General features: G+C 33.3%; 2 protein-coding genes and 1 non-coding gene across 3 annotated transcripts; 1 reads left to right on the forward strand and 2 right to left on the reverse strand.

Moving 5' to 3' along the window:
• Nucleotides 1-33950: 33950 nt before the first annotated feature.
• Nucleotides 33951-35545, reverse strand: LOC121220300 (26S proteasome regulatory subunit 7A-like). Its single transcript, XM_041099976.1, has 5 exons — nucleotides 35521-35545; nucleotides 35205-35452; nucleotides 34823-34904; nucleotides 34067-34158; nucleotides 33951-33982 (listed from the first exon to the last, which is right to left on the reverse strand). Exons 1-5 carry the CDS (start codon nucleotides 35543-35545, stop codon nucleotides 33971-33973), a joined length of 459 nt encoding a protein of 152 aa, XP_040955910.1. The 3' UTR covers nucleotides 33951-33970.
• Nucleotides 35546-49011: 13466 nt separating this feature from the next.
• Nucleotides 49012-51048, forward strand: LOC107914322 (peroxidase 59). The gene is made up of 4 exons (XM_016843198.2): nucleotides 49012-49335; nucleotides 49428-49613; nucleotides 49694-49859; nucleotides 50407-51048. Exons 1-4 carry the CDS (start codon nucleotides 49111-49113, stop codon nucleotides 50826-50828), a joined length of 999 nt encoding a protein of 332 aa, XP_016698687.2. The 5' UTR covers nucleotides 49012-49110; the 3' UTR covers nucleotides 50829-51048.
• A 16129-nt stretch (nucleotides 51049-67177) lies between these two features.
• On the reverse strand, nucleotides 67178-67284 carry LOC121220508 (small nucleolar RNA R71). Its single transcript, XR_005917714.1, has one exon. It is a non-coding gene; the product is annotated as a small nucleolar RNA R71 (small nucleolar RNA).
• Between the last annotated feature and the right edge of the window lie 4805 nt (nucleotides 67285-72089).

Here is a 72089-nt window from a genome sequence, read left to right on the forward strand (position 1 = left end):
AATCTCAAGGGTTTAATCAGCAAGCTCCAAAACCACCTTAAGCTGAGGCATCAAACAGTTTGGAGAAATTGTTGAAAGCGTACATGGAAAAGAGCGACGCTTTGATCCAAAGCCATGCAGCAACACTGAAAAATTTGGAAAACCGAATGGGTCAGTTAGCTACGGAGTTACGTAATAGACTACAAGGAACCTTGCCAAGCGATACTAAGAATTAAAGAAATTTGGGTAAATAACAATCAAGGTAGTGGCATTGCGAAGTGGTAAGACTCTGGAACCCCAATTGATTAATGTCGAAGATGAGCATGTTGAAAAAGAGGGAAGTCAACCAGATGTTGATACACCAAAGGAATCAAAATCTACAAAGTCTGACAAGGTAAACCCTGACTTAATGAATTTAGATATTTTAACATCTTCTTTGGATGCAGATTTACCTACTCAGAAAAGTTGTCCGATTTAACCGAAAGTTCCATCACCTCCATATCTGCAAAGATTGCAGCAACACAAGTGGAAATATGAGGTGTAATTTAAGAAGTTTTTGGATGTTCTGAAGCAGTTACACATCAACATTCCGTTAGTGGAGGCCTTAGAATAGATGCTAAATTATGTGAAGTTTATGAAGGAGGTACTGTCCAAAAAGAAATGACTGAGTGATTATGAGAATGTTGCCTTAACAAAGGAGTGCAGTATGTTCCTGTAGAGTAAGCTACCACCAAAATTAAAAGACCCAGGAAGCTTTACTATACCCTGTAACATTGGAGAATCTTACTGTGGTAAAGCTTTGTCTGACTTAGGAGCAAGTATCAACTTGATGCCTAAGTCTATTTTCAAGATGTTAGGGATAGGTGAAGTAAGACCAACAATTGTGACGCTTCAACCAGCAGATCGATCTTTAGCATATCCTGAAAGAAAGATCGAGGATGTTTTGGTAAGAGTTGATAAATTTATTTTTCCTACTGATTTCATTGATTTAGATTTTAAAGCAGATAAGGAAGTGTCAATTATCCTTAGAAGACCTTTCCTGGCCATGGGAAGAACATTAATTGATGTGCAGAAAGGCGAACTCACCATGCGAGTTCAAGATGACCAGGTAACTTTTAACATTCTTAAAGCAATGATATTTCCCGATCCAACAAAGGAGTGTTCAGTTATGAAAGAGATAGAAACCTTGGTTTCTATGGAAAGCAAATTTGAAGAAGATCAATTGGAGAGAGCCTTAGATCTTGACCCTTTGGAGGATGAAGAAGGTGAAGAAAACATGGCTTTAATGGAATCCAATCAGAGAAATTTTATTCAATCCATACAATTTGAACCGTTGGAGTTAGAAGTCAGAGAATTTGTGCAGCCCAAGTTGTCAATCGAAGAACCACCTACACTCGAACTAAAGGTACTTCCTTCCCATTTGAAAAATGTTTATTTAGGTGACTGTTCTACTTTGCCTATGATTATTTCAGCAGAACTAAAGAAAGATCAAGAGGAACAACTGATTGCTGTTTTAAAGAAATTTAAGAAAGCAGTTGGTTGGACCATAGTTGATATTTGAGGTATAAGCCCTTCATTTTGCATGCACAAAATTATTTTAGAGGAAGGTGAAAGAGCTCGAATTGAAGGGCAAAGGAGGTTCATTCCTATTATGGAAGAAGTTGTGAGGAAGGAAGTGATCAAATGGTTAGATGCAAGAATCATCTATCCTATTTCAGATGGTTCGTGGGTAAGTCTGGTACAGTGTATGCCGAAGAAAGTTGGAATCACGATTGTTGAAAATGAGCATAACGAATTGATTCCAATAAGAACTGTTACTCGTTGAAGAATCTGTATTGACTACAGAAAGCTGAATAAAGCCACTCAGAAGGACCATTTTTCGTTACCTTTTATGGATCAAATGTTAGATCGACTGGCAGGTAATGAATTCTATTGTTTTTTAGATGGCTATTCGGGATATAACCAAATAGTTGTAGCCCCGGAGGACTAACATAAAACAACCTTTACTTGTCCATATGGTATGTTTGCTTTTAGGCGAATGCCTTTCGGTTTATGCAATGCACCTGCAACTTTTCAACGATGCATGATGGTAATATTTACTGATATGGTCAAAAATTTTGTTGAGGTTTTCATGGATGATTTTTCTATCTTTCGTAACACTTATGATATCTGTTTGAGTAATTTGGAAAAGGTACAAAAAAATGCGAAGAGACAAATCTTGTCCTTAATTGGGAAAGGTGCGATTTTATGGTCAACGAAGGGATTGTCTTAGGTCATAAGATCTCAAAGAAAGGAATTAAAGTCGATAAAGAAAAAGTAGACGTAATTGAAAGATTACCAACCCCAATGAATGTGAAAGGAGTCAGAAGTTTCTTAGGCCATACCAGTTTTTACCAAAGGTTTATCAAGGATTTCTCAAAAATTTCTAAGCTGCTGTGTTTATTGTTACGGAAGGATACAGTGTTAGATTTCAACAAAGCATGTTTGGAAGCTTTTAAAGATCTAAAGAAATGATTAATCTCAGCCCCAGTAATCATTACACCCGATTGGAGCACACCTTTTGAGTTGATGTGCGATGCAAGTGATTATGTTGTTGGAGCTGTGATGGGCAAAGAAGAAATAAAGTGTTTCACCCCATTTACTATGCAAGTAGAACGTGGACAGGAGCCCAACTCAATTATATGGTAACTGAAAAGGAACTATTTACTTTTGACAAATTTCGCTTATATCTTATAGGTACCAAAGTTACAGTATTTACTGACCATGCGGCCATTAAATACTTGCTCATGAAGAAAGATGCAAAAGCAAGGCTAATTCGTTGGATACTTTTACTTGAAGAATTTGACCTTGAGATCTAAGACAAAAAAGGTGTTGAAAATCAAGTAGTTAATTATCTGTTGAGGTTGGAGCAAGATGAGGTAACTCAGTCATGTGTGCCTATCAACGGGAGTTTCCCAGATAAGCATTTATTTCAGGTAAATCGAATTCATGAAACACCTTAGTTTGCTGATTTTGCAAATTACTTATATGTGGAATAATCCCTCGAGAAATGACATACCAACAAAGGAAGAAATTCCTTCATGATAGTTGGTATTATTTTTGGGAGGATCCATTTTTGTTTAAACAGTGTGCAGATAATATAATCCGCAAGTATGTAGCTGATAGTGAGATTGCTGAGACCTTATAACATTGCCATTCATCTCCAAGTGGGGGACACTTTGGTGGTTCACGTACTGCAGCAAACATTTTGCACACAGATTTTTTTTGGCCTACATTATTTAAAGATGCTTACGCTTATGTAAAAAACTACGATAAGTGCCATAGAACCGAAAATATATCAAGGAGGAATGAGATGCCCTTAAAAATATTTTGGAGATTGAATTATTCGACGTATGGGGCATTGACTTCTTAGGCCCATTTCCTTCTTTGTATGGGAACAAATACATCTTAGTTGCTGTGGACTATGTATCCAAGTGGGTTGAAGTTGAAACATACCTTACAAATGATGCTAAGGTAGTCATGCGATTCTTACATAAACATGTGTTTACACGATTTGGACACCAAGAGCTATTATTAGTGATGAAGGTTCTCACTTTGTAAACAAATGGCTTAGGTGGTTGCTTGACAAATATGATGTGAAGCACAAGATTACTACTGCCTATCACCCCTAGTCTAATGTGCAAGTTCAAAGAGTGAATCGCGAAATCAAAGGTATCCTTGAAAAAGTAGTCCATCCTAGCAGAAAAGATTGGTCTTGAAGGCTCAATAATGCATTATGGGCCTATCGAACAACATTTAAGACTCCGTTCAGAATGACTCCTTATCAGTTAGTCTTTGGAAAGGCATGTCATTTGCCATTAGAGTTGGAGAATAAAGGTCACTGGGATTTGAAGTAGTTAAATTTTGAACTTAAGCAAGCTGGTGAGAGAAGGATGTTACAACTGGATGAGTTGGAAGAGTTGAGGTTGTTTCCTATGAGAATGCCAAAATGTGCAAAGAAAGATCAAAGAGATGGCCTGATACTCATACACAACCTCGCGAGTTTAAAGAAGGTCAGAAGGTGTTGTTGTTTAATTCAGGGCTGAAGTTATTTCCTAAGAGGCTAAAATCCCGATGAAAAGGGCCCTATACCATCCACCGAGTTTATCCTTATAGAGCTATTGAATTATATAATAATTATGGAGTTACGTTTAAAGTTAATGGTTAATGTCTCAAACATTATTCGAATGGTGAAGTTGAGCGAGTTGAATCCTCGTTCAAATTAACAGACCTTGATTTTTCATGAACTCACCTTGTAAATAAATAAATAATTAGAATTTATTTTCTTGATTAAGTACATTTAATTATTTATGTCTAAGGAGATTGGAACTTAAGCGGGACCACTGTGACCCCTCCAACCTTTCCTTAGAATTAATTTAATGTAATTTGTTAAGTAGAAAATTTCAAATTAAAATTTTTAAGTTTCATTTGTTCTGTTTAAATTTTAATCTTTATGTTAATAAGGGGGTCAAGTTGACCCAAGTACTAATCAGTTTTCTTTTAAGATACAGTCTAAGTTTGAGGCCCAAGTTAGCAAAAAGGAAGGAAAATTTACCCATTACTTACCGCCCAAGTAACTTTAATCTAGCTAAATTTTTGCTACATGTTACCCTAATTTTTCCCTATATAAACCCCTCTTCATTCTACCAATTTTCATATCCCTCAAAACAATTTGCTCACAACTTAAAAATCTTTAAAATCTCCCTTTTTGTGCCGCCAGCCATAAATCTTGAAAGAAATCTCTATCCCTTTTTCTTTTCTTTTTTCGAAACCACCTAGTGCCGCCGCAAGAGAATTGTTGGAGCAACGACATCACTGCCGCACATAGCTGTTTCGCCACCATACACCACCATTGCTACCGCACGTCACCGTTTCTACTGTAACTCCTTTGCCGTTGCAAGGTTTGCCAAAGCAAGTCCTACCCTCTTTTGTTGATTTCTCTTTTACATCTGTAAGTAGGAATTTTGCCAAATTTTTAGGAAAATACCATGTCTCACAAAAGAACTAGATCGTCAAAGACTACTTCTGAAAGCTCGATTTTGATCTATGAAGATGTGAAAGAGAGCTTTGGTTCAATTTTCAAGCATCAACCTATAATGCCGGAAAAAGGTTTCAACCTGAAGAGCAATAATGTGACGGTTGTTCCTGTGCCGATTAGAAAGATAATCAATGCTCTTAAGTGGGAACGATTCTATGATGCTCGTTCACTTCCTGATGATGAACTAGTTTGAGAATTCTATGCTAGTTTAACTATACAAGATGCTACTGAAGTCATCGTTCGCAAGAAAAACGTACTTCTTACTTCTAAGTCCATCAATGATTTGTTTAATTTACCTGATATTGAGAAAGATGAGTACTACCTTATGATGATCAATATCAATTGGGATTTTCTTCAACAAGTGCTTGATGTTGTGACAAATTTGGGATCCCAATGGATTATAAGAAAGTATGGGAACCATTATTGTCGAAGAGAATACTTAAAACTAGTAGCAAAGGTATGGTTTTATTTTGTTCGCTACAGTTTTATGCCTATCTCACATAGTTCCACCATCTCGATTGAACGGATGCTGTTGTTATATACAATCTTGATAGAAAATTCCAATAATGTTGGGAAAGTTATCCTCAAGGAGATTTATGACTGTGCTAAAAAAAAGACAGGAAGTGCTTATTTCTCATCATTAATCACTTCACTTTGCTTAAGGGCCCGTGTAAAAACACAAGCAAATCTGAAGGGGCAATATGTCCAAGGGTGCATTACAAGTCATGATCTTGAAAGGTTAGTAAAGAGAGTGCATGAGCTGAACCAAGGCGAGCAAGAGGAACCAACTGAGCCAGAACCTGAAGAGTCAACAAATAAAACTAAAACTGAAGCTGATTCAGTTACAGACACTGAAGAAGAAGAATCTGATAAGGAACCAAATAGTCTTCACCAGTTGAAGAAGCTGAAAACCCTAAACTTAGGGTTGAGCTAGAACAAGAACCAGTCAAGCTAAGTGTTGAACCAAAATTTACAACTCCAATGCCGACTCTTGCGAGTACTTCAAAGAAATTGAAGCTGTCAATTTTGATGGATATGTGCAAGTTCATGCACAATCAACAATAAACTTACTGGAAATATGAAAAAATAGAGATGATTCAATTCAAAATAATTTTAAGAATATCTCTAACACTTTTGTTCCTGAGTTCCCAGATGCTATCTTTGAGACATGGACGGAAGATTCCAATGATACAAGCGGAGATGGAACTAAAGAAGACAAGGGGAATGAGTCAGAAAAATAAAAGGGGGGATTCTTTTCTTGTTATTTATTTAATTATTTTTAGGTCTTTAGGAATTTATTTCTTTATTAATTGGTATTTAATTTATGCGAAATAAAACATAGTAAGCATGAATAAACACTTCCTTAGAAAAAATAAGACTAAGTGATGAGGCAATGGGAATGAACATGTCTAGGATTGGGTTATGAGGAAAGACTTGGTATTTAAGTAGTCTTACTGACTCACCTCTCTTTCTTTACAACCCTACCTGGTGTTCAGTTTTCATTCATTACTTTGTTCTTGCAATAAGAACATTGCTTCTTTTTAAAAGGGTGTAAGGCAAATAATTGCTCAAATTTTAAAATTTTTAAGTATGTTTCAATCATTTCTTCATAAGTATGTTTTAATAAATGAATGTTTAGAGAAATTCTTTTTAATAAGATAGCTTTTATGCAAGTATGAATGATGATTTTATCTGGGTGATTGTATGTTATCGTGAAGAATGGAATGTTTTTATGATCTTAGTCTTAGGTAATGTTTGCCATGAAAACTTAGTTTCTTTTGAGATCAGACATGCATGAAGGTTTATATCTTTAGAATTGACTTAGTAACTTTCTTAAGGCAAAATCCTAGGGGGCATAAAAAAGTAAAATGATATAGGCACTATTTCTTTAGACTGTTTAAGCCTTTTCAAGCCCACCTTATGATATTAGACCCCTGAAACTATAATTTTGAGCTTAAAGGCCTATTTTTGAAATGAACCTACATTATAAGCCAGTTACCATCTTTTTAAAATTATCCTAATTTTGTGCACCAATCTTAACTTAAGTTGTCTTGGGAATCAACATTTGAGGAAATTTTCATAAAGATGTACATGCTCATGCTAAAGAAAAAAGAGAGCGAAGAAAAGTTCACTCAGTCTCCAATAAGGGAAAAATGTATGAGCTTGAGTTCAAAATAAGTTTGAGGGTGTTCTAAAGGTTCAGTTAAAGAAAAAGGTTAAATTTCAAGAAATCCAAGACAAAGTTAAATGTTAAGATTTTTGAACCAAAATGTTTCATCTCTTAAAATCCCTACCTTTAACCAAGTTGCATTACAACTTTATAAAAGACCTATTGATTTGATGATTATGTCGCCTACATTAGTGGAGAGGAAGAATTAAGTTCAACATATGAAGATGATAAATAAGCCTTATGATTATTTTGCTTGATTGATGAGAAATTGTGTTGAATGAAGAATATTATCTATGGTTATGACATACATGCAAACTATTATTCATATTGACATATCTTGAAACATAGAATAAAATTTTCAAAATGTTTGTATATGAGTTACTTGTTAATAAAGAATATCTATGAGCATGGATTTATTGATGCAAGATTATGAGACAAAGATTGATGCTACCTACACTCTTAGTAAAATTTGCCTTAGCAAGACCTTGTGCTGTGCATGAACATTACTCGGGACAAGCAATGATTTAAGTTTGGGGGTGTGTAAATGGAAAAATATATAGGAATTTTCCTATATAATTCATCACCTTTTTACTTAAATTTGTTGTTAAAACCAATTAATTGTTTAATAAATTAATGAAATATGTGAAAATATGAAATTAGGACATAGAAATTATTAAAATGTGATTTTATATTTTATTATATAGTTTTCATGCATAAAATGGCCTATTTTATATTAATTTGAGCATATTATATTTTTAAGCTATGAAGTGGGCCATGCATGATTAAAGTAAATAACAAAATATAAAGTTATATTTAACAATTCATTTTAAATATTTCATTAATAAATTGGGTTTTAATTAATTAAGTAAATTGATTAATTAAAGTGGTTAAATTATATTATTTGTCCATCTAAACTATCTACTAGTTTTTGGACAGGTCTGAGAGGTTTTCTCTAATTGCAAAACCATCCAATTTGGAGACCAAGTCAACCAAATTTTGGTAGCACATGGTTGACCATAAATCAATATTTGGTTTAATTACACAAGGTCCTTAAAGAGTTAAAGAAATCAAAGATTTTCCCAAGGATTTGTCGGTGACCGAGTCTTAGTCCTGAGTTATTGTGGCACTCAAATTGACTAAATATTAAGGAAGAATCAGCCACATTTTCTCAATTCATGGCCGGACACTCTTGGAAGAAGATTCAAAAGATAGACACTCCTTTTTTTAGCAAACTAGCTCCCTTGCCTCACCTATAAATAAGAGCTCATTTCTCACTTTTTCAATCATCCCTCATCCATCATCCCTCATTCATTCTCTCCTCTCTCAACTCTCTTAGCTCTCACGTCTATCATCATTCTTGCATAAGGATTTTTAGCAAAGTTAGCCTCTTAAAGAACCCTTGGTCGGCCACCTTGGAGAACCATCAGCAAAGTAGCAAAGTAAAAAAGCGAAGGAGTCTCGTCAGTCAGAGTCTTGGGTGACAACCACTATGAATTGGGTTTAATCTTTCTTTTCTTTAAATTAAATTGAAGATGTTTGCTATATGTTCTATGTTCTCGTTTACAACAATGATAGCTTAATTTTATTTAAGCTAGGATGATTATTTTAATTAAATAATATTTGTTTGATTCATGCTTATAATATTTGTGCCTCAATCGATCATGTTTTCAATTAAAATCAAGTCTGTATCTCGTTCATACCTGATTGGAATGCACCTGAATTAGCTGAGCGATCCTGACCAGAAGACGGCTAATGGACACATAATTGAAATGTGCATGCTCAATTTAGATTCTGACCCGATTAAATTGTAGGTTGTATAACAACTCTGACCAAGCTCTGTTATCTGCATAGTTTTTAGATTTGTGTGATTAAATTGTTTCAAACCTGACATGTCCCTATTACTTCACACAAATGCTAAGAAACCCTTAATAAATAATGATCAGTAAAAATGCATATTTACTGAGTAAAGGATTCCGAAAGAACCTAATTTGGTTTCCAAACTCATGAAAGATCGAGTTGCCATGGAATGTTTTTCCGAATGTTATTAAGCATGTTGATAATAAATTGAGTTTAATTAAAGTAATTGTCCTAGTTTATTTATGTTATAATTTTTGCAAATTGTGTTTAATTTATTAAAATCTATTTCTTTCATATAGTTTGCATACTTAGGATAATTTGCATTAGGAATCATTGCATTTAGTTTAATTTATTTTAATCACCACTTTTCAACTATATTGTGTTTTTATTTACCAAATTGTTAATATAATTTTACAAATTAAGTGACTTAACACAAGTACAATCCCTATGGAGACGATAACTCAATACTTACTTATTACTTGATAACGACTGTGTACACTTGTACAAACCCCAGTGTTTCAGTAAGGTCAAAAATGTCAAACTCTGTTATACTGGACTTAGCTCAAGGAGAAAAAGATACACGAGGTTGATTTGATTTGTGAGATTGAAAAAAAAGTAAAAGTGATTATAGATAGTTTGAAAGCAGCTTCAGATCGTCAAAAATCACATACGGATCTTAAAAGTAAAGACATAGAATTTCAATTTAGGGACAAATTATTCTTGAAAGTATCGCCCTGGAAGAAAGTGTTTCGGTTCGATCACAAAGGAAAGCTATGTCCGCGATATATCGGGTCGTAAGAGATTATTGAAAGAATTAGAGCTATTGCGAATCGATTAGCTTTACTGTCAAAACTAGAAAAGATTCATAATGTCTCTCACATGTCTATGTTATGACGGTACCGATCTAACCCTTCACATGTTATCTCTCGGATAGATGTCAAGATTCAACTTGATATGTCGTACAGTGAGCAATCGATCAGGATTCTGGCACGAGAGGTGAAAGAATTGAGAAAGAATAACATAGCTTTAATAAAATTTCTCTAGTAGCGAACAAAATAGAAAAAGCTACCTGGGAACCCGAGGAAGCTATGAGAAAGTAATATCCAAACCTTTCCTCATGTAAGATTTTTAGGGACAAAAATTTCTTTTGGGGGAGAGTTGTAACAGCCAGTTTTTAGTGAAATTGGAATAGTGGTTTTGGAACAATGAATCTAACGTCAAAATATTTATTTTATTATTATTTTATGCCTACAGCATGATAGTAATACCATATAAAAGTTTTGTTGAGAAATTTTACCATTTACATGCTCAATTTTATAAAAAGGACTAAATCGTGTAAAGTGCAAAAGTTGAGTTCTAGTAGTTAAAAGTATTAAATAGCTAAAGAACCATAAAATAAGAGTTCTTATATGGTAATTAGACCACTAATGAAGATAGTCGAATGTTATGGCTTGGCATTTGTGTAATTAACAATTTTTTAAAGGTTAAATAAGTAATTTTGAAATTATAAATAAAATATAGCAAAACAAACCATCATTTTTTTGTGCTTAGTCCACTAAAATTTTAGGGTTAGGAAGCCATGGGAGAAGCTTCAACATTCGGCTAAGGAAAAAACCTTGCTTGGTCAGTGATTTTGGTCCTGTTTTTAATGATTTCTATGTTTTCGGGATCATTGTAGCTTAATCTAGCTAGCTCGGGGACTAATTTTTGAAATTGTTAAACTATTAGGGTTTTGCCATTGATGAATGTGTAAGAGTTTTGATGTTTTATGGAAGAAAATTGCAACACCCCAAACCTAGCCTAGATGTTATAGCTGAATCTGGCGGTGTCATATGGTTGTGTGTTTCAAAAAATAAGTTGTCGTCGAAAACCTCTTATCTTTACCACCTCTTTACACTGTATTATGCTTAAATCCAAGATGTGTCGATCAATTTCAACATGATTCGTCTTCAAATTTTATTCTCCTTCAAAACGTTATTAATTTTCAAAATGTCACTTATTGTGGAAGTTTTTCAAAATAGTTTGCATGTTTGTGCAAATTTTGTTAAAATGTTTGATCCGTTTTGAAAACTCAATTATCCCTACTACTAGCAGATGTAAATCAAAACAATAAAAACCTCAAATTAAAAATAAAAAACCCAAAGATGCCATAATTACAGTAAAAAACCCCAAAATAAAATCAAAATATAATTAATTACTAAGTCGAACTAATAGGTCGTGTGGCCACCGCAGAGTCCTCCATCACACCAATCCGCCTATGTATGGGGATTACCTGTACAATCAAATCAGAAAGGTGAGTTTACGAAAACTCAATGTGTAATCCAAAATAAAGCAAACAGTTGGAAGGCAATCGTAATCTTGGCTTAAGCCCATTTCATTACAGTTTCAATTTCAAATAGGGTCGTAGCCCATTACAATACAGAAGCAATCATGCATTTACGCCTTAGCCTATTACAGTATCTATATTCAGTGCAATAACAGATATGCAGTTTCAAATCCTACCTAGCCAGCCTTTACACTCCAACTTTGTCCAACCCTATGAGGATATAATCAACCCACCCATCTCTACACTCCAAAAAGTACCGAATGCGGCACTAAACAGTAGTTTGCAGCAGATCTTCTAGTAACTTAGGCTCGAGGCCTTTCAGTACACTTCCCCCAAACATTATAATTCCCCAACCCAATGTAATGCAATCTACAGATATGACATGCTGTAACATAATATCATGTATGTAAACAGAGCATACAGTATCAAATTATTGGGACATCATCAGGCTTAATCATATCAGTCATACAGTCATTTCAGTCAATTAGGGGTCTAGGTAAACTTACCGTCCCTACAGTAGGTTCACAGTTGACTTGGGTGACTCGTGCAACCTTATCAGTCAAACAATGAAAATGGGCTTACGAGCCTAAGAAGTTTGCTCGTGTGGGCCTACATGCTCGTGTGGCCCACATGGCCTAAATTGGCATTGGCCTCGTGATCGATTTTAGTGTAACCCATGCTAGATAATTATTCATATGTGTTTCCACTATTTACTTATAATCCTTTAAAGCTATCTACTTGAGTCACTGTTACTAAATTATTTGTATCTTAAGCTACAGAATTCCAAACTAAGGTCCACAAATTTTCACTGAAACTAGACTCACATATCTTCTTACCATAATATTTTTTAGAATTTTTATTTTAGCGAGTAAGTACAGTTTATTCTTTAAATTTTCACCTACTTTACTGTCTGGCAGCTTTGACCTTTCTGCACAAAAAATTAATTATATTCTTGTACAGATTTTGGACGATGTTCTTATTTGTATATCTTGAAAATAAACTCATTCAAGATTTTAAAAATATAAAATATAACCCATAATTATTTTTATACAATTTCTAATAATTTTTGGAAGTCAGGACAGGGTATTCTAAAATCATTCTGACCCTGTTTCACTAAAATTTCATTATCTCATAATATCAAATTCTTTTGCTTACTTCGTTTCTTCTATGAGAAACTAGACTCAAATATCTTTAATCTCATATTTTTCACCCTCTAACTCTATTCTCACGATTTATGGTAATATTTTAAAATTAGCCAACTGCTGTTGTCCAAACAACAAGCAATATCGACTTTCATTGAATCCCTTATTTTTGTATTTCGGGTACACACCTGGTACCGGTTAATGCTACAACGATCCCTGAGCACTCCAGAACCTATAATTGGCCAATTTCACTCAATTTATCGCTTAATCAATTGACCTAAAACTAAATCTAAAACGAGAAACGCATCCCTTACGAGATGAAAAGCTTGCCCTAACACCTCAAAATAGTTGGTTACGCAATAGCACGATGAGACCCCTAATCCACGCGAGATACTGTTGCCAAATGCCACAAACCCCGGAATCAAAGTTGGAAAAAAATCGTAAGTTAAAGAGAGCAAAAACTCTACTTACCAGAATGTACGACGAAAATTGACCCAATAGAATGAAGGTATGGTAGCCAACAAAAGAGACAGAAATAGAAGGAATAATGGAAAGAAAACAATTTGGGTTTGACAATAGAAAAACAAAAGGTGAAGAAGAAAGGGAGAAGAGATTGCGTCAGAATGGTGGGGAGTTATGGGCAAATCAAAATTTTACAAAAAGGAAACGACAATGCTCAGAAAATTTGATAACCCCAAAATCCACTCCCCTAAATTCTCTCTACCAAACTCCTACTACTCAGATTTCCAATACAACTCAAACTCTCCAACTGACGAGCAAATAAAAAAGTATATATTTGTCCTTACACTCACGGACTGATTCGAACTGCTGACCCTCTACCAACCAACACTTCCCTTAACCACCAGACCAGCAGGACCATTCTGTTAAGTACTTACAAAGTTTTAATTAAAAGCCTACTAGCCAGAAATAAGGGTTAAGTCAGAAAAATACTACAATTTGCCAAAGTCAGGACTTGAACTCAAGACCTTTCAGACTCATCCAGAGCACTTAACCACAAATGCTGATACACAATTGTGTCACATTTTCACTATAAAAAATTAAAAATTTTGGGGCGTTACAACTCTATCCTCCTAAAAAATTTCATCCTCGAAATTTACCTGGTTCGAAAGGGTGAGGATACTGATGGCGCATCACATCCTCAGGCTCCCACGTAGCTTTCTTAGTGTCATGATTACACCACAAAATCTTAACCAACGGGGTGGATTTTCTTCTTAGAACCTTTACATCATGCTTCAAAATCTGAACTGGCTCCTACTCAAAGGTCAGGTCTGGCCTAACCTCGATCTCCTCAACAAGAATAATATTCGTGGGATCAAGGCGGTAGTACTTCAACATAGAGACATGGAACACGTCATGAATCTAATCCAATTCTGGAGGTAACTCCAACTAGTAGGCAATTGGTCCCACACGTTTCAGTATGCAGTAAGGCCCAATAAACCTAGGGCTCAACTTACCCTTGCGACCAAACCTCAATACCTTCTTCCATGGTGAAACCTTGAGAAAAATAAAGTCCCTCATAGAATACTCAATCTCTCGACACTTCAGATCGGCGTAGGACTTCTGCCTATCAAATGTCGGTTTCAATCGGTTCTGAATCAGTCTAACTTTATCCTCGGTATCAGAAACTAGTTCAGGGCCTAGAACATGCCACTCGCCCAACTCAATCGAACATGAAGGTATGCGACACCTACGACCATATAAAGCCTTGTAAGGTGCCATCTAAATGCTAGACTGATAGCTATTATTATAAGTATACTCTGCTAACAGCAAGTAATCCTCCCAACTACCTCGAAAATCAATCACACAAATTCTCAACATATCCTCCAGTATCTGAATCACCCTCTCTGACTGACCATCAGTTTGAGAATGGAACATAGTACTGAAGTCCAATCTTGTACCTAGAGCTTCATATATCTTCTTCCAGAATTGAAACGTGAAGCGAGGATCCCTATCAGATATTATCAAAACCTATACCCCATGCTGCCTCACTATCTTAGACACATACAATTTAGCCAACTTCTGTAGAGAGTAGTCAGTACGAATCTGTATGAAGTGGGTTGACTTGATCAATCGATCCACGATGACCCATACAAAATTCTTCTTAGTAGGTGCAAAAGGTAACCCACTAACGAAGTCCATAGTCACTCTCTCCCACTTTCAAAGTGGAATCTTAACTGGCTGCAACAAACCCGAAGGTAACTGATGCTCAGCCTTAACCTGCTTGCATGTTAGACACTTAGCCACAAATTTGATAATCTCTCACTTAAGACCTGACCACTAGTATAACTCACGAAGGTCAAGGTACATCTTATTTCTGCCAGGATGCATAGCATAAGGGCTACTATACACCTATCGCAGTATAGACTACCTCAATTTAGTATCTTTCGGTATACATATACTCCCATGGAAGCAGAGCACTCCTTCACTATTCAACCCAAAATCCTCGGTATTCCCACTCTCAACCTACTGAAAATGAAATCCGAACAAGTCATCCTCTTTCTTCTTACCCTTAATATGCTCTATCCACGTCAGTTTAACTTGTAGTTCAGCCAATAGGATACCATCATCAAATAAACTGAGGCAAGCAAACATCACCCTCAGGTCAGTCATAGCTCTACGGCTCAGTGCGTCGGCCACCACATTAGCCTTACCAGGGTGGTATTCAATAGTACAGTCGTAGTCCTTAAGCAACTCAATCCACCTACGCTGCCAAGGATTCAGCTCCTTCTGAGTGAGGAGGTAAATGAGGCTCTTGTGATCAGTGTAAATGATACACTTCTCACCATACAAGTAATGCCTCCAGATTTTCAGTAAGAATACCACTGCGGCTAACTCTCAGTGATATGTCGGATAATTCGCCTTATGAGTTTTAAGCTGACGAGACGCATACACTACCACCTTACCTTCTTGCATCAATACACATCCCAAACCGACATGTGATGAATCACTATACAGAGTAAACTCCTTTCCAGACTCTGGTTGTATTAGAAAAAGGGCATCAATCAGTATAGTCTTGAGCTTCTCAAAGCTCTTTTGCTGTGAATAAGTCCAATTAAACGGCACACCCTTACATAGCAACTTAGTCAATGGCGCGCCAATCAGAGAAAACCCCTCTACAAATCGTTGATAATACCCTACTAGTCCCAGAAAACTGCAAATCTCAAATATAGTCTTAGGCTGCTCCCAATCCAAGAGAGCCTCAATCTTTCAAGGATCGACTCTAATCTTTTTAGCAGAAACCACATGCCTTAGAAACGTTACTTCAGGTAACCAGAACTCACATTTACTAAACTTGACGTACAATTGTTTCTCTCGCAGAATCTGTAGAACTATTCTGAGGTGTTCATCGTGCTCATCCTTAGTTTTTGAATACACCAGTATATCATCAATAAATACCATTATGAACTGATCCAAATAGCTCTGGAACACTCAGTTCATCAGATCCATAAAAGCTATCGGTGCATTCGTCAGTCCAAAAGGCATTACTAGGAACTCATAGTGACCATAGCGAGTCCTAAATGTCGTCTTATGCACACCAGCCTTTTTAACTCTCAACTGGTGATACATTGATCATAAATCAATCTTAGAGAAAATTGAAGCCCCTCGGAGCTGGTCAAATAGATCATCTATCCTCGATAGGGGGTATTTATTATTTATGGTCAACTTGTTCAGTTACCGATAATCAATACACATACGCATGGATCCATCCTTCTTTTTTACAAATAGAACCGGTGCTCCCTACGGAGATACACTAGGGCACATGAACCCACGGTCTAATAGCTCTTGTTTCTAGGCCTTAAGCTCCACAAGCTCTTTCAGTGTCATTCTATAAGGGGTGATGGACATTAGAGCTGTACTAGGAAAGACATCAATCCCAAACTCTACTTTACGATTCGAAAGTAACCCAGGTAGCTCTTCAGGAAAAACGTTTGGAAACTCCTTAACTGTCCTGATATCCTTAATCGAAGTGTCCCCAGAATCTAAAACACTGATGTAAGCTAGATACGCCTCACATCCTTTACGAACTAATTTTTCAGCCCTCAATACAGAAATCACATTCGATAAGTAGTTCTATTGCTCTCCAATTATGACTATCTTGTTGTCTTTCACAGTTCTCAGTACAACCCTTTTCATGGCGCAATCTAAGCTTACTCAGTGTTTAACCAACCAGTCCATTCCTAGTATCAGATCAAATTCCCCAAAAGTCAGTTCCATTAGATTAGCCAAAAAGATGACTCTTTGAACCTCTAGAGGAACATCTCTAAAAATTTTGTTAACCCTTATTGACTGCCCCAACGGACTCAGTACACTGACCTCACTCATATTGCTCTCAACCAATATACCCAAGTTTTCAGATATGGTACAAGCTATATAGGATTGAGTGGATCCTATATCTATCCGTGCAGTATATGGTACATTATAAATAAAGACCATACCCGTAATGACGTCTGGAGCATCTTTATCTTCTTAGCGACAAGCAGCATAAACTAAAGTCGGCTGCCTCGCCACAATATGACCGGCACCTCTGCTCACTGCCCTCTGACCACACCCAAACCATTACCACCTCTGCCTGACCCTCACCTCCCAATGACTACCCTTGGCTGCTGCCGAGTATTACTATCCAGAGCTTGCATCTGATCGAACCTCTGTGGGCACTCTCTAATACGATGCTCTTGAGAACCGCACCTCAAACATTCCCCAGTTCTTTTCCAACACTCGCCCTTATGGCACCTACCACAGTCAATACACAACGACTGTTCAATAGAATCAATGGGAGCCCCAACTCTCATCGGCCCATCAACTCTAGCCTTTTTATTAGGCCTCAGAATGGAACTTGAGGGCTTCGAATCCCTCTTATTCCTACCTCTCTCTCTGTCACGGACTCAGTACCAGAATCAAATTTAAGAACTCCCTTCTACGGGCATCCACATAACTTGCCCCCACATATTTCCCCTAAAAACGGTCTTAAAGAACCCCCAGGTTAGGCGATTGGGCTGAGTGCCCTCCTTAACAATGAGCCACCACTGATACGCCTCATCACGTAGTAGCGATACAACACCCTTTAATTTTTACTTAGGGGTGCAGTCTAGGTCATCCATAATTCTCTCAGTGGCCTCTATCCAGTATTGGGCCCATCGGCCTCCAACTCCAGTATTGGGCCCAACGATCCTTTCTAAAATCCTTAACATGGATTGAGACAGTGCGTCATCCTCAGTCGCTCGATTTTGTGACCCAGTCTCAGTGACAGGCAACACCGATGTCTCGCTAGTGTCTAGATTTGGCATACTGCCCAGTGAAGAGGACTTAGCTTGGGCCCCTCTACGGCCTCTACCTTAGCCTCTAGTAGCCCGTCTGCGAGTACCTCGTGCGATCATCATCTAGTCGCGCTTATCTGTATTAAAAGTTTTATGAATCAGTTTACAGTTCATTAGTTATTAGCAGATGTTTTATGGAAAAAGTTTCAGTAGTTCAAAGTTTGTTTTCGTACGACGTAGTGTCTACTATTATTTATCGGTTTTACTACAGTATCAGTACCTGAGTGTTTTCAGTACAGTCTATCTATAGTAGTCTCAGTATATACTATCTATAGCACTTTTAGTTTTTCAACAAATATAAATTCAGAGGACTTACAGGATCAGCGCCAGAGACTCAATGGCCACACATTTAGTAAAAACATTTCACGTCATTTAAAAATCAATTATTAGAAAATCGAATCTCAACAACCCAAATCTGGCGATGTCTGATACCACTAAATGTAACACCCCCAATTCAGCCTGGATGTTATGGCCAAATCTGGCGATGTCTGGCGATGTCACATGGTCGTGTTTTTCGAAAAATGAGTTGTCGTCAAAAACCTCTTATCTTTACTACCTCTTTACACTCTCTTATGTTAAATCCAAGACCCGTCGATCAATTCCAACGTGATTCATATTCAATTGTTATTCTCCGTCAAAACGTTATTAATTTTCAAAACATCACTTATTGCCGAATCTTTTCAAAACAGTTTGCATGTTTATGCAAATTTTGTTAAAATGTTTGATCCGTTTTGAAAGCTCGATTATCCATACTACTAGTAGTTGTAAATCAAAACAATAAAAATCCAAAATTAAAAATAAAAAAACCCAAAGAGAGCATTATTACAGTAAAATAACCCAAAATAAAATCAAAATCATAATTACTTACTAAGTCAAACTAAATAGGTCGTGTGACCACTGCTGAGTCCTCCATCGCACCGATCCGCCTATGTCTAGAGCTTACCTGTACAGTATAATCAGAAGGGTGAGTTTACAAAAACTCAATGTGTAATCCCATATAAAGAAAAAAGTCAGAAGGCAATCGCAATCTAGGCCTAAGCCCATTTCTGTACAGTTTCAATTTCAAATAGAGCCATAGCCTATTACAATACAGAAGCAGTCATGCATTTGGGCCTTGGCCCATTATAGTATCAATATTCAGTGCAGTAACAGAATATAGTTTCAAATCCTACCCAACCAGCCTCTACACTCTAACTTCGTCCAACTCTACACTCCATGTGGGGATATAATTAACCCACCCATCCCTATGTTGGACCGCCGGCACCCCTACAGTGTAGCAGAAAAAGAAAACATTCGGCGATCCTAACCATGGATCCATGTGTGAGGAACAAATCGGCGTGAAATAAAGGTTTCAAAATTACCAAATCTCTATTCTGAGTAGATAGCAACGCATCAGCAACGAGTAATCTGATCTACTATCGAACCAAGCCGCAATCTATCGTGACTCCGGCCTCTACGTAATCCACCCAGTTGACAATGAACGGAAGGAATCCCTAAAACTATTTTGAAAAGACTTTGCTTTGACGGCTGCTAGACCCCAAGCAAAGAAAAAACGAGATTTTTATATCTATTTTTAGGGTTTTTAGAAATTAAATACATATAACAATATTTTAAACTGAAAATTATAATTACATTAATTATAATAATGATTTCGGTAAATTATATATTTATTTGAATTTATATACTAACCAAATTCATGTTCTCATTATGCGTGCAACAACCTTGTACATAATGTGTTTGATATTTGATTAGCCAAATTAATTCTATAATTAATTTAATTCAAGCGACAACCAAACACAATACCAACTATGTTTTATTCCGTTCATTTCAATCATAGGGTGTGACCCTGTAGGTTCTTGTAACGTTAGCAGTAATACTAGAACAATTCCAATGTTACAAACAATGAGTGGCACCTAGCAATGCATCATTGCTACCTAAGTCACAAGAAATCATGATTCGACATAATGTTTTTATAATTAACTTTTTATGCAATAATCCTTAAGTCCTTTATCTCTAGATTGGACACAAGTCATGGAATAGTCACACTTGCATAGTTCATTCCATGTTCCTTGATATCTTAAGTAGACTATGATATACAAATAAGTATGACATCTCATACCAGCTTATTCGAGCATGGCCATGCATTTCTAATCTCACTCAATCAAGTGGCTTAAGATATTACTCCCATTATGTAAGAGGGACTTATCCTATATCGATCAACCACACCCCTCTACATAGATCTTGGTATATCCAACATAAGCCTTTATAGAACAACCAGTTACGGTGTACGTTTGACTGTATCAAAATATACAACTCACGATGTTGGGATTATGATGATCTCAAGTCTGAGGATCATATACATATTAATCACTGTGAGTAACGTTGTGACAATTACATAATAATTCAAGAAACATACTCATAACAGGTCAGTCCAATATGTTGTTCCCTAACACACATATTCATGCATCGATTTTGACATTCCATATCAATGACAACTCTTTATCATCAATCAACTACATGTTAGTCTTAATGCATTATTGTTGTCCTATCCAACAATAATACTTGACTAAGGACCTTTTAAGAGTAATCATATTATTCTCAGGACATTATTATAAAACAGTTTATTTATACACACAGAAAAGAAACTGAAATAATAATGGTAATGCCTTATATTAATAAACATGATAAATCAAGTATGTTATTACAACCATCTCATGATTGATCTTTGGGCATACTCTAACACCCTACAGTATTTCATAGAAGAGTTGTCAGTAACTTAGGCTCGAGGCCTTTCAGTACACTTCCTCCGAACATTATAATTCCCCAACCCAATGTAATGCAATATACAGATATGACATGCTGTAACATAATATCATGCATCTAAACAGAGCATACAGTATCAAATCATTGGGACATCATCAGGCTTAATCATATTAGTTATACAGTCATTTCAGTCAATTAGGGGTCTAGGTAAACTTACCATCCCTAAAGTAGGTTCACAGTCGACTTGGGCAACCTGTACAACCTTATCAGTTAAACAGAGAAAATGGGCCTACAAGCCTAAAAAGTTTTCTCGTCTGGCCCACATGGCCAAAATTGGCCTTGGCCTCGTGCTCTATTTTAGTGTAACCCATGCTAGATAATTATTCATATGTGTTTCCACTATTTACTTATAATCCTTCAAAGTTTTCTACTTGAGTCACAGAATTCTGAATTAAGGTCTACAAATTTTCCCTGAAACTAGACTCACATATCTTCTTACCATAAAATTTTTAGAATTTTTTGTTTCGCCAGTAAGTACATTTTATTCTTTAAAGTTTCTCCTACTCTACTATCTGGTGGTTTCAACCTTTTTGAACTAAAATTTAATTATCTTCTCGTACAGAATTTGGATGATGTTCTCGTTTGTATATCTTGAAAATAGACTCATTTTAAAATCTTAAACATATAAAATATAGCATATAATTATTTTTATACAATTTTTAATAATTTTTGGAAGTTATTATATGGGATTCTGAAATCATCCTGACCCTGTCTCACTAAAATTCCATTATCTCATAATATGAAATCTTTTTCTTACTTCGTTTCTTCTATGAGAAACTATACTAAAATATCTTTAATCTCATATTTTTTCACCCTCTAACTCAATTCATACGATTTATGGTGATTTTTTAAAGTTAGCCTACTGCTACTGTCCAAATAGCAAGCAATATTAGCTTTTCGCTGAATCCCTTATTTTTGTGTTTCGGGCACGCACCTGGTATCGATTGATACTACAACGATCCCTAAGCACTCAAGAACCTATAATTGATCAATTTCACTCAATTTACCACTTAATCGATCGAACTAAAACTAAATCCGAAATAAAAAATGCATCCCTTAAGCGATGAAAAGCTTACTCCAGCACCTCAAAATAGTTGGTTATGCAATAGCACGATGAGACCCCTAATCCACACGAGATGCTATTGCCAAAGGCCACAAACCCCCGAATCAAAGTTGGAAAAAAATTGTAAGTTAAAGAGAGCAAAAACTCTACTTACTAGAACTTGTGACCAAAATTGACCCAACGAAACGAATGTGTGGTAGCCAACAAAAAGAGACGGAAACAGAAGGAATAATGGAAGGAAAAAATTTTCGGGTTTGACAACAGAAAAACAAAAGGTGAAGAAGAAAGGGAGAAGAGATGGCGTCAGAAAGGTGGGGAATTTTGGGAAAATCAAAATTTACAAGATGGAAATGATAATGCTTAGAAAATCTGATAACCCCAAAATCCACTCCCCTAAATTCTCTCTACCAAACTCCCACTAATCAGATTTCCAATACAACTCAAACTCTCCAACTGACGAGCAAATAAAAAAATATATTTGTCTTTACACTCACGTAGGGATTTGAACTGTTGACCCTCTACGAACCACCACTCCTCGTAACCACCAGACCAGCAGACCCATTCCGGTAAGTACTTACAAACTTTTAATTAAAAGCCTACTAGCCAGAAATAGGGGTTAAGTCAGAAAAATATAGAATTTCGCAAAGTCAGGGCTTGAACTCAAGACCTCCCAAACTCACCCAGAGCATTTAACCATAAATGTCGATACACAACTGTGTCACATTTTCACTATTAGAAAAATAAGAATTTTGGGGCGTTACAAAAATGGTTAGTTGTTGGTAGATAAACAACTTTTGTTAAGTGATTTTTATGAAATTATCAAATAGGGTTTAATTAAAAAATAAAAAATTATACATGGGGAAATTGTGAAATAATGGAAATATAGGGCTTGCTAAGGACCTAATTGATATTTGGCTATGATGGGTTGTGGTTAAATTGCATGAATTTCCATTTTTGTAGGCTAGGGACTAAATTGAAATGAAGTCAAATGGGTAAGTGCAAAAGTGTAATTTTTCTAACATATGAATTTGGATTGAATTGAATAGAATAGTTATTAAATTGGTTGAATTTAATTATTTAGCTCAAGATATATCTCAGCCAGATTTAAATCGAGGGAAGTCAAAAGTCGTGGATTAGTCGATCGTACTCCTTCGCGATACTGCCGATGTAAGTTCAAAAGAATTAAATTATATCATTTGATTTCCTTATGTATTTTTATTTTATAATCGAGTAGTTAATTATTATATAATTATACCCCTAATCGTACTTACATGCCCCTGTTGTACTTCGGTACCCCTGATCGCACTTACGTGCCCCTGTTGTACTTAGGTACCCCTGATCGCACTTACGTGCCCCTGGTGTACTTCAATACCCCTGAACGCACTTACATGCCCCTATTATATTTCGATACTCCTGATAACACTTTTGTGCCATGGTTACTTTTCGGTAACATTAATTAAAAAAAAGAGTTCATTCATTTAATGTTAAGTTAAATAAATTGCTATGTACTTACTAAGCTTTATAAGCTTATACGTGTTTGTGTGTTGTTTTGTAGATTACTTTTGCTTACTGGGGATGGACCAAAATTTTGGCTTACACTAACCATCATCGTTAGTAGCTTTTGAACTCTTTTAGGATTGTGGCATTTATATGTAGCTATAAGTATATATGTATATGTGTCTAGATAATTTTGGGTATAATAATGAGCTACTAAGTTATGTGTTTGGACACTTTGTTTTCTATGTTGTATATATGTACCTTTTGACTTGATAAAATGATATGGATGCAATTACTTATGATATGATGAATTTGTGGTGAATTGGTATTTTAGTAAGTAGTACTTAAATGGTTATTTGGTGCTAGCTTAGAATGGCATTTTTAGTACTAAATATTGTGTTTGCTTGGTAAATCAAATGGCATGTGAAGATTTAAACTTAGTTTGAAGTTAGTGAACATCTTGGCAAAAATTCAAGTATCTAATTGTCTATGAAATGATATTGTAATTGAGGTGCCTATGGGCATGTTGGTTGGATGTGTTTATATCATGCTTGGTTAGTTTGATTATACATGAATTTGGTGTCTTATAATGGCTTGAAAATTGGTGCAAAAGTGCTTATAGGTACATGCTAGTTTGGGTGAGAAAAATGGCTTGTAAATGACATATTTTTGCCTACACAGGTGTGTGTCTCAACCGTGTGTGACAAAAGGCCAGGTGACACGGCTGTGTGTCCCCTGTAGCTTTCAAAGGGTTACAAGTTAGGCAGTTACACGGCCTGACACACGGGTGTGTGAGATTACATCGAAGGGTATAAGGCCTGGCACATAGGCGTGTGGCTTGGCCGTGTGACCCAAGTCAATGAGATACACGGGCACGGGCATAGGTTGGGACACGGCCACGTGTCCCTACTCCGAATGCCCACACGGCTGTGTGACCCCTGCAGTGTTGAAAATTTTCAATATTTTCTGAAAAATTCTTTGAGTTTTCGATCTAGTCCCAACTTGTTTCTAGCGCGTATTTAGGGCCTCGAGGGCTTGTACAATGGACTATATACATATTTTGAATTGGTTTTAAAGTGTTTATTTATATGATTTGAAATGTTTGAAATTTATGCTCGTTTGATTTGAAAACTCTAGTAATGCTCCGTAACCCTGTTCTAGTGATGGATATAGGTTAGGGGTGTTACACGTTCATATCACATATTTATGCTCAAACATCCATATGCCTCAATTTTCATCCAAAACATATCTATCCAATCTTACTAATATTAGCTGATTCAACCTTATTATTCAAATATGTGTTCAATCAAATCAACAAGGACTATTTCATTCTAACAATACAAACATTTTCTTACCGAATCCATGTTAACCATGTCATACTTTCTAGCTAACCATGTCCACATTACAACATTACCTAGAGGACACATACAAGCGAACTATTAGGCTTATCAAAACATTCAAGTTCCACAAAATGTACTAGCTAATCCATCACTTAAACTAATTAACAAGAACACTTATTCTACTTGACAAGAATTTCAACATCCAATATGCATGTTCAATTTCCTTTGTCTATTCACAGTAATATTAACTTACTACCTTAGTTATTCAAATCACATATACTATTCAATCAATACACTTCAAAGCATTAGCACTACATAATTAACATTTACAGGTTTCATATCACTATCAAAAAACTAAGATTAGTGTATATACCATATCAAAATATCACAATACCAAACCATCATCTTATAACATAACATTTAATGATCAAAGGACTCCCTAAGGTACATGCCATTAACTAAAAATGACATTACCAACATGTTGAGTTTGGGATCGTAGCTGGATGTTGATTTCGACGAGCGTACAAGGTCAAAACCTAACATACGTAAAGAAACAAAACCACACACTGAGTATGAACTCAGTGGTATTTCTATAATCTAAAATTAAATTATAATATAAATTATAATAGAGTATGGATTAAAAATCATAAGATGCACACACCATTTAAAATTATCCCACGCTATCTCATAACTGTTCCAACATGATTCAACATTAGATAAATTTATCTCGTAGTTGTTATTTCAACAAAATAATGTGACATTTCTCATTAAATTCCAAATTTTCTATATCAATAAGCACACCCAATTTTCATAATGAATCTTTTCACAGTTCATTTATTTTATTTGCATATTTTAACTCCCTATTAACCTAACTTGGAATCGAACGGATAAATCTGGCACCCAGTGCCTACCGGATAAATTTGAAAATAATAAGTTGTGCCCTGCGCTTTTCGGTATAACCAACAAATGGGGTGCCCAGCACTCCCCGAAACACAGTCGTGTCACCCTGAACTCTTCCTATCCTATGGCATGCCAATTATACCCGACCCTGCCTCAATAGTTAATAAGGTAACAAATTTCTCACATTCATTTATAATCAATTTTCAATTTCCAAATCATAATCTCAACCAATCCATCAACGATTCCCATATATAACAATATATTTCATCACAACATTTATGCAATTTCACAATTCAAACAATATTTAATATTTTTGAATCTATGTAATTTAGTTGTTATCATAGACAACCAATTCATATTAACTCGTTTTAACCCATTTTATGACTTGTAACTCACCTTATGATCTTACCATATAATGTAGTTCATAAATGCAATGTAACACCCTATACTCGGCTCGATTGCCGAGCCAGAATATCAGGATGCCACACCACCGTCTTATGTCATACACAATGAATGAAAGCTCATTCTAGAAGAAAAGTTTTTCATATTATCAATCATATAGGTTTTAAGTCACTCGTACTCTTTAATTATCATCGTTACATGCTAAACATACATCAATAATCTTACAACAATAGTTTAACATGCATAAGGTCTATTTAGCAAAATCTCAAAATTGACTACGTAGGTATCGATACTATAAAATGGGTATCGATATTTCTCTCAAGTGGTATCAATACCATTTGGAAAATCGATACCAAATCAACATTCTATTTCTCATCTGAAATCCAAAGTCTCAAAAATTATCGGTACCTTTCGAAAAGTATCAATTATTTTACCTCGAGTATCGATAGTCGTGATAAGGTATCGATACCAAATTACGTTACTGACTTATTACACTTTCAAAAACATGGGAGTATTGATATTAAAACTCAAATATCGATACCTTTACTTCATGCATAAAAAATACATCAATCACAAGCACATAATTCATACCAACTAATGTCTAACCATCATGTACCATTCACTTCATCAAATGGTCACTAAAATGTTCGAAGTAATAGTCCAAAACATCATAATCATGACCGAGCAAGGAGCCAATAATTCAAACTGAAAGTCTATAAGTCCTAAGCAAAATAACCATGTAAACAACTTAAAAATCAGAGCAAAAACCAGCATATAGTCTACCACATTGCCTTTAGTTCCCAAAACATAAATGAGCAAATAAACAACTACGAATAACTACTAAACTTTTGGCTTGGATCACCCCTCGGAAACCACACTGCTCACACCGGTACATAACTAATATGTAATGGTTTAAGAAGGGAGTAGGTGAGCTTAACAAGCTCAATGAATGTCTAGAATAACTACCCTGCAAACAGTTCATGAAGCATTAATGAAACATATATGTAGCATAATTGTAGCAGCCTTAACTTAGTTGTCATATTTTACTTCATATGCATATGCGATAGTTTATTTACAGATTCAATACATACATATTCATGTAAACGTCACAATACACACAATCACATTAATAGATTACTTGACACTTGAGCTATGAAAAGTAAAAGTGGAGCACTATCACCACTCATCAGCTACATAGATCTCTAACACACTATATAGACTCATAGAGTCAAACATGTCCCGTAAGTGAAGCGTTAAGCTAACACTCTCCAATCACACTAAACATGTTCCGTTGAATGGAGCTAAGTTCACATTCCCTTATCTCTCTAAACACGTCCCAAAATCTCAACACCCAAATCACGTATAACATATATGTGAGTACTCACAATCCTATGGCATGCCAACAATATCCAATAGTCTCAAGTATCACAAGGCCAAAATACCCGTATTTAAACACACATATTACTTACTAATTTTTGACTACTTTCATTGCACATTATTATCACTGTCACTTAGCATGTATGACATGCTTACACATATACTCTTTCACAATAGTAATCATGAACATATGACACATGTATATCATCTCATTTCGGTTCACAATTTCCCAATAACGCAAGCACATATCTTACAAGATAAACATGGTACAAGAAAGCTTACACTCGAAATTTAGAGTAGGGGTTTAGGCTACCACGAAATTCCCAAAATAACGCATATCGTGTCCACAAGCTGTTAATCTAAACACTTACCACTATGCATTCGTTGAAATATTGAAACCTCAAACTAGTCTTTCCTAGCTCGTAGATGGTCCTAGCAAATTCGGAACTTCAATACAACAATTCACACAACAATACATCAAAAAATCAGCCAAGGACTCACCACAGGCAATCAAAAAACATAAGCCTAACTAAGTTCTCATGTAACCGAAGCCTTTAACATAGCAAATTTTAAGTTCAAATATCACGGTCTATACTCAGTCTTTTCGCCTAAAATCAATTTTGTTCATCTTTCAATTCACCTAAGACTAATTCTCAACCTTTAAATGACACTAAAATACTCAGTTCATAGTATCGACTTTTTTGACATGTTTATGGCTATTTTTCGAAAATTCAATAAAGCCCAAGCAATCCTTAACGACACTTTAAAACAAGTTTAGAAACCTTTGAATCATATCAAAACCTATTGATTAACACTTTGAAATCATATTTTTACTCGAAAATCTGAAATTCACCACTAATGACTATATTTTTTTGTTTTTAATCAAAACATGCGACTTAGCACCTAAAAATTCAGTTTCAAAGGCCTAATAACATTAAAAACTAATAAGAAAGTGAATGGTTACCTTTGATAGTAGAATAAACGAGTTTTTTTATTCAAATCCAAGAAACCCACAAGTGAAGAAGATGAAGAAATTAATGATATTTTAGGATATTTTCTTGAAGATTTATGGAGGTTTAATACTTAGGGAATGATGGAAATCAAAGTAATATAGTTTGGGAATAAAAAATCAATTTGAAGAGTAAGGGAGAGCAAGAGACAATAAAGCTTTATGTTGGGGAAAAACCCATCATGAAAACAAAACTGGAAATGGGGATTTTTAAGTTGGTTTTTAAAATTTGGTCTAACTGCAACATAAACGTTTTAAATTTTGACCATGTTACAAATTAGTCATTTTTCTAAAATTAAAGGTCTTTAAAAAATTATTTTCAAAAAATTGATTTGATTTTCTAAAAACCACAGTCGAAAACACTACTGATAAACCATGTTGCAAAATTCCAAACACTCAAACGCTTAAATTCCCAAAATACCCCTAAAACCCATAGGCCATATTTTGGGGTGTTACATGCAACAATTGAAATAGTTTGGATTATAGAAACACAAACCATAAACTCTAAGCTATTCGTCAACAAATTTATTTTTTAGAGGAATTTGGGTCGACATTAGATACGGGTTAACTCAAACATACCAATTCATCAATACAACATCAATTTCGCGTTCAATTGCAAATTTATACAAGTTTTATATTTTATTCAATTTAGTCCCAAAAATCTAGACTAACATAACTTTAAATCTAGAACTCAATATGCCAAGTTGTTTTGACTATAGTCCTTCTAGGGCTTCCTATTTCTCATTTCTAACATAAATTTCAAAATTTATGCATTTTAGTCTTTATTGTACCAAACTATACCAAACTATAAATTAACTTCACATTTTAATCCTTTTTCACTTCTAAGCTTAAAATCTATCAATTTAGTACCTAAAACTTCAAATATTCATCAATGGCATCTTTATAAATATTTAACAGTTTTAGAAATTAACACAAGGGTCAACTAACTTAAGCTCTCGAGATTCTGAAAACATAAAAATTACAAGAAAATGACAAAATTGCACTAACCAATTTGGAGCATTGAAAATGAATCCCTAAGGTCAAAACTAGCTTCCTTTCTTTCAAGGTTTTCAATTTTGCATGAGGAAAATGGTGAGATATGTTTTGTTTCTCAAATTACATGATTTATTAATTATAATATATCGTTTTATTTTTATGATTTATAAATTAATCAAATTTTTTAACATATTTTCTTAAGCCACTAACTATCCACCTTCCCTTACTTTCCTAGTGGTATAATTACCACTTAAGTCCCTAGCCTAAGATTAAATCATAAATCCTATAGTAATTAAACTTTTACCGATTTCACAATTTAGTCATTGAACTTAAATTTAATCACTAATTTGATAAAATCATTTATCGAAGATTCATTTCACCTATAATTTAAATATTTACGAGTTTAATTTACGAAGGTGAGGTCCTGAAACCATGTTACGAATGTGAGGTCCTAAAACCATGTTTTCCAACACCACTAACTTTCGGGTTGTTACATAGATGAAGTTTAAAAATGGAAGTAAATCATTTGGTCATAGTAAACTCGTTGAATGTAGAAATATTAAATGTAATTTCTCATAGATTCTTTTACGGTAAAGTCGTCATGATTTTAATGAAAATAGAATTGGTTTGAGAAGAATTTAATTGGAAATATATTTAGATGTTTATTTTGGGAAAAATAAATATCGAGTTGGATCGAATTGTAAATTACTAGGTTAAAAGTCTGGGAAGTACTTGTAATTTGACTCGATATAGGAGAGGATCAAAAGTCCCTCATGTAAAAGGGTAGGATAGCAAACCCTAGTATTATTAACTAGGGTTGCCACCACATATACTTCTAATTAGACTAAGAGTTGATTTTTCTAGTTGAAATAAAATTCTACAATGTAACAAGAGTTTTACTTATTCTTCTTCTAAATAGATGACACTGTTAGGGCAAAATAAAGAAATTTAAGATATTGTTACTTTGCCCAAAAATAGAGAATCTATTCTCAACTATTAAATTAATTTTTTGGAATAACATTTTTTGTCGGTTTCTATTGAGCAAAGATTTTTTGTTTTCACACTTAAATAAAGAAATTATTACTTGCTTTGTGTTTGATTCGAATTGTTTGAGCCCACACTCGCAGTAGTTCGTGGTACGAGAATAGCAGAGAAGGTCGTACGGTTGAAAGCTAGGGATGACAAGGATCCGTCGCCGAAAACACAAATGTGAATTTGGTTTAGGGTTTATTGCTATAAATATCACAAACCGACTTAGTTTTCAAAAATTTTATTTTTTATTATGCAAGAAAATTGTTTTCAACCAGATTTTTTCCAATAGCGTCTACATGAAATACCTCATTTCATTGTTTCCAATCGTGATGGGAAATTTCTAAGTCACTTTTGAAAATTCTTATGGGGTAAAATTGGAACCAAACTCTTCTTTTCTACTACATGTGATCTTTAATGGATGGACAAGCTGAGGTGGTGAACTAAATTTTAAGGGCTTTACTTAGAACTGTTCTTGGTAAAAATCTTCGTAATTGGGAGAAATGTTTACTGTTTGTAGAATTTGCATATAATCTTTCTATTCACTCTTCTATCGATTATTCCCCTATTGAGATTGTTTATGTTTTTAACCCCTTAATTGTACTTGATCTTGTGCCTTTACTTGATTCTATCGCTAGCTTAGATAGAAAAAAGAATGCAAAACTAGTTAAGTTTATACATAAAATGGGAGAAAACAAATAAACAAGAAAAACAAAACCAATGCAAATAGAGCCAAGAAAGAGCATAAACATGTGGTCTTTGAACCTGACGATTGGATTTGAGTCCATCTGAGAAACAAATGATTTCCAACTAGATGCAAGATGAAATTGGACCCAGATGGTGATAAGTTTTTTTAGGTATTCAAATGGATTAATAATAATACATATCAAATTAATCTTCCCGGTAAGTATAATGTTAGTTTCACTTTTAATTTTACTAACCTTTCTCCCTTTGATATTGCAAATTCGATGACGAATCCTTTTAAGGAAGAGGGAATGATACGAGTAGCCCGACCCAATTTAAGGTTCATGATGGAGATGGGTTTAGTTTACCTCAAGGCCCAATAATAATATCGAAATTGAAGCAGCTGAAGTAAAAATTCAACTTATTCGTTTAAGACTTTATCACGAAGAAATTTCAAGAAGAATAGTTCAAGCTTCAAGCCGATGGACTTTGGAGTTCAATACGAAGCGATGATGAATTAGAAGGGTCCAATTTTATTCGTGGACTTAAAATCTCAATCCATGACGACAAGCTCATGTGGAAGATGTTAACAAGCTTAGACGTTACACTTCAAGGACTCCAATCAAGCCACATACTTAGCCATGTTATAATCAATCAACTTGCGGTGCATTTTTGGAAGGAATCCGAGAATTTCTAGGTTAATATGTTTGCATATCACTCAATTTTGAGTTCGAGAGCTCAAGTTATGACTGTTTAAGTGAAGATTGCGTGAGCAGACTTTTTGGATGGGATTATTATAGAATTTATGAGTTTCGAGCTTTAATTTGAGTTTAAATCATACTGAGTTCAATTTTTAAGCTTAATTTTTATTATATATGAGCTCAATATTTTATTTATTAGGTATTGTTATTTTATTATTTATTTGTTCCAAATTTTAGGATTTTTTAAATATTTTAAGTTGTTTAGGAGTTTTATGTTTCTTAGTAAAATAGAAAGTTTAGTGTAAAACTACTTATTGTTCTTGTTTAGGTTAATTAAAATTCAATTATACTTGAGAGTTTTATTTAGATGTAATTAGTTAGCCTATATAAAGGTCTCTTCATTGTTCATTAGAAACACAATAGTTTTTTATTAATAAAATTTTCAAATCTGAAAGTTAATTTCCTTTGCGGAAGATTGTTTTTTTTGTGATTTTTAAGATCAATTTTTCTTCTCAATTTTCTTCAAGGAGTTGTGAGAATTTATTTCTCATCCTTCAATTTGCCAATGATTACTTCTTAGAGGGTTTATTAGAGTCATTAATTGAATTTTTTAAGATTTATATCTTAAAGGGTTCAATTGGCATTGCAGCAAAACAGGCTTTTAGCGGCCTTTTTTTAGGCTTATAGCGACCCTTTTAAGCGCCGCTAAAACTATTTGCGGTACTTTCACAAGCGCTGTAAAAAAAACGCCGCTATAGATAGCGCCACTAAATTTTACGGCGTTTATGTGAAAAAAACACCGTTATAGAACATGACCTTTAGTGGCGCTTTTATAAAAAACTCCGCTAAAGAACATGACCTTTAGTGGTGCTTTACCCACACACGCCACTAAAGAACATGATCTTTAGCGGGGCTTTTATCACAAGCGCCGCTAAAGAGCATGAGCTTTAGCGGCGGTTTTATGACAAACGTCGCTATAGAGAATAAATTTTAGCGACTTTTTTTTTACAAACACCGTTAAAGATCATGATCTTTAGAGGCGCTTTTATCACAAACGCTGCTAAATGTACCCTTCTTTAGCGGCATTTATGAAAAAACGCCACTAACTTTGGTTGGTTTGTAACATTCAATTTTCATTCATATACAACTCTTCCTGTAGCATGAAATCCAACAAAAAATAGCAAATCTAAATGATACTTCAAATTCAACAAAATACATATGATATAAATTAATAACTGAAGTATAATTCAAAATATTCTTACAATAATGTTAAAAGTTACAATGTTAAAAATATTCTTACAATAAGAAAACAAATGTCTAAGATGGTGAAATTTGCGGCTGCTGAAACATCTTCATCATATTCTGAAGCTGTAATTGGAGTGCGTCGTACTTTCTGCTCTGCTCTACTTCCCTCGCTGCTGCCTCCGCTTTAAGTTGTAGCTAGAGTTCTTCATATTTTCTTTGAACCTCAACTTCTCTCAATGCTGCCTCCACTTTAAGTTGAGCAATTTGCTCAACGGTGCTCGCTTGCATCTGAGCCATCTGGTCTCTTAACCTCTGAACTTTAGCTAATTCACAATAAAAGAAAAGAACATACAAGGATGTAAAAACATGATTGGCTTCCATGAAAAAATAAATAAAGGAAAGAATGAAAATATCATAACACATTCAAATGCAACTACTATTTCTAGTAAAACCTATACTCGTCCATTCTAGAAAATGAGGTGGATGTATCACAAAGTCGACCAAACAGTTATACTAGGTGACAATGAATTGAATGATCATTGCCCTGGTCACAGTTTTTGGTTTGGCAAGTTTTTTCCATACTCCCCCTAATAGTGGCAGCAACAAATAATTTATATATTCTAACTGAATTGCAAGCAAACGCCTATCAAAAAAAAATTCTAAAGGCAACAAATGAAGGCAACAACCTTTTAAAAAACTTAAAACTTACCCCACTCGCATGCCTTCTTTTATATCAGTTGGTGAAACTTTGTCACCAAGGCCAACAACAAACTACAATTAGAACCCATATGCATATTAGACCAAAAAAATTTAAATGTCTATTCTTCTAAAAAAGAGACTATTTTCACAAAAGAAACTGTATGTTTAATCATTAGATTGGCTTCTTTTAAAAGAATATAAAAAAATCATCAGACTGGCAAACGTTAAACTCAAGGGCTTAATGGTACATACCTCAGTAATTTGCTTAACATTGATAACGTATTTGGCATCTTCTGTATTTGGATTAATTATCTTTGTTCATCTTGCCACCTGGATGAAATTATAGTCAATAACACAATAAAAAGAACAGAAATACACTGTTTTATAGAAACCCATTTTAGTAAAAAACAATACTTGAAGCGGTTGCTCCTCCTGCATCATTTGCTTATTTGAGACAAGATCCCATTGGCTGGGTGCAGCCAATCCCGTGTCTGACTCCTTGATGCCTTGTTTGCAAAGTATACCAACATAAAGACATGAGTACAATAAGAATAGACCTATTCCGCAAACAATTAGTGAATGGTGGCAAATAAATAATAACTTGAGGAACCATAATCATCAGATATAATTCAATTTTTCCATATGACAGCCACAGCTGCTAAACACACTGATGTAATAATATGTTAGCAGCTGAAAATCAAGAAAACACTACAATATTAGAGAGAGTGCATGAAGTTGATGATGCTGAATTTACATGCTATAAGGATAGCTTCTCCTAGTGAACATTGGCCAGATACTGGAAACTATCGAATCTAGGGACAAGCAGGTATGTTACTACCTGAAGCTAGCTTATGCTCCATAGGCCACAATCCTTTATGCAGAATTTTTATGTGACAATATAAACTATATGCCACATTAATAGATTTGCTTTTCCCTCTTTACTTTTTTTTATAAAGATACATATACTGCACACATGTAATGTCTTATTGCATCCTATGCTGTGAAAATTATCAAATGCAAAGTTAATAATTACTCTTTATTTAGCACCCTACAACAAAAGTAGCCAAATAGAACCCTTAATCTCATGTTTAAACCTAAATAATACAAATGCAGCCAACAAACAAAGTCCTAACACAACACAAGCACTGGAAAAAAGGGTAAAACACATACCGCATAAGTCATTTACTTTCTTTTCCATTTCCTTAATCTCCTTCTCAACTTTCTTTACGCTCATTGAATAAGGCCCTAACCCCTGCAAAAAAAAAACAAAAGCAATTTTGCATTTTAGCTGCCCAAGAATATTAGTGCAAGATAAAAAAATGAAGTATAAATATTATCAGGTCGTAAATTATATAAACAAAATTCATAAACCTTAGAAATTAGAGGTTGATGCTATTAGCACATCTCAACCAACAGATACTATAAAGAAAATAAAGAACCAGAACCAAGCTCCTATAGCCAACATGTTGAGAGAAAAAAGAAAAAACAAATCAAAGATTCAAAATCGAAAAGTAAAAAAAAAAGTAAAAGGAGAGAAAGAAGTTAAAATTACATAAGTTTTGAGAAGCGCGATATAGACTTCATCAAGAGGTCGAGGATTTTTCTCGTCCTTGATCTCGTCTTCTGGTTCAAAGCTAGGGTTTATGAAAGGAGGAACAAAGAAAAAAAACTGAGAGAAAGAGAGAAAAGATTGAAGAAGGGAAAAATAGTGGAGAGAAGAGGGAAAAGAAACGTATCGACCAAAAAAAATAAAGGAAAAGAGCAGTCTTTTTAATCTTATTTTAATATTTTCATCAATATCTATACAAGTAAAGAAAAATTTAATACATACTTGCGGCGTTTTTTGCCCAAACGCCGTTATTGCTTACTTTTTGCAACGTATTTCTTATACATGCCGCTAATGATTGACTTTTTTTTACAATTTTAAAAGAATTAGATAAATTTTAAAATTTTTATATAATTTTTTATGTAAGGAAATAAAAACAAAAACAAAAAATTTCAAACTATGAAAAAAAAAGCTTTAAAAACTATAATGATAATTTTAATATTTTAAAATTCATATTATCTCTTTTACAATTACATAATAAATTATTTAGTATATAAATTAAAAAACTTAATCATTCATATACCCAAAACACTTTAAAATTATTTTTAATAATAGTATTTTAATTTTTTTTCATTTTTAACATATATATTTTTATGTTTTTACTTTCAATTTTTTTCTACGTGTCATTAATTTTTTCTGAAGAATTTAAATATTAAATTAAAAATAAATTGTATTTTAATTAATATATAGAAACTAGTTAAATAATAAATAGAAGAGGATGAAAGAGTGCATGAGTTGTCGAAAAGAATACATGATAGCCACTTGGATGATGGGTGAGAATACAGGGAGCAAAACAGTGCTGTTTTGTTTAAAATTAGACCCTAAACACTAAACCATAAACTTTAAACCCTAAACCCTAAGCCCCTAACCCCTAACCCCTAAACCCTAAGCCCCTAACTCCTAAACCCTAAACCCTAAACCCTAAGTCCTTAACCCTTAAACTATAAACCCTAAACCCTAAACCCTAAAAACTAAACTTCAAACCATAAACCTACACCCTAAACCCTAAATATGTATATTACAAGTGACAAAAGTAATTAAAAAAGAATCTTATTGCTTATCTAAACCCTAAAATAAATTGATTTTTTTGTCATTTTATCAAAAACCTTAACCTTTAAACCCTAATAGCCTAACCCCTAAAACCATGAACAATACTAAGACCCTAACTATAAAATAATAAATCCCAAACCACAAACTCTAAACGATAAACTCTAAACTTAAAACTCTAATCCCAAAAAAATAAATATTATATCATAAACCCTAAAACCCTAAACCATAGATATTAAACCTTAAATACTAAACCTTAAATCCTAAAATAAAATGATTTTTTGCATAATTTTTTATCAAAAATGCCGCTAATGCCACTAAAGCTCAACAACAAACGACGTCATTTTCTCAACTTTTTTGCGGCGTTTTACGAAAAGCGCCGCTAATGCTAGATCTATAGCGGCATTTTTCAACAAGTGCCGCTAATGCTTGACCTTTTGCGGCGTTTTTGTCATAAACACAACTATAGCTCTAACCTTTTGCGGCCTTTTCATACTAGCGCCACTAATGTACAACTTTTGCGGCGTTTTTGGTTCAAGCGTCGCTACAAACGCCGTTAAAAACCTATTTTTCTGTAGTGTGGACACTTAGCCTTCTATACATTATATCATCGGTTTATTTGATCTATCTTCCACTTTTTAATCTATCGTTTATTTATTTATTTATTGTTTTGAATACTTAATATTTGTTCTTAAATTTCATATTTTATTTTTTTGTTTTGTTTTCTTTGTTTTCTTATATCTGTTTGGTTTCTTCTTTTTAGGTCAAATCTAAATCTTACTTTTCTCGAGTTGAACAACTTGAATAAGATTTTCTTCCTACGCTCCCTCTATCAATATCTATAAATATTTGGCTCATACCTTATTTTAAAAAATAAGCCTAATAAACTTTAACCATATTAGATATTTTAATTTGGACTAATATTTTTATGATAATAAATAATAAATAATTATTTTTATTATATATTACATATCATCCAGCATTCTCCACTTCCTTCGAAATATCTCGAAACATGCACTTAAAAGTTCACTTATATGAAGCAAATTCTTCCGTTTGTAGACTACGGAAAAGGAAGAGCAAACCAGCTCCAACTCAGTCTAGCCCAAAGCAACAAAGATGATTGCTATTGGAATATTTCCACTAATAATTTTTTAATTAAGAAGGACAAGAAGAAACGAATTTTATTCACGAAATCTTAAATTATAACCTGCTTGCTTAATGACTTACACATCATTCATAAAGTCAACACCTGTCAACGTCAACCTACAACTCTAATTGGTTACTCAAGAATATGCCAACCGAACTCACTTGCTGTCATCAAATAACTCAATAATGTTGAATTGAAGGGATAAAATCAACGTGTAAATATGAATCCGTGGCCAACTCTCTAAAGTTATCTGATTGCTAATGCTTTTGGAAGATAAAGTTTGAACCTTTTAAATATGCATGTGCATGCGCCCAAGTGGTAGCAGAAAGGTAGCACTATGCTTATTGCTATTTGATTAATGCAGGAACTTGTTGCATGCAAAGCAAAGCCTTCATTATATTATATACTTGCTGAGATTATTATACATTTATAATAATTACTTATTATAAAATTTGTATCGTGAATTTTCATCAAATAAAAAAAAATTTATGTTAAAAAAGAAAAAAATTGTAAATCAAATCAATAAAATTAAAGAACGTATAACATGTGCATGTATTTTGCTTTAATGAATCTTTTATTTTACATTCTTTCACGTGATTAATTATAAAGTTAAAAAATCTAACAAGTTCAACTAATCAATGAGTTATCAAATTAAATTAATTAATTTATCATGAGTTACTCAATTCAAGTAATCAATTTATAAGTTTATTATGTTCTAAATTCGGACTAGAATATTTAATTAGAAACTAAATAGTTTATTAAATTGATATCTTTAATTTCACTCATAGAAGATTAATGAAAATTATTTTCAAGTAATAAAATATGATTAATAAATTTCTTCACATGAAATATAATCATTTTATTAAAATAATATTTTAGTTAAGATCATTTTTATTTAATAAATGATAATTAATAGGCTTGCTTATATTAAATAACTATAATTTTATATAAAAATTTAGATCATATATTGTTATAGAAAATTAATTTAATGAAGAACGTAATTTATAACTATAAATATTGCTATTATAAGTGAAAATAATTTTTTATAGATTAAAGTATAATTTTACTATATATAAACTTTTGTTTTTTTATCATTTACAATAACACTAAAAAGAGATTTTCCATTTCGGGGCCTTTCCCACTTGTATTTGCTTATACAAGCAAATGATCTGTTATCACCTCAACACCAAACGACGCTTTAACTATATTTATGTATATATATATCCTATTAGTGGTAGAGCCACATACATGATTGGGTCCCCACAACTTAAAAATAATAATTTATATAATTGGAATTGATATAAATTTTTCTCAAAAGAATGATTTATGAAAAAATTGTAAAAGAAATTATTTCACAAAAATAATTAAGTTATGCAAAATAAATTAATCTCCTCCCTTCACTAAATCTAAAATATCTCTCATATTTTTATTTTCTTTCAACATTTATCATTTTTCTTTAAAATTTCTCTTATTCTCTCTCAAAATTTCTATACAACTTTTACAATATAAATATAAATGATCTATTATAAATATCTTATTAGGTGGATGTCCATCATAATCAAGATAAAGTTTTAATGTACTTTAAATTCTAATAGTTATTAGAATTAGATCTCTACTTCTTTTATACTTCTTATACTTATAAATAGAGACTCTGATGAAGCATTGAAATCACCCTTTTTTATCAATAAAGTACATTCTGTATTGCTTTCATACTTTCTTTGTTTTTTATTCTCTCCATCTCTCTGTATTTTATAACACATTATCAGCACGATCTCGCTCAAAGTGATAGTTCCTTTTATCGACGATAAAATTTATCCTTCATGATTTTCAATATCTTTGATGGCAAGATACAAAATTTTTACAAGAAGTTTCTTTTATTTAATGTTTCATATCTGATTATTATTTTTCATTCTTCTTTCATTATACATTATCATTATTTTGATTAACTTATTTTACTTTTTGTTCTGAAGGATGGTGAAAGATTTGATACCGTTATCTATATGAAATCGAGAAGTAAGATCCACTCTTAAAGCTTACTTTTTTTATATTTGCTTGGGGATGATCTCTTTCTCTTCATTACAAAGGATGTTTATAATCACAACTTCTCATACATGGTAACGTAAGTCAATCTAATCAACTTCTTTTGAAATTTGATTTGATTTCTATTAAAAAGTTCAATTTATATAATTCACTATCCGTATCTCTATGAATTTATAAAACCCTTCACACATTTAATTATTGAGATTTTTATGTGGAGATAAATATTTTTTTATTTTTAATAGAATTTATTGGTTAAATTATATTTTGATTAAGATATATGATTACTGCAGAATGTGAGGAAAAATACTTACTTGTCATGAACTTTGGGATATTCACCCTGTCTGTGATAATTTCATATCATTGTAAGATTTGAGATGAAATTATGTTATAAGAGGTGAAAGTTAGAAAATGTTTATGTTTAAACTTTTATAGCTGTAAAATTATTTTAATTTGGCTCTATAATATGATATATAAAATATATATTATCTAACCAAAATGATTTATTAGTGACATGAATTTATTATTTGTTACGTTTAATATATGTTTTATTTATACCTATTCATTTTATTTTATATGAATAAATAAAATTTTATTTAAAATAAATTAAGAATTTATTAAGCTTATACAATAAAATGATTATATGCTCTTGAAGAGCTAATATTGCATCAAACTGTAAAAAGCTCTTTAAGAGCTTATATTTTAGCTCCTTGTGATGCAAAAATTTTGTAAAATGTAATATTATTTTTCATATCAAGAAGATATATGTTGAATAAAACCTTTATGTGTTTTATATTAAAATCATATATATAAGTAACATGAGATACTCATGTATTTGTATTATATATATTTCCTAAAGGAATACATTATACTATATGATTGAAATATCTAATGTGCTCAATATTGTGAAAATGACTTTAACAATATTTTTGAACAATCTCATACCTTCTACTGGTTAAGCAAAATAATAAGTTATTAATGAAAAACTATGAAATTCTTTCTACTAGTTTTGTTTCATTCGCTGAAGTGAATGTAGCAGCACATAACAATTATGAAAAATGAAAATATAGAGATCATGATTGTTGTTGTACTTGAGGATGTAATTGGAGACTAATCATGACAACATAAATAGATAAATTTTCATTTAGAATCCACTTATGTTTTACGATGATGATTATGAAATAAAGAATCAATGGAGGCGTTTAGAAGTCTATCCTAGTAGATTTATTGCATTCCCTGAAGTGAATGCAAACATAAAGAAAATAAAAGATATAATCATGAACCACTAAAAGTGTAAAACCCCAAACCTAGCCTAGACGTTATGGCCGAATCTGGCGATGTCACATGGAAAGGGATTTGAAGACAAGATTGTCGAGTTTAAAAACCGGTACACTAAGTTAGCTTTTATTTAATTCGAAAAAAAACTAGTTGATTTGCTTTAAAACTTGTCTCTTAGAAAAAGCTTTTGTAACCAATTAATTTAGGGAAAATCGTTTCTATTTACGAAAAACATTAGTTTTTAGAAAAAAAATCGTGTTTTGTAGAGTAAAACCGTGTTTTGTGGAGTTGCAGTTTTTTTAAAAAATCCATAAAAAATAGTATAAAGTCCCAAATTTAAAGCCAACCAGTCCATAGTACAGATGATACACCATAAACCCCAAATAAGTAATAAATTCTAGGCATTAACAAAAATAGTCTAAAATTTACGTGTGGCCACCGTCCTTTTAGTTATCGGTAGTCGATACACATCCTCATGGATCCATCCTTTTTCTTAAAAAACAATACCGATGCTCCCCACGGGGACACACTAGGGCAGATAAACCCACAATCTAATAACTCCTAAATTTGAGCCTTGAGCTCCGTAAGCTCCTTTGGTACCATTCAATAGGGAGCGATAGACACCGAAGCTATACCAGGGAAAAACTCAATCCCAAACTCCACTTCTCAATTCGGAGGTAAACTCGGTAGCTCCTCAGGAAAGATGTCCAAAAAATTCCCTACAGTTCTAATGTCCTTAACAGTAGAATCCCCAGAAGCGGAAACACCTACATAGGCCAAATACGCCTCACATCCCTTGCGAACTAGTTTCTCAGCTACCAATACAGAGATCACGTAGGCCAGAAATATCGTCACTTGAACCTCTAAAGGAACATCCTTGTACAATTTGCTAACTCTAACAGATTGCCCCAGCAGGCTCAGCACAGTCACCTCACTAGAAGTACTCTCAACTGAAATCCCTATATTTTTAGAAACAGAACAGGTAACATAGGAATGCGTTGATCCTATATATATCAATGTAGTGTAACACCCCAAATCTAGCATAAACGTTATGGCCGAATCTGGCGATGTCACATGAAAAGGGATTTGAAGACAAGATTTTCGAGTTTAAAAACCATTACAGTAAGTTATTTTTTATTTAATTTGAAAAAAACTAGTTGATTTTCTTTAAAACTTATCTCTTAGTGGAAGCTTTTGTAACCAATTAATTTAAGGAAAATCGTTTCTATTTACAAAAAAAAAACCTTAGTTTTTAGAAAAAAAACCGTGTTTTGTGGTGTTGCATTTTAAAAAAAAAACATCTATAGAAAAATAGTATAAAGCCCAAATATAAAGTCAACCAGTCTATAGTCCAGATGATACATCATAAACCTCAAATAAGTAATAAATTCTAGGTATTAACGGAAAATAGTCTAAAATTTACGTGTGGCCACCGCCGAGTCCTCCGTTGCACTGACCCGTCAAGTCTGGGGATTACCTGTATAAATTAAAGAGAAAGGGTGACTTATCGTAAACTCAGTGTGTAATCCCTACAGAAAACATGCACACTGATAATAAATAGAATTTAGTTAGATACAGTCTGGGGCCTGTGCCCATCACAAAATCAGTTTGGGCTTTAGCCCATTCAGATACAGTCTCAGAAATACATGTGGGCCTTGGCCCATATTAGATACAGAATGTAGATTCAATAAATCAGAATCCTACCCTCCAGCCTCTACACACCATCTTCGTCCAACCTTACACACCATGAGGGGATTAAATCAACCCACCCATTCCTATACACCATGCTGTACCGAAATACAGCACATAATCAGAGGGTTGCAGCTGAGCTGCCAGATAACATGCTTAATAGCCTATCAGACACTTCCTCCAAATATCATCAACCCACCACGATGCAATGCAACATACAAAATATGTCATGCCATTATGTAATTAATAGTACATACATTCAGATATCATAAGTTATGCTCGGTATAGAAATCAGACAGATAGATCACACATGTTGGGGTCTAAGTAAAGCTTACCGACCTACAGTAGGTCCATAGTCGACTTGGGTGACCCGTGCAACCTTACAGAACATTTTAGAAAAATGGGCTCACACGCCCATGTGACCTACTCAGCCCAAATTGACCTTGGCCACGTGATCCATTTTTAATGTAACCCGTGCAAGTTAATTATTCATATATGTTTCCACTATTTACTTATATGTTCCTTCAAAGCTGTCTACTTGAGTCACTGTTACTAAATTATTTATATCTTGAGCTACAGAATTTTTAATTAAGATATGCTTGATGTCTTTGAAACTAGACTCAAATACCTTTGTAACATAAAATTTTTAGAATTTTTAGTTCACCCAATAAGTACAATAAAATCTTCAAACTTACCTCTGTTCTGCTATTTGACAACTTCGACCTTTCTTTGCTAAAAATTAATTATCACTTAGTACAAAATTTGAATGATGTTTCCATTTATTTATATTGAAAATATACTTATTAATAATTTAAACATGTAAATTTTAACCCCTAATTGCTTTTCTCCAATTTTTGATGATTTTCCAATTTCAGAATAGGGGAACCTAAATTCATTCTAACCTTATCTCACAAAATTTATTATATCTAACGATTTACAATTTCATCACTAAAATCGTTTCTTCTATGTGAAACTAAACTCAATACGCTTTAATTCTATTTAGTTTTTCATTCTCTAATTCGATTTCCACAATTTATGGTAATGTTTCAAGTATAGCCTACTGCTGCTGTCCAAACAGCAAGCAATTCTAGCTTTTCACTGAATCCTATTTGCTATGTTTCGAGTACACACATGGTTTTGTTGGATGTTAAAATAATCCCTGAGCACTCCAAAGCCTATAATCATATACTCAAAATTAATTTAATGGATTTACAAGCGAATTGACAACCAAGAATTAACAGAAACCCAACTTACCACCAACGATAACCCTCCGTTTAACCATTGTTAAGATGAGAACACTGAATTCACCAATTCGAGCTCCCCCTACACCTAAATCACAGAGAAAAAAATTACCACTTCAGTCACTAAGAGATTCATGACAGAAACGAAGAGAAACACTTACCGAAACTAAGCGAGCACTAACCGCGTGCGAAAATGAAGGAAAATAAATGGATTAGGAAAAAATCAAGAAGAAGAAAAATAAGAGAAAGATGGAAAAAATTAGAGAATTTTGGCAAGAGGAGAGGGAGAAAAATAGACGGCAGAAAGGCTTTTTTTTGGAAAAGAGAGTCAAAATTCGATTATGGGAAAAAAATAAAATAAAATCCCGATAACCCCCAAAATCCCTTAATCTTCTCTCATAATTCCCACTACACATTCACTACTCAGAATCCCTTTATTACACAACTCTATCCTGAAATCTGAGCAAAAATAATAATACCCTTGCCTGCATAGGGGTTCGAACACAAGACCTCCACCATAATAACACACCATTTAACAACCAAACTAGTAGGCCCATTCTGATGTAATTTACCCAATAATCAAATAGAAGCCTACTGAACAAGAGTAAGGCCTAATTCATTCAAAATACCAAAATTTTCCCAAGCGAAGGCTTGAACTTTGGACCTCCCAACCACTCCCAGAACACATAACCACTAAAGCTGACAAATATTTGTGTCATATTTTCACAATAACAAAATTACAAAAAGTGGGAACATAGTAATAAATAAGAGAACAATGAAAGTTATCAAGATAACTCTTCAAATGGTAAAGATAACTTATGTTATCAATGTGATATGAAATGTTATTGGCCACATATGTGGCATATGCCCAAATATTTTTTTTCTATTAATATTCTTTGAGAAAGGATATGAGAATGTAGTTATAAATTCTATCATTATAGGTAGAAAATATTTATCTTATTTGGTACTAAAACAAACAAATATTATTCCAATATTTGATAGTAAAAAAATTAGTCGAAAGCTCCAAAAGAGCTAATATATTAATATCTTGTGGTGGTTAATCCATTGGTTTTAAAAGATATTTATAATGGATATAATATTAAGATTGTGAATGAGGAAAATATTATATTTCATATGAATCACTATTGCTATAAATATCTATTTTGAAAGAATAAAAAAGAGAGGATTGAGTTATTCATTTATATTTATTTTATAATCTTTGTGATCTTCTTTTGTCATCATCCCCATTAAGGGGTTGGAAGCAAAATATTTGATTGTGAAAGATCTATTTATGAGTAATAAAATATGATAATTCTATCTAGAGCTCGTTACGGTTGGATGCACCTGAAGTTGCAATTTTTTTTTAGATATTTGAAGATTTTGACATATTCCCTGAAGCAAATATTGCATATAACTGTTTGGAAATTGTATTTATTTTGTTGACTTAGTAACATTATAATATTCACATAGACATATCCAGTAGTAAATGTCACAATAGCACTTATATGTAGATACAAAGTAAAATTATTAATTTATTACAATTTAGTACAATTGAAACACATGTTAAAGTAAACTAGAAGTTTACTAATACAAATGCATTTACTACTTGGTGTGATCAGTTAGACTATCCTAGATCATATATGATGTAAAAATTAATTAAGAATTCATATGGACATTCATTAAAGAACCAAAAAATTTATTAATTTCAAAGAATTCTCATATGTTGTTTGTTCTTAATGAAAATTTACTATTAGAAACTCACTGGCTAAAGTTGACATTTAATATCTTGCAATTCTGAAATGAATATCGGCTCATTCATCCACCATATGGATGGTTTTGATATTATATGATTTTAGTAGATGCATCTACTAAATAATCATATGCGTTATCAGCTTGTAACCTATCGTTTGCGAGATTGCTTGTTTAAATGATTAATTTCAGATTATGCAATTAAAACAATTGATCTTGATAATGTTGGTGAGTTTACACCCCAAGTTTTCAATGATTATTGCATGTTAATTGGGGTAAAAGTTGAACATTCTGTAGCTTATGTTCACACACACAATGATTTAACTGAATTGTTATCAAAAGCCTCCAACTAATAGCTAATTATTACTTATGAGAACTAAACTTTCTATTTCAACATGAGATTATGTTGATTTAAGTGTTGTACACATCAAGCCAATAAGTTATAAATACTCTCTATTACAATTGGTTTTTGATCAAGAGTTAAATATTTCTCATCTTTAAATTTTTATATGCGCATATATGTTCCAATTGCTCCACCACAACGCACAAAGATAAGTGAATCCTCATAGAAAGTTGGGAATATATATTAATTACAAGTTTTTTTTTTGTATTATTAGATGTTTTGAATGTATTGGAGATTCAATTATGACATGATTTGTGATTACAATTTTGATTCGATAGTTTTCCAGACATTAGGGGGAGAAAAATAATAACTTGTAATGAGTTAGAGAGAGAGTAATTTGAACCAGAAGTTCAACAATGATAACTCATTACAAGTTAATTTTCAGATGTATTTACAAACTTAATGAAAATAACCAAGTTAATATTTTAATTTGAAGCAAAGTCCTAGTCGGACAATCAGTTAGAAGAAATAATAGATTGATCGATTCCAAAGATAAAAATTCTTCTAGATGGTCATATAGTGGAAGCGGGTGCTCTAGAAAAGACCCAAGACATAACTAATAAATAAAACTCTAGAAGAGATTCAGGTACCTGAAACTTAATTTTAAAATAATAAAAATAAGATATCTCGATAAGTTATGTCAATTCGAGAAAATTTGGAACTGAATAATAAAAGTGCTCAAGAATGATTTTGCATGCAATATTGTTATTGAAATAATGAAATAAAAGGAGGATCTTGAATAAATCTATTGAGAAATATAGATATGAAATAAATTGATCAAAATAGAAAGACGCAAGTCAAGTACAATTAAATTCCTGGAGTTTTTGGGTTAGCCATCCAAATATCTAAAGGTATACAACCAATGAGGGTGCAAATGAAGTAGTTTTTCAAAAGCAGATTAAGTACTGACATTGATTATGAAAAGATATAATATTCGTTTATGGTGGATGCAATAACCTTTAGATATTATTTTGACAATTCATAAAAGATTTAACTTGCATCTAATGGTTGTCGTTACAACCTTTTATGAATCACTATATAATAAAGTTTATATTAAAATCCTTGAAGGATTTAGGATGCTAAAAACATATTGAAATTCTCAAGAAATTGTTCATTTATATGAATTGAAATAATTTGAACATATATGGTAAATTTGACTTAGTGAATGGTAGTTGAAGGAGGATTATAAAATGATCCAAAATACCTATTTATATTTTTATAAAAAAATCATGATTAAAGTTTGTTATGATTATTGTTAAATCTCCTGAAGAGATCAAAATATTTTTCCCCCAAATTTCCCTCACTCATGACTTTTAAAAGAATGATAATATAAATGCTTAACAATACATTCAAATAGTCATTTGAAAAACTAGTATTCAAGATTGAATACGTAGAATATGAGAAAGTATATGATGTTTTCATGGCGGGAGTAAATATGCGTTGTACTTTTTTCCCTTAACTAAGGTTTTGTCCCATTGGGTTTTCTTGGTAAGGTTTTTAATGAGGCAGCATATTATGCATATTATAAATTGCGTACTCCTTTTCCTTCATTAGGTTTTTACCCCCTAAGGTTTTAATTATGCACATTATCTACCAATGGACATCCAAGGGGGAGTGTTATGATTATCTTATTAAGTGGATACCCATCATGATCAAGATAAAGTTTTAATGTACTTTAAATTCTAATAGTTATTAGAATTAGATCTCTACTTATTTTATACTTCTTATGCCTATAAATAGAGACTCTGGTGAAGCATTGTAATCACCCATTTTGATCAATAAAGTACATTCTCTATTGCTTTCATATTTTTTTTCTTTATTCTCTCCATCTCTCTTTATTTTATAACATGATCAATATTTTAATACTTTTAAGTGGATGACATTAGTTTGGCAACAAATTTTCTTTTCTTTTCTTTTTTGAACTTTTTTCCATTACTTTCTAAAAAATTAAGACTAGGGCTTTTATTATGATAATTAGTTTTTTTTACAATATTTAATTTTTATTGATTGAATAATTTTGAAATATTTTTTTTCGTTTGGATAAGAATTTTTAAAAGTTTATTAATCTAAACCATTGAAGAAATTAGAATCAATTGTCTTTGTAATCTAAAATTTTGTTAATATTGATTCGAAATTTATCATTTTTATTTATAAATTGTTGTTACTATTGTGATTATTGTGAATTTTGTATTTGCATTCATCTTATGTTAATATATTGCATTCTAACGATATCAAGAAGTACTTAAGTGCTCTTTATTTTTGTGATACAAAATTACTAGTTGTATGTTGGTTTATAAAAAAATTTATGTGTTTTGGAGAGAGAGTCAAGTTGAGGTTAGCTGTATTTTTTTTTATAATTGGGGTGGAGAATGGGGTTGTCCGGATTGAACCAAAGCTCTAATACTTACAACATAATATCATCGGACTTGTTTAGTGTTGAGTTAGGACCAAGACAACAAAAGTTCGTCCGCTGAAGAGGTTTGTGCCTCCTTTGTTGAAGCAATGACAAATGGTATGATTTGAGATTTTTTAAGAATTGTTTTAGTGAAATATCAAATTTTATTATATCAAACAAAAGAAATAGATCATCAAATTAAGGGTTGATTTTTTATAATAAATAGATCTACCAAAAAAATTTACTAGATTAAGAGGTTGTTAAGGTTAAACGTATTTTGATTGGTTTATAATAATTTTATATTTAACCATATTATATATTAATTTTATTACTTATTGAGACAGTGCTTGGTCTGAAGGATAAAAAAGAATGAGATGAAAATTTTCTCAATCTAATAGTTAAACTACAAAGTAAGAAAGTGGCAGTTATAAATCACCATTTAATTAATAAATTTCCCACTCCATTCAAATTTATTATCTCTAACCCTGTACATGATGTCTCATCTGATAACTATTAAGGCACGATTCTTGACTATTATCTGCAATGTTTGCAATATTAAATGGGTTAATCTGTCAGCTTTATGCAAATATATATCAGATTCACGGCATCTTCGTGAGCAATAGCAGCACTGCAGAGGCCGCCATACATTGCATTATCACCACTTATCCATAAAGTAATATAAATTTTGTTACTAATAATGGAATTTAAAATAACAAATTCATTCATCATACCGTTTATAAATAGAGCTTCAAATATTTCTGATTAATATCACCCTTCTTAAGAGTATTAGCATTAGGATTCCACTGAGTGCTATAACATACTTAAAATTGCTGTGGGGGAAAATTGATATATATAATATAGCATTAATGATGAAGAGTCCAAACAACTTTAAGGGTTATTATTATTCTCTGTTTATGATCAGCTTGATGCTTTGTTTAGGTGCGAGGTCCCAACTAACTACTGATTTCTATTCACAAACATGTCCATCTCTCCTTTCAACGGTACGGAAACAAGTTCAGAGTGCGATCAAGACCGAAATGCGAATGGCGGCCTCTCTGCTCCGGCTTCATTTCCACGATTGCTTTGTGAATGTGAGCTTTGAAATGCAGCTGCTTTTTTTATCAATTTGATTATTAAACCATCATATATAAATCGTACAAGTTGGACCCTTTTATTTTCACAGGGTTGTGATGCATCAGTTTTGTTGGATGGAGACAATAGTACTGAGAAGTTTGCTCTTGCAAATGTCAATTCGGCAAGAGGATTTGAAGTCATCGACGCAATAAAAAGCGCCGTAGAGAGCTCATGCAGTGGAGTTGTATCATGTGCTGATATATTAGCCATCGCTGCTCGCGATTCTGTTGTCTTAGTAAGTTAACACACACTCGCATATATATATACCAAGCCAACTTTTTTTTGTGGGGTTAATTGGAAATTAATCATTGGTAGAGTGGAGGTCCAACATGGAGAGTTTTATTAGGAAGGAGAGACGGACTAGTTTCCAACGGGACACTAGCAAACGCTGCACTTCCTTCTCCATTCGAGGCATTGGATGCCATCATTCAAAAGTTTGTCGATGTTGGTCTCAACATAACAGATGTAGTCTCTTTATCAGGTAACCTACTGTTGAGAGGGAATCAGAAAGTTTTGAAGTATGGTTTCCAGACTTCAAGCAGTTGGATATTATTTTCAAGGTATTTATACTCGATTTTAAACTTAAGATTTTGTCTCCCAACTTCAAAGAGAACTCAAAGGGGTTCATGAAATTTATCAGGAGTCCCTAAGATTCATTAAAGCAATATTTTATCATTTTGACAGTGTTTTACCCTTTAAAGGCATGGGTTTGAAACTCACCAAAACCAAAATGATAAAACATTTCTTTGGTGGACCTTAAGCGCTCCCCAATAAATTCCGTGAACTTTTTTAAATTCTTTTTAAAATTAAGAGACAAAATTCTGTAATTAAAATAAAATATAAATACCTCAAATATAATACTTTTACTGTTTGAAATCTAAATTCACTGTTCAAAAGATAACACTCTAAAAATTTCTCCAAATAATAAAGTGAAACCCCTCAACACCTACCTAAAGAGTTGTAATCATGGTTCCTACTTAAAGAATGTTATTGCGACTAAACTGGATAACAAATATTTGTTATTTTAGGTGGCCATACAATTGGATTGGCAAAGTGTGCCACCTTCGACAATAGATTATTCAATTTCTCAGGAACTGGTGCTCCCGACAGTACGATGGAGGCTAACATGTTGGCGGATTTGCAAAGCTTTTGTCCGGTTAACGGTGACAGTAACAGGTTCACTACTCTTGATAGGAACTCAACTGATCTATTTGACAACCATTATTTCAAGAACTTGTTAAATGGGAAGGGCTTATTAGGTTCGGATCAGATTTTATATTCTAGTGATTTGGCCGTTTCCACAACTAAAAGCCTTGTTGAAAGTTACAGCAGCAACTCAAAACTTTTCTTCAATGACTTTGTCAACTCCATGATCAAGATGGGGAATATAAGTCCACTTACTGGGACTAATGGAGAGATTAGGAAGAATTGCAGGGCTGTTAATTCTTAGTTTGCAGTTTAACTGAAAGAGGATTTGCTCAAATAATTATAGTCAAGTTTGGTGGTCAAGTGATAGGAGATTGAAGGAATTACTTATGTGAGACATGATTGCTGTAAATATCAGCTTATGTAATAATGTTCATGATTTCTGTGCGTTTGTTTTACGAGCTATATGTCCCTATTTATGCCCCCAACAATATATTTATGACACGTGTTTCAGTTTAATGCTACACTAATTTGTGTTTAATCAAATTCGCAGCTAATTCGATTGTCTTTTCCTTATTTCAAGAAAGATAAGAGGTTGGGTATTTATAATTTTTGAATTATTTGAATCTGTTTAAAAATATAAATTTATTGATTATCTGTAAATTATTCAATTATTGTTATTTAAATTGAATTTTAAATTAAATATTATTATTTTTCAGATATTTAAATTCACAAAATAATCATTTTCAGTATATCTAATCTGTTAAAATTCGAATTTAAATCTGCTAAAATTCTTTCTTTTCGCATATATATCTAGTTTTTTATTGGATATATAATTAGACAAATAGTTATATACAAAAATAGTTTATATAAATTAAATACTAATCTTGAAGAAAATTATATTTTTCTAGACAAAATCGAAACCAAGGCAAAAACCAAAAACAAAATAAAGAAAAATAAGGACTCAACTTATGTTTTTTAATTTTTTTAAAGAATATTATGTTTCTAAAGCTTTTTATTCCTTAAATTTTCTAAAAAGATAGCTTTCTAGTTTTTTATTTTCTATTAAAATGTAGATTTTGGTTCGATTTTGTTAAAAACATAATTATTTTTGAAGGTTAATTTTCACATGTACTCGCTTTAATGCATTTCCAATAAAAAAGTAGAAAGGGATGCGAAATAACCTTATCAAACCATTTTTATTGTTTTGTTTTCTTTTAAATATTTTTTTATACCATAGTGAAGCTTAAATAATCAAAGCAAGGCATCAATGTCCATTAGAGGGTTTCGATTCTGACCTTCGATTATCTCACATATATATTTTATTGCTTTTAAAAAATAGATCTTTTATGATTAAATAAAAGATTATTGAATTAACCGTGAATCTGAACGCCCTTTAATGAAACGTTAATGTAAAACACGTGTCATAAATATTCGGTGAGGCACAACTCGGGTCGAATTGTTGGGTTAGAGGAATTTTGTTGGAGAGAAGTAAAATAAAAGTTAATGATGAGTTTTAAATCCAATAAAAATAAATACTACTAAAAAATATATATATAATTTTGTATATAGTAATGAGTATGTAGTATTCAGAAGAATTGATAATTATTTCATTTTTTAGTAAAATAGAATAATAGAAAATAAATATTTTGAAATTAAAAATTAAAAATACCAAAACAATAATAGTAAATAGAATTTGGCCATCGATGTAAAGATATATATATTTTTTAATCTTTGAAGTTCCCAGCAACAAATCCTTCTCTACTTTATTTCGACAACGAAGATGAATCTTGTTGATTATTTTTCATATTGACAAATACCAATATAACGAAATATCTAGAATTCAATCTTTCAATAATATTAAAAACTAGAAATACCCAATTATATTTAACAAACACATCACTGGAGTTCAATGAAACTAAATTCTATACACAATATAATTTGCATGCTTTGACATACACAACTATTTTATTCATCACAAGTATTAAAAAATTTAAATAATTACAGATTTAATATTTTAATTGACAAGATACATATTCTATGCTATTAAATACGAATTCAAATATTTTAACAAAGTTGAATATTTCTAATTAAAGTAAAAAACATACTACAGAACAGAAAAAAAAACCAGTTAAATCTCACAAACTTAAAAATTCAAATCCTCAAAATTCTTTTGGTTAAAACAAAAAAAAAAGTTTAGCGGCTCATGTTTAGAGAAAGTACAAATAATTTTTTTTTTAAATTTTCCATCTCTTTTTTTTTTATGTTAAAAATCTTATATATATTTATATATAAACTAAAACCTTGGAATAACATATGTACAGCCCAATTTTGTCCACTACCCCAACATAAAACCCAATTATAACCCAAACCTAACAACCAACAAATTAAACCTAGCCCAATACAAAACCCTAGCAGCCCAACTAAACTTTTCAGCAAAAAAACAAAAAAACCCTAGGTGCGCCGCACCTAGGGCATTCTGTTTTCTGACCCTTAGCCCGGTGTCGCCTCACCAGCCACCACCGCCGCGCGTCAATCACCATCGCCACTTGCCTGCAAAATCAAAGAAAGAAATGACAAGTAAAGAAAATAGAAAAATGGCTATTTAAAAAGCCATTAAAAAATGTAAAGGAGGGATCTCCATTTTTGTATTTTTCTCTACGAGATTTTGGGGGCTCTCTTCTTCCGTTTTTGTAACAAAATAACAGAGATCAATAAAAAAAATTAAGTTTCAAGGTGATTTTCGTTTTGCATTTCTTTTGTTTTTTTATCTTTTTTTCATTGTTGTTTATTTTTATTTTTTAGAAAAACAGTTTAGATTTGCAAAAAAAAAAAGTATAATGAGAAAGGTATAAAAATTTTACCTTTTTTCCGAATTCGGCGGCTCTCCTCGCCGGATTCTGGGATATGGACTGGAGGGGGAGAGGATTTTTTTAAGAGAATTTGTTTTTTTTTCTTTGAAAGAGTAGAAAATGAAGTTAAAAAAAACTTTCATTTATAAAGGCATATAAAACGGCGCCGTTTTAGGCCCTAGCTCCAGGCGCCAAAACGATGCCGTTTAGGAGCCGACCCGATCCGCCCGACCCGCTCCAGGTTAAGATCCGCGTGTTTTTGAGCGGAAGAGCTAATTGCGCTTTCAGCCCTTCCGCTTTTAAATGATTTTGCAATCAATTTCTTTTTGTTTTTTAATTTCGCCCTGAAATCTATTTTTCTTTACAATCTGGTCCACCTTGAAGCTGTGCGTTTTGGAGGGACGGGATTATTTCCCATTTGGTCCATCTTTCTTATTCGTGCATTCATTGTGGTCCTTCCCCTTTATTTTACTTTCGATTTTGGCCCCGAATCTTCGTCCTATTTTCAAATTAGTCCTTTTTTTATGTTTTTGCTATTAAACTAATTAACTTTCACCATCTTTATTATTAATATATACATAAGTACATTTTCATAATATATATGTACATATATATATTTTTATAACTTAAATATATGTATGCATTTACATATATATTTCTTATATTTTGTAATTAACACACATGTCCATATATCTATATATTTTCTTTTTTATGAATTGATATTTCCTATTTATTTTTACCTTTTGAAACTTTATAACTTATATATATACGTATACACATGTTTTAAGAAAAATATATTCACAAATATATATATATGCATTATCATTATTTACTTATTTATTTATATATGTATACTTTTTTTTACTATTTTCAAATTCTGTTATATATATACATGGATTTTATTGTTTTATATTTTTATTTATCTTTATTATTTATTATTTTATATTGTTATCATTATTATTTTATTATTTTTATTTATTTATTCTCATTATTTTTGTTATTGTCTTATTTGATGTTTATTTATCCATGTGTTTACTATTATCTTTGAGAGGCATTGTAGTCCTATTTGTTTATTCGTTTATAGTTTCATGTATGCTATTGATTTGTCCTTTTTATTTACTTTATTGCTATTTATGCTCGTAGTATTGCATTCATTAACATTTTGTTACGCATGTTAACATCCTTTTAAAAAAAAATTTCAAAGTAAGACAATGTCTTGCGTTTGGAAATTCGAGAATGTCGTACCCTAACTTACTGGGTTTCGATTTTCGCGATGAATCTAAATACGCGAGTCTTTCTTCAAACTTAAGCTTTAAACGATCTCGAGAATTAAGAGAAGATCGTGTCCTAACTTACTGGGCATGATCCCTCTTTTTTCGAGATAGCTAAATATATTTTTTAAAAATAAATAAGTAAATTTTCGGTATTCATTCACGCATTGGGAATTCGAGACATCGTGTCTTAACTTACTGGATATGATGCATTTTCTCGATTAACGTGAAATATGCCCATTTTCCTGAAAATTTTCAACGTTTTAATATAAGGATCGTATTTTTAAAATTATTCAAAGTTCTCAATTTTCGACATTAAGACATTAAGTAATCAACTAGGTACCAATTTTGGGCGTATCGAGGGTGCTAATCCTTCCTCGTGCGTAACCGACTCCTGAACCCATTTTTCTAAATTTCGTGGACCAAACTTGTTGTTTTAATAAAATCAAACCGTTTATTAAAAACAACCACTTTTCAAGGTGACCCGATCACACCTCATAAAAAAGGATCGGTGGCGACTCCTGTTTTCGTTTTCATTTTTCAAAACCCAAGTTGACCCCGTTTTCATAAAAAAATGGTGTCAACAGCTTGGCGACTCCGCTGGGGACCCAAAATAAGAGAGTCAAGCCACGAGTACAATTTTGGTATGTTGGTTTAAATGTACGATCCTTTCATTGCATTTTATCGGTCTTTAGTACAATTTTCATCGTTGTGGTTTATGATTGCTATGTTGGTTTAAGTTTTGGTATCTTTTTGCATTACATTGCATGACCTTTGGTCACACCCTTTTAAATGGGAGTGAGAAGCTACTCCTTCGTGAGGTTTTCACCTCCGTGCAGGATAGTGGATTGCTTTCGGGATACATCCATACCTATGTCTTCGTGAGATTTTCATCTCTGTGCAGCCATAGGGAAATGGATTCCCCTGAACCGAACTCGGTCCGTATGAACCTATAGTGGGTGAAGATTGAGGAATCTGCTGGTTCGGGTACCTTTACTTTAGAACCAAACCACATGTAGAAGACTTTAGGAGCCCACCCTAGGTAGACCCACTTCAAACCCCTAGTGGTCACCCGAATAGGTGCTCTATGTATTTCTTTCTTGCTTGCTTTTGATTTGTACTAACCTATTTTCTTTTTTTTTTTGTTATTATTGCATTGTATTTTCATCATAAAGAAAAGAGGTGTTGATTCACGTTCGGTTGTTAAATAGAGAGCTTGTCATAAGAAAATGGGTCTTTTGATAAAGTGGAAAATAATACGGTTGCCCGAATATGTTCTGAGAAAACACAACAAGAGAAAGATGATAACTTAATAGAGGACAACACAACTATTGCTCCGTTGCCCGAGGATTCAAGGTGACAAAGATTATTCGAGAGCTGCTGAACTTTCTTATAGAGAAGCCAATGAGCGTCACGAGGATGAGTGATTAACGAGCCGCGACCCGGATCAAGCAAAAGGAAGATAGAAGAGACGTCCTTTTGAAGAGTTCGTGAGATTCATCTTAACATGCGAATGAAGAAAAGGATCGTTGTCTTGAAATATAAAGGCAAAACCGTATATAGATCCGCTTTATGTAAAGAGTTTTGTTTTCTAGTAAAATTGTTCTAATAAGAATTGAACCAAGAATCAACGTCTCTTTTTGCATTCATTTCATGCATTTACATTACATAACATCATGTGTATTAAGGACCATTAAAAGACCCTAATTGAGTAAAATTATTTCAGTTAACCTGGGAACCGAAAAAAGTCTATCGACTTAGCATCGTTACGGTACCCGAATAAAAAAAATGGACCAAAGATTAAAAAACTTGAACGACTCCAAAGGGGGAGGCAAGACCAACTACAACTACAAATACAAGAGCGGTTAGTTAAGGGCCAACAAGATAGAGTTCTGTGAAAGGGTAAAAAAAACGTTCACATCAATGCCATATATGAAGACACAAAGGAAAATGGACCTTGTTAGATATCCGCCCTTATAAACTTGAGAATGTTCTAAATAATCGGACTGCAGAAGAAATCTTTGTAGTATTTATGGTTTATTTAGAGTAATGTCCAGAACACACTTGTTGCTTTCAGCCTAGAGGCGATAAGAATTCCTTTGTGAAAATAGGCTCATGTCTGAACGTCATTATGAAATGCGTCTTTTTGATCATTTTTTAGCCAATATTCTTTCATTCTTTATGAATAAGTATCTTTGATTCTTTCATTCTTCTCGATTTTTTTTTCCAAATTTTATTCTTTTAGATTTTCTTCCAAATCATTATTGCATTCATAATCATATTGTACATAACTTCATATATTCTTTGTATATTCTCTTGTACCTACAATAGGTCCCCAGATATCAATGACATGAATGACGCTGCTGCAGACTTAGAATCTCCTTTTAAACGAGACATGTGTTTAGAGGGATCTCACGACTTTGAAGATGACATAGATTGTAGCCTATCTCCGGACTTATTGAGGATGGTAGAACAAGATGAAAAATAGATCCTACCCTATAAAGAATCATTGAAATCCATAACTTCTCCCTACGTGGGGCATGAATATCATTGAGCCAATCTGGCCAAAAATTTCTGGCGGTCAACAATTCATCTTTGTAGCCGTCGATTACTTCACTAAGTGGGTAGAAGCCGCTTTATATGCCAGTGTCACGAAGTCGACAGTCAACAAATCCTTGAAAAATCATATGTCAGTATGGAATGTAAAAAAGGATCATATCTGACAATGCATCAAATTTGAACAACGACACCATATCAAAAGTTTGTAGTCAGTTCAAGAATAACACCATATTGCCCCAAAGTGAACAGTATAGTGGAGGCAAAGAAAAAAACTCTACCGGGGCAACGCATTCCTTTTTGGCTTATCGCGGTTTCACCCATTGAGGTCAAGATTTTCTTCTCTCTGAGTTTTTGGATCCAATCCTAATTGAAGAGGAATGTTCAAAGCTATCCGTCATGGTCAAATGCGCCAAAAGCAAATGATGCGAGCTCACAAAAAAGTTCGCCCCAGAGAATTTCATGAAAATAACCTGGAATTGAAGAAGATCCTTCCCATACAAAAAGAACTTCATGCCAAGCTGAGAATAACCTTATGTGGAAGGCCTTATCTGGAAAAGCGTCGATCTTGATCGAAAGGGATAACAAGGACATGCCTAATCCTATGAGTTCAGATTCAAAAAAACAAACAAAAAAAGAAAAAAAGAAAAAAAAGAGAAAGAAGAGAAAAAAGAAAAAAGAAAGAAAAAAGAAAAGAAAGAAGAAAGGAAAAGAAAAAGAAAAAGAAAAAAGAAAAGGAGAGGCCAAGGTGAAAACCCGCAAAGGGCACCTTGAGACCAAAGGGGACTTGAGTTGAAAACCCAAAAAGGGCGACTCAAATTTTGGAACAAAATGGGGCATGACGTAATCAGAGCAGCTCAAATTTTGATCAAATTGGGGCATGTGGTAATCCTTCTATACCTGAGTCAACAGGAAAAGGTAGGCAACATCTTGGGGCATCGACAAAGTCCAGTAGATCTCTTAAACACATGTCAAACTCAGAATAGTCTTCAGAAAGTTTGTACAGAGAAGTTCAAGCTGCGATATCTTGGGCACCCAATTCTCATATTATTTATATTGAATATGTTGTTCTTGGAATACTTTTTCTTTTCCAAGATATACAGTCCCAATCAATTTCTTTATTATCCTTCTTTACTATTTTTGATAATTTATTCATTTTGAGCTATGCTCAGCACCATCTTTATTCTTATCCATTGTTATAACCCCTTTTGCAAGCATGTTGCATTGGAATAATGATTAATGGACAAATGTTACTTTCACAATGGAAGTTTTGCATATTACTCTAGAAGTTTCTAAATAATATAGGAACCTGAAACAGGACTATTATTTAGAAAACACCAAGTTTAAAGGGTGAAATATCTAAGAAGGAAGAGTCTAAGTTAAGACTATCCCTTTGGATTTTGTTGTCTAAACATTGATTTAACAAAATGACAAAATATCGTGTTGGTGACAAGGCTTCAATGATTACCGAGTGATAAGAAAAGGTTTTCTCGGAGAAGAAAATTTTGCAATTGTGCATGAGCATTTGGTATGACACCTAGGAATGAGGTAAAGGACCAAAGAGCTTCACATTCTGTATCCTTGAATTGCGATAGGAGAAGATTGAGAAAGCCCACATATTTCTACCCTTGGATTACAGTGGGAGAATGATGGTACAAATTTTGCGCCCCAATAGATTAAACTTTGAGGTTCACAGTGGGAGGCAACCTGGCTAAATGTTTCTTCAGAAAAGCCAGTCAAGCAAGAAGGCGTTGTAGCACGTTAGTCACAAAGCCTTAATAAACTTCGAGTAATGACAACCTAAGCGGGATCATTCTCGTAAAAATAAAATTTTGCATTCATGCAAACACCATTCACACATGTCTAGTTAGGAGCATTTCATTCATTTTGATCATGCCATCCTAATCATTAGGCATAATTAGGTTCATTGTACAAGTCATGTTCCCCAGAGAACAGATCAATGAAGATAGTAGATCTTGCCTTCCTGCATTGATAATGAAGCAGATCGAAGACGCAAGCCTTACCTCCCTCGGTTGTAGTTGAGCAGGTCAAAGATAACAGATCTTGCCTTTCTGCATTGACAGCGAAGCAGATCAAAGACACAAGCCTTGCCTCCCTCGGTTGTAGTGGAGCAGGTCAAAGATAGCAGATCTTGCCTTCCTGCATTGATAGAGAAGCAGATCAAAGACACAAGCCTTGCCTCCCTCGGTTGTAGTGGAGCAGGTCCAAGATAGCAGATCTTGCCTTCCTACATTGTCAGCGAAGCAGATCAAAGACACAAGCCTTGCCTCCCTCGGTTGTAGTGGAGCAGGTCAAAGATAGCAGATTTTGCCTTCCTGCATTTACAACGAAGCAGGTCGAAGACACAAGCCTTGCCTCCCTCGGTTGTAGTGGAGCAGGTCAGAGATAGCAAATCTTGCCTTCCTGCATTGACAGCGAAGCAGATCGAAGACACAAGCCTTGCCTCCCTCGGTTGTGTGGAGCAGGTCAAAGATAGCAGATCTTGCCTTCCTGCATTGACAGTGAAGCAGATCGAAGACACAAGCCTTGCCTCCCTAAGCAGAAGTGGAGCAGATCGAGTAATGGCAGATTTTACCTCCCTGTGATTACAGTGGAGTACATTGAAGCCAATAATTCTATCTTCCTGGTTGGCAGTGGAATAGATTGAAGATTTCAGATCTTATCTCCCTAAGTGGAGCAGATCGAAGATAGTGAATTTTATTTTCCCAAGGTAGTAGGGAAGCAAATTTAAGCCACAAACCTTGCCTCCTGAAGTTACAACAGAGTGGATTTAAACTACAAGTCGTATCTCTCTGAAGTGGCAGTAGAAAGGATCGAAGCAACAAGACACAGTGGACTGGAGTGAAACTACTTGAAGAAGAATATCGTCAGAAGAAGTCGAGACTCGGCGAGGCTGGGCAAAATTGGTCTTTTTAGTCTTTTCTTTGTTCTCGTTACACGACAACGAGCAAAGAGGGGCAGCTGTACAGCCCAATTTTGCCCACTACCCAAACATAAAACCCAATTACAACCCAAACCCAAGAACCAACAAATTAAACCTAGCCCAATACAAAACCCTAGCAGCCCAACTAAACTTTTCAGCAAAAAAACAAAAAAACCCTAGGTGCGCCGCACCTAGGGCATTCTATTTTCTGACCCCTAGCCCGGTGCCGCCTCACCAGCCGCCACCGCCGTGCGTCAATCACCATCGCCACTTGCCTGCAAAATCAGAGAAAGAAATGACAAGTAAAAAAATAGAAAAATGGCTATTTAAAAAGCCATTCAAAAATGTAAAGGGGGTTTCCATTTTTGTATTTTTCTCTACGAGATTTCAGGGGCTCTCTTCTTCTGTTTTGTAACAAAAAAACAGAGATCAATAAAAAAAATTAAGTTTCAAGGTGATTTTCGTTTTGCATTTCTTTTCTTTTTTATCTTTTTTTCATTGTTGGTTATTTTTATGTTTTAGAAAAACAGTTTACATTTGCAAAAAAAGAAAAAAATATAAAGAGAAAGGTATAAAAATTTTACCTTTTTTTCTGAATTTTCAACCACCGCATACGGTGGCCGGCGCGACAGCGGCTCTCCTCGCCAGATTCTGGGATATGGACTGGAGGGGGAGAGGATTTTTTTAAGAGAATTTGTTTTTTTTTTCTTTGAAAGAGCAGAAAATGAAGTTAAAAAAAATTTCATTTATAAAGGCATATAAAACGGCGCCGTTTTAGGCCCTAGCTCCAGGCGCAAAAACGACGCCGTTTAGGAGCCGACCCGATCTGCCTGACCCGCTCCAGGTCAAGATCCGCGTGTTTTTGAGCGGAAGGGCTAATTGTGCTTTCAGCCCTTCTGCTTTTAAATGATTTTGCAATCAATTTCTTCTTGTTTTTTAATTTCGCCCTGCAATCTATTTTGCTTTACAATCTGGTCCACCTTGAAGCTGTGCGTTTTGGAGGGACGGGATTATTTCCCATTTGGTCCCTCCTTCTTATTTGCGCATTCATTGTGGTCCTTCCCCTTTATTTTACTTTCGATTTTGGCCCCGAATCTTCGTCCTATTTTCAAATTAGTCCTTTTTTTTATGTTTTTGCTATTAAACTAATTAACTTTCATCATCTTTATTATTAATATATACATAAGTGCATTTTCATAATATATATGTACATATATATATTTTTATAACTTAAATATACGTATGCATTTACATATATATTTCTTATATTTTGTAATTAACACACACATCCTATATCTATATATTTTCTTTTTTATGAATTGATATTTCCTATTTATTTTTACCTTTTGAAACTTTATAACTTATAGATATACGTATACACATGTTTTAAGAAAAATATATTCACAGATATATATATATATATATGCATTATCATTATTTACTTATTTATTTATATATGTATACTTTTTTTTTACTATTTTCAAATTCTGTTATATATATATACATGGATTTTATTGCTTTATATTTTTATTTATCTTTATTATTTATTATTTTATATTGTTATCATTATTATTTTATTATTTTTATTTATTTATTCTCATTATTGTTGTTATTGTCTTATTTGAAGTTTATTTATCCATGTGTTTACTATTATCTTTGAGAGGCATTGTAGTCCTATTTGTTTATTCGTTTATAGTTTCATGTATGCTATTGATTTGTCTTTTTTATTTTACTTTGTTGCTATTTATGCTCGCAGTATTGCATTCATTAACATTTTGTTACGCATGTTAACATCCTTTTAAAAAATTTTCAAAGTAAGACAATGTCTTGCGTTTGAAAATTCGAGAAGGTCGTACCCTAACTTACTGGGTTTCGATTTTCGTGATGAATCTAAATACGCGAGTCTTTTTTCAAACTTAAGCTTTAAACGATCTCGAGAATTAAGAGAAGATCGTGTCCTCATTTACTGGGCATGATGCCCCTTTTGTCGAGATAGCTAAATATATATTTTAAAAATAAATAAGTAAATTTCCAGCTTTCATTCACGCATTGGGAATTCGAGACATTGTGTCTTAACTTACTGGATATGATGCATTTTCTCGATTAATGTGAAATATGCCCCTTTTCCTAAACATTTTCAACGTTTTAATACAAGAATCGTATTTTTAAAATTCTTCAAAATTCTCAATTTTCGACATTAAGACATTAAGTAATCAACTAGGTACCAATTTTGGGCGTATCGAGGGTGCTAATCTTTCCTCGTGCGTAACCAACTCCCGAACCCGTTTTTCTGAATTTCGTGGAGCAAACTTGTTGTTTTAATAAAATCAAACCGTTTATTAAAAACAACCACTTTTCAAGGTGACCCGATCACACCTCATCAAAAAGGATCGGTGGCGACTCCCGTTTTCGTTTTCATTTTTCAAAACCCAAGTCGACCCTGTTTTCATCAAAAAAATGGTGTCAACAACATAAATATAAATATATAAAATAATATTTATCTCCCTAAAATAAATATATAAAATTAAAAAATATATATATAAAAGGAAAAGAATCCTACGAACTAAATACATCAAAATCTTAAGGTTATCCACTTTCCTCAATTTTTCTCAAAATTTTTGCACTTAGGCATGATTTTAAAGTGTGTCCACGTCTTAAGCAAAGAGCAGTTTTTTACTTCAAATTTCAAATATTTTCCAAGTTGTGTTAAAACTCATCTCCAACCTTCTTTTGTTTCAAATCTCCAATTTCTTCATAAAAATTATAATGTAAGCAACAATCTTAAAATTAAGCATTTAAAACCATAAAACTTTAGAAGGAAAAAAAAATCATTTCCCAATGTCAACACTACAGTACTATTACTATTGTATAAAAGTCAGTTTGTGCGTTACACGTTACAAATGGAGCAAGACCATAACGAGAGCCCTATAAATTGACTTCCACCACTTGGTTACAAGGGCGCTCATATAGAAATTGGAACCACTGCTCCCACATGCATCGCCCTCCGTAGCTGCATGGCTAATCTTATCCTAATCCAATGAAAATCACTTTCATTGATATTCGACAACTGAATACAACAAGAACGTCATTAAAAATATGGGAAAATGATTTGACAAAAATAAATTTCATTGCTAATTGGCTTGTAAGTGGTAACCTTGTTACTTTATGCTCTTTGATGCTTAGCCAAAAAAACAAGGATTTGCATAAAATCATTGAGATTATCCAATTATTTTTATTTCAGTTTTCCCAACTTAGTGAATGATTTGCCAAAGTCGAAAATCAAGAAATGGTCTCTAACAAGAAACTTCAGCGCATGCAGCAAGTCATGTGGGGTTGATTTTTCTTTGTTAATAAATATCTACTAATTATAAGTTTGGAGGAAAGCAGCTGTTTACGTATTAACTATTAAGTACGCCACTATATGTGGAATCAATGCCAAATTAACTCAACCGAATTCATCTAGTTGGGTATTATAAGAAAAACAGACAGTACAATTACATGGATATTTTAAGCTTAATTTATAAATGGGTACCTAAATTGTGTTTTTGTTTCTATTTTGATACCTAAACAATTTTTTCCCAAGTTGATACATTCGTTAGTCAAATTATTAAATTTATTTTTAAAAATGGCTTAACTCACAAATTAGTACTTAAATTTTATCCTTTTTCCCAAGTTAGTACCTAAACATTATTTTTAATCACAGGTGGTACTTAAATTATTTTTATGTTACCCAATTTATGCCAAAATGCTATATTCATTAAAAAACATTTCAACCAATAATAAACCTACACATCATATAAACTTAAAAATTTTATTTTTTAATTATTTTATTTTCCTTTTATTTTTATTTTACATGATTTATCTATTTTTTCTTTATTTTTACCTGATAATGTCTAGCAATACCAACAATACTTCAAATTTTCCTCCAGAGGTCAAGACACTAACAATTAATTCTATTTTCGAACTTCATCACTTGCCTACCTGATGGGATCAAAAAAGTTATTTCATCGGTTGAAATCAATATTTTCAGAACTAGACCGAGAACCAATCAAGGTACTGGTCCAAATATATGGGTTGAACCGATTGACTCGCGAATCGATATAGACCGATTAAACTAAGTTAAAAAGTCAAGACACTAGCGATTAACTCTATTTTCGAACTTCATCACTTGCCTACCTGACGGGACCAGAAAAGTTTTTTCATCGATCGAAATCAATATTTTCAGAACTAGACCGAGAACCGATCAAGGTATTGGTTCAAATATATGGGTTGAATCAATTGACCCGCGAATCGATACAATCTGGTTGACCTAAGTTAAAAAAACCAATTGAACCTATTTTCTTTTTTTTAATAATCCTATTTTATTAATTTTTAATAATTCTATTTTATTAATTATTAATAATTTATTTAATCGAACCAAACGAACTAATCAAATCGGGAACTAGTGGCTTGACTGGTTCAACCACCGGTCTAGTTCTAAAGAAAGAAAAAAGATAACAAATAAAAATTATATATAAGAGAAAATAATAATGTTTGTCTTTTTTTGCCACATGTCAAATTTTAATTGGTTATTTTTTAAATAGACTTAATGGTTTAACTAATGATTGAACTAGCAGAGACACCAATTTGGAAAAAAAAATTTAGGTACCACTGTGACAAAAAAAGGCTTACGTATCAAAATGGGAAAAGCGACATAGTTTAGGTATCAATTTGTAGGTTAAGCCTATTTTAAAATAGTTTGACTAATGGAGGTACCAACTTGTTAAAAAAATTAGTTTATGTACCGTTTATGACTAAAAAGAAAGTTTAGATACCAAGATCGAAAAAGGGTATAGTTTAGGTACCAATTTATGGGTTAAGCCGATAATTTATATAATAGAATAAGTTAGGATGAATTTATTAGACTAATATTTTTAACTTCAGTATTAACTTCATAAGATGTTCACCAAGACTTATTTATCAGCATCATCAATACTCATGTGAGACATATGTTAATAGTGTGTTAGACTATTAATTTTGATTTTCGAAATTTGATAAGCTATAAAAGTAACATATTTTAATCCCATTCTTAATGCATTTTTGGATGATTAATTATGCAAATTAGTGAAGTTGATGCTCCTAATCCTTTAGATTCATGTTTCTATACTTAGGAAAGCATTTGGGAGCGAAATGAGTGAAAAACGAGCCAAAATCAGACAAAAGAGCTGTTTTCAGGATCCACACTGCCTGGGCATTTCCACACAAGCTGGGCATATGCTTGTGTGAGCCACACGGGCTAGCCACACGCCCATGTGCCAGCCCATGTCGATTTCGCACCTTGCTTCCCAAATACACGGAAAAACCTAATTTTTAGGCTTTTTGAGCATTCTAAAGTCTATAAATACCAATTAGAAGAAGACATAAGGGATAAATTAGAGAAGATCGAAGAAAACACTCGAAGAACACCATCGAAGTCAACTCAGAAGCGGATCTCCATCAAGATTGAAGATCTCCTTTTAATTTCTTTCGAAGTTTTATTGTGTTTCATTATGTCTTGTGGTTTTTTTGACTTTGAGATGTTTTCATTTAGGATTATGAACTAATCCCCTAGATACTTAGGGGAGATGAAACCTATGATGAATCCTATCATTTAATTTCTGTTTTACGCGATAAATACTTGATTCTTGTTCTTAATTATGTATGCTTATTTCTTGTTCTAATATTTTCGTGATATTAATTCATGTTTAATGTGCTTATTTCAGTGGAGCAAAAGTCCTTATTTAAGAGTAGGTCTAGCATAATTGAGCGGAGTTGCATGCAATCCTAGAAATAAGACAACGTAAATCTATCGAATTAGAGTCAAATCTAATAAGGGAATCCATATGGTTGAGTTAATGCGATAATAGGGGTTTTAATTAGAAAGAGATTGCAATTAATCAACCTAGAGTCAGTTGTTCTTACTCTCGAAAGAGATATTAATATAATTTAGGGATTTCTATGGATCAAGACACAAGTGAATAAATCATTTAATTCAGATTCATAATAATAGGTGAAGTCTAGTTGGATTCTTTCCTGGGTATTATCTATCTCATTGGTTAATATTTGATTATTTTCTTATTTCACTCTTTGTTGCGTTCTTAGTTAAATTAGTTTAGTAATTTTAGATTAAAACACAATCACTCCAATTTGTTGATTAAATAATAAGAAGAAGGTGATTACTAGTACTCTTAGTCCTCATGGATACGATATTCCCTACTCACCATACTATTGTTAGATAGGTGCGCTTGTCTTTGTCGTATTTATAGTTAGTTTAGTGACCATCAAGTTTTTAGCGCAGTTGCCGGGGAACTAAAATATTGAGAACACTTTATTTTTATTAATTTAATCATTTTTATTTTATTATAAGTTTTGTTTTTAGTTGAATTTTTACTTTCTATTTTTTCTTCTATTTGCTTCTGGCAAGTTCTTTTAGTTTATAACTAGAAGAAACCCGTCGGGACCATTGTTATTTGACAGTGAAATTAAAACAACTGCTCGTAGAAATCGTAGAGAAGCAAGACAAAGTCGACAGAATATAGTAGACGGACAAGAAGGCATTATTATTACTGAGGAGATGTGTGATAATCAGAATAATCAGCTACCTCCTACAGTTGCTGTAAATCTTGCAAATCCAAATCCTGTTCCGACTGTTATGTACGATTATGCCAAACCCACTCTAACTGGGGTTGAATCAAGTATTGTTCGACCCACTATTGTTGCGAATAATTTCGAATTGAAGCTGAACACTATTCAGATGATACAACAGTTTGTTTAGTTCAATGGTTTGCAAGACGAAGATCCAAATACTCATTTGGCCAATTTTCTGGAAATCTGTGATATGTTCAAGATTAATGGCGTCACTGACGACGCCATTTGCCTACAACTATTTCCTTTCTCGTTGAGGAACAAAGCTAAGTAGTGGTTGAACTCTTTACCATGAGGTTCCATTACTACATGGGTTCAAATGACCGCAAAATTCCTTCTAAAGTGCTTCCCACCGGCTAAGACAGCCAAGTTGAGGAATGATATCTCTTCCTTCAGTTAGATCGACTTAGAGATTTTATATGATGCATGGGAGAGGTATAAGGACTTATTGAGAAGCTGCCCTCACCATGGGTTACCTCTATGGATACAAGTTCAAACTTTCTATAATGGTTTGAATCCCTCAACTAGGAAACTAATCGACTCAACAGCCAGTGGAACTCTGAATAATAAAACACTCGAAGCGACTTATAAATTTATTTGTCGAAACCATTTTTATTTTGAAAAATGGGGTCGACTTTTAAAATGAAAATGGAGTCGCCACCAATCTTTTTTCAAGGTGTGATCGGGTCACCTTGAAATTAATGATTTTGGTCTACAAAATTCGAGAAAACGAGCTCGAGAGTCAATTATGCACGAGGAAGGATTAGCACCCTCGTAACGCCCAAAAATTGGTACCTAATTGATTAATTAACGTCCTAATGTCAAAAATTTGAAAAGATTTTAAAATACGATCCTCTTTAAAAACCTAAATAAATCGAATTTGATGTTAAGACCTCCTTGTCCCGAGGTAATAAGATGTCATATCTAGTAAGTTAGGATACGATATTTTAACCCTCGAAACTAAGCTTGTCTCATGCATTAAATTTTAAAAAGGATATTCGGTAAGTTGGATCAAAAAACTCAAAACCCAGTAAGTTAAGGCACGATTTTGTCAAAGCTCCAAAGTACCGAATATTGCCTTATTTTTAAAAGTTTTCTTTTTTTAAAATTGGGGAAAATTGACGCAATATTAAAACGATGTGTAAAAACTTTGATAAAAAAATGGCAATATGAAAATACAAATAAACAATTTATAAAACATGAATTTGAAAATGAATTTAAAAAAAATGTAAAATGTAAACGAAGAGTATAAAATAAAATAAATATAAGGCAAAAGAAACTGTAAACAAATCTAAAAATAATGAATTTGAAAATGAATAATAAGGGAAAAATAAATTTGAAATCAACAATATACAAATCAATAAATAAATTATATATAAAAAAGTAGGTAATATATGTATAAGTTTGGAATAAATAATATATAAAAAAGGAAAATAAGTAATATATAAAGTAATAATATATAAATGAGTTTAAAAATAAATATTGTTTAATAAGGAATTTAGAACAAGTTATACACAAAGCATCTTAAAAATAAATGGTATATAAATTAGATAGTATAAAAAAAATTTGCAATTGATAATATATGGAAAAAAATTAAAGCAAATAATCAAACAATTTAAAATGGATGATTTATAACACGAGTTTTTATAAACAACATGTGTGACATAATATTAAAAACAAATAAAGTATATAATTAATGGAAGAAAATAAAAGAATGATAAGAATGGTTAAATGAATGAACAATATGTAAATAAGAAAGTTGATGCATAAATAAACGAATAAAAGTAAAAGAATAATTAATGATTAAACAATTAAATGGATAAATATAAAAGGTTAAAAAAAGTTTAAGTCAACCTAACTCTCACAATATGAAGATTCAACGAAATTCCTCCACCAAAATCCAACTCAAATGAAAACAACTTAAAAAGAAAAGAAAATGAACGAAGAACAAAATAAGAACAAGCCACATAAAATAATAACGCAAGAGAGGGAGAAATTTGAGTGAATGCTCTTAAGAATTATTATTGGTCCAAACTCAAGTGTTTTTACAATGAAAGGAGAGGCCTCTATTTATAGTTGAGCCTCCCCAAATCCAACTGTACAGATCAATTACATCAACGGCTAAGATTAAAGGGTATCTACAAATTAAATCTCTAAGATTACAAAATCATATCTTCTAAGATTGCATATCATATCTAAGATTGCATATCCTTGCAGATTATGTTTCCATACGCGTCAAGCTTGTAGATGGACCTTCAACCTTTTCAAGTAATAGGTCATTCCGATCGGGCCAAATCATATAATTTTGGACTGGACTTGGACTTTGTTTTATTATTTTGGGTATATTTTTTTGTGAGCCCAGGCTAAATTGGCCTATTACAGCTGCCCCTCTTTGCTCATTGTCGTGTAACGAGAATGGAGCAAAGACTATAAAAGGGCCAATTTTGCTCTGTCTTGTCGGGTTCTAACTTCTTTGAGTGTGGTCTTCTTCAAAATGTCTCATTCCATCCCACTGCATTTTTAGGGGCATAGGAATTAGTGTTTCTATCTGCTCTAATGTGATTTCAGGGAGAAGAGATTTCTAGCTTCGATCTTCTTCGCTGGAACTTTAAGGATGTAGGAATTGGTAATTTCAACCTGCTCCACTGCAACTTTAGGGAGATAAGGCTGGTGGCTTAAATCTGCTTCCCTACTACCTTGGGAAGATAAGACTCACCGTCTTTGATCTACTCCACTACTGCTTAGGGAGACATGATATACAATTTTCAACCTACTCTACTACTGCTCAGGGAGATAGAACTGGTGGCTTAAATCCGCTTCCTACTATCTTCGAAAGATAAGATTCACCGTCTTTGATCTGCTCCACTACTGCTTAGGGAGATAGGATCTATAATCTTCAACCTACTCCACTGCTGCTCAAGGAGATAGGACTGGTGGCTTAAATCTGCTTCCCTACTACCTTGGGAAAATAAGATTCGCCGTCTTTGATCTGCTCCACTATTGCTTAGGGAGACAGGATCTACAATCTTCAACCTATTCCACTACAAACTCAAAGAGGCAAGGCTGGTGTTTTCGATGTGCTTCACTGCCAGTACAGGAAGAGAAGTTCTGCTGTTTTGAGTCTGCTTTGATGTAACTTCAGGAAGATAAGACTTGTCATGGGGATTTAAACCGACCTACTGCAACTTCAAAGGTGTAGGATTCATCATTTTAATCCGCTCTACTACAACTTCAGAGAGATAGGATTAGTAGCTTCAATCTGCTCCACTGTAGCTTTAGGGAGATAAGATCGGTATTTTCAACCTGCTCCACTGCAACTTCAGGGAGATAAGGTTTGATGTGATCTACTCTATTGGAACTTCAGAGAGATAAGATCTCATGATTTATAGCTTTGATCTATTCCACTGCAATCTTCAGGGAAATGAGATTTGCTATCTTCAGTCTGCTCCACTGCAACTTTAGGGAGATAAGACTTCACTTTAATCCGCTCCACTACAACTTCAGGGAGATAGGATTATTGGCTTTAATCTGGTCCACTGTAACTTCAAGAAGATAAGATTTGCCATGATCTACTCTACTGCAACTTCAGAGAGATAAGATCTGTGATTTATAGCTTTAATCTGTTCCACTGCAGCTTCAGGAAAATGAGATCCGCTATCTTCAGTCTGCCCCACTGTAAGTTCAGAGAGGTAAGATCTGTGATTTATAGCTTTAATCTGTTCCACTGCAGCTTCAGGAAAATGAGATTCGCTATCTTCAGTTTGCCCCGCTGCAAATTCAGGGGGATAAGACTCGCTTTCTTCAATAAGACTTGTAACTTTAATCCGCTCCACTGTAACCTCAGGAAGATAGGATTATTGGCTTTAATCTGCTCCACTGCAACTTCAGGAAGATAAGATTTGCCATCTTTAGTGTTCCCAACTGCAACTTCGGGGGAATAATACTTGCTTTCTTCAGTCTGCTCCACTACAACTTTAGGGAGATAAGACTTGTAACTTTAATCCACTCCACTGCAACCTCAGAGAGATAGGACTATTGGCTTTAATTTGCTCCACTGCAACTTCAAGGAGATAAGATTCGCCATCTTCTTCAATCCATTCTAGTGCAACATCAGTGGTATAGGATTTGTGGTTTCACCGATCTATTCTCTAAGGAACATGACCTGTAGAATCCATTTCATGGGCCTATTTATGCCTAGTGATTAGGATGTTATGATTGGAATGAATCAAAATCTCTTAACTAGATGTGTATGCATGAATGTAAAATGTCATGAAACTGATCCCCTAATGTTTGAGTTATTATTGCTCGTTGTTTATCAAGGCTCTATCACTGACACGTTAGAACGCCATCTTGTTCGGCGGGTATTTCCACATAAACACTCATATTTTACTTAATCAGATTGCCCCCACTGTAATCCTCAAGGTTCAATCCACTGTACTTTTGGGTCATAAAATTTGAACCATTTTCCTCCCACTATAATTTAGGAGTATAAGATCTGGCTCTTTCTCAATCCTCTCCTACTGCAATTCAAGGATACAAGATCTGAATCTCTTTGGTCTTCTACACCATTCCCAAGGTGTCATACCAAATGTTTATGCACAATTGTAGAATTTTCTTCCTCAAGAAAACCTCTTCTTGTCACTTAGTGATCATTGCTTATTTGTTCATTGAAGCTTTATCACCAACATGGCATCTTGTCGTTTTGTTCAATCAATATTTTTGGACAACAAAATCCAAATAGATAGTTTTAAATTAGACTTTTCCTCCTCAGATATTTTGACCTTTAAACTTGGTGAATTCTAAACAATAGTCCTGCTTCAGGTTCTTGTATTATTTAGAAACTTCTATAGTAATATGAAAAACTTCCTTTGTGAGAGTATTATTAGTCCATTAATCATTATTTCAATACAAAATGCTTGAAAATGATCATAACAATGGACAAGAAGGAAATAATTAGGAGCATAGCTCGAAACAATTAAATTAATCAAAGATAGTCAAGGCAATAAAAAGAAATTGATTGGGGCATATCTTGAAAAGAATAAGGTAATCAAAGACAGCAAATTCAAAAATGGGTAAGATGGAAAACAAGGTGCCCCAGATATCACAGCCTGAGCTTCTTTGTACGAACTTCTTGAGGACCATTTTGAGCTTAATATGTGTTTAGGGGATCTGGAGTACTTTGTCAATGCCCTAAGATGTAGCATACTTCCTCATTTTTAATTCAGGCATAGCAAGACTACCACATGCCCCACTTTCGATCAAAATATGAGCTGCCCTTT

Source organism: Gossypium hirsutum, chromosome D08, assembly GCF_007990345.1.
Source record: "Gossypium hirsutum isolate 1008001.06 chromosome D08, Gossypium_hirsutum_v2.1, whole genome shotgun sequence".
In the NCBI taxonomy this organism is placed as follows: domain Eukaryota; kingdom Viridiplantae; phylum Streptophyta; class Magnoliopsida; order Malvales; family Malvaceae; genus Gossypium; species Gossypium hirsutum.

What these genes read in the sequence shown, in the direction of transcription:
- LOC121220300 (XM_041099976.1), bottom strand. Translation starts at nt 35,545, where the DNA reads ATGTATAAGAAATACGTTGCAAAAA. An exon ending in TCGCGCTTCTCAAAACTTAT is followed by an intron (nt 34,905 to 35,204) that starts GTAATTTTAACT and finishes TTTTTTTTGCAG; the next exon opens with GGGTTAGGGCCTTATTCAAT. An exon ending in GAAAGTAAATGACTTATGCG is followed by an intron (nt 34,159 to 34,822) that starts GTATGTGTTTTA and finishes TTTGCAAACAAG; the next exon opens with GCATCAAGGAGTCAGACACG.
- LOC107914322 (XM_016843198.2), top strand. Translation starts at nt 49,111, where the DNA reads ATGATGAAGAGTCCAAACAACTTTAAGGGTTATTATTATTCTCTGTTT. An exon ending in TCCACGATTGCTTTGTGAAT is followed by an intron (nt 49,336 to 49,427) that starts GTGAGCTTTGAA and finishes TTATTTTCACAG; the next exon opens with GGTTGTGATGCATCAGTTTT. An exon ending in CTCGCGATTCTGTTGTCTTA is followed by an intron (nt 49,614 to 49,693) that starts GTAAGTTAACAC and finishes AATCATTGGTAG; the next exon opens with AGTGGAGGTCCAACATGGAG.